This window comes from Balaenoptera ricei, chromosome 13 (assembly GCF_028023285.1).
Source record: "Balaenoptera ricei isolate mBalRic1 chromosome 13, mBalRic1.hap2, whole genome shotgun sequence".
In the NCBI taxonomy this organism is placed as follows: domain Eukaryota; kingdom Metazoa; phylum Chordata; class Mammalia; order Artiodactyla; family Balaenopteridae; genus Balaenoptera; species Balaenoptera ricei.
This window is the reverse complement of record NC_082651.1, coordinates 89636426-89708514: the sequence shown is the minus strand read 5'-3', so window position 1 is coordinate 89708514 and position 72089 is coordinate 89636426.

Genomic DNA, 72089 nt, shown 5'->3' with positions numbered 1-72089 from the left:
GGCCTGCGTGATGCTGCAACAGCCTGAGGCGTGCCATGTGTTCTCCCAGGGAAGTTGTCCCTGGATCACGGGACCCTGGCAGTAGCCAGGGCAGAGGAAAAGTGTGGATAGTGACCTGTGCTTGCACACAGGCTTCTTGGTGGCTGCAGCAGCAGCCTTAGTGTTTCATGGCTGTCTCTGGTGTCCGTGCCCATCTCTGGAGCTCATTTAAGCAGTGCTCTGAATCCCCTCTCCTCACGCACCCCAAAACAATGGTCTCTTGCCTCTTAGGCAGTTCCAGACTTTTTCCCAGACTCTCTCCAGCTAGCTGTGGTGCACTAGCCCCCTTCAGGTTGTGTTCACGCAGCCAACCCCAGTCCTCTCCCTGGGATCTGACCTCTAAAGCCCGAGCCTCAGCTCCCAGCCCCCACCTGCCCCAGTGGGTGAGTGAACAAGCCTCTCAGGCTGGTGAGTGCTGGTTGGCACCAATCTTCTATGCGAGTATCTCTCCGCTTTGCCCTACCCAGGTACGTGGGGAGTTTCTTGCCTTTGAGGAAGTCTGAGGTCTTCTACCAGCGTTCAGTAGGTGTTCTGTAGGAGTTGCTCCACTTGTAGATGTATTTTTGAGGGGGTGAAGGTGATCTCCACGTCTTACTCCTCCGCCATCTTGAAGGTCCCTCCACTACACATAATTATAATGCATGTTAATATCTGAAATATTTCATCTGAGATCTTGCCCATATTTGGAAGATTCAGTGTGGACTCTTCAGATTCATAAACATTCTAAGAAAAAGTGTTTCAAAACAGTGTTTCTTAAGCTTTGATGTGTATATGGATCACCTGGGGATCTTGTTCAGATGCCGACTCTGATTCTGTAGGTCTGGAGAGAAGCCTGCAGTTTCTGCATTCTAACAAGCCCCGGTGATGCTGGTGCTACTGGTCCCTGGACCAGACTTTGACTAATGGGGCTTCAGAACATATCTGTGCCATGTGAGAGGATCAGAACACCTCCCAGGGGACAGAGCACAGTGGCTACAACAAAGACCATTCTGTGCAGATACCCTTCCAGTTGCAGTGGGGAGCAAGTATACTTCTGGGGACCTGGGCTAGATGTAGGGGTCTGATGGGAGATCTTCTCTTGGGCTATGGAGAGTGGAGTCAAAGAAGGGATGAAAATCCCTGTGGAGAGGGCAGGAGGGGGAGAAGCTGCGAATAGAGTCCTGTGCAAGTTTACCTGGTCATAAATATAAGGGGTAGAGAAATAAAGCTTATAAACAATGGAAATAGAGACCAAAGATGGAGAACAAAGTCAACACGTCTGGAAAGGAGGACAGAAGGCAGAATCTCAGGGGTTTCCTGAAGGCTGAGGGGTAGCTGCAGGGGAACTACCTGCAATTTATATGGAATGCCTGCAATTTCACTGTGGGTGGGGAGGAAGCCACTCTAGATTCAACAACTTCAGTTCAATCCTGGATGCATAATATGTATATTTTTATGGGGTCATAATTTTTAATGATCTATCCTAATTATATGAAGCATTAGTTCCCAAACTAAAATATGCTTAAGAATCACCGAGACAAAACTTGTTAGAATGAGGCTGCTGGACTCCACGGTCTGAGATTCTGACTCCAGTAGGTCTGGGGTGGGATCCAGGAATCTGGATTTGCACCGAGCACACCAAGTATTTATGATGCGGTTGGTGTGTGGAGCACACTTTCAGAAAAAGGGACCTGCAACAACTAAATCATCAACACGATTGTTTGACCCTTCACTGGTTGAAATTCAGAGCATCATCTGTCTTGCAGGAAGACTGAAATGTAATGTTGGCTATCTGGAATGATACAGAATATAAATGAAAGGAAGAGAAAGGAAAGGAAAGGAAAGGAAAGGAATAGTATTAATTGTATCATTACTGGGCAGTGCTATCTTGGTCAGTTCTTCCTCTAGTACCTTAGTTTATCTGTAAGAATGCTCCTATGCAATAATAACTACTAGGGTGTGTGTGTGTGTGATTTTATAATTTTACAGTTAGCAATTTCTTTTTTATATTGTCTCATTTACCCTTCAGAACAACCTAGTAGGATAGGTATTGTTATTTGCCCTCATTTAAAAGACTCAGGCTCAGACTCAGAGAGACTATGGAATTTGTAGAAGATCACACAGATGGGATCTGACCCCAGACCTTACACTCTGACCACCTTATCATGCTGTCCTACTGATACTGGCTTGGGAGGGTCAGTAAGCCACTTCCTTCTCTTCCTTTCATAGCATATGTTAATGTGGGTTTTGTCCTCAAGGCTGGTTTTTCTGTGCAAAAGAAAGCAGTAACCCTGGTTTCAGATATTAATATTTAATTTTTTATAGCTACAAATTGAAAAACCTAGTTCTTCCTTAACCTTTTAAGTTCATTTACAGTTATTATTATACTATTTATATACTTAGCATATTTAACATCCAGTTTGAGTTGTAACAATTTAATTAAGTTCCCTTTATATTTTAAGCTGTATTTATGGATTTAATGTTTCAAGCTGTATTTATGGATTTAATATATCTGGTTTCATTTAGAAGTACCCCAGTTGTCTAACTTATAAATAAAACCTTCCCAAGTACTTAAATAGCTTATAAATCTAATAAATTAAGCTTATAATTACTGTGAATTTGAATTATCTTAAATACTCCAATACTGTGAATATAAACTTGGAAAATTTTCAGTTTTAAAAGGTCTAAATTAATTATTCAATTGTGCATTTTAAATTGAAATTGCAAGCCTCATCTGCAAGAAAACAGGCCAATTTTTTAAAAAAGTTACAGAATACTTCCTAAATATAAAAATGTTAAAAATGTCATTTTTAAATACATTTGCATACTTAGTTCTAAGTCATCTTGGTTTAAAGATGTTTATCCACTAATTTAACAATTATCCTAAGTGAATTTGGAAGATACCTTTCCCAGCAGTAAGGTCGAACAACAAAAGATTTTGGCCCCAAAACTGCCCGGATTTTTTATTAGCAACAATATCCAGTCCTGGGCTCTGTTTATATCTGTAACGAGCCCTCCAAAATTTAAAGTAGTCAGTCACACAGCCCTCAGTTTTTGTAAAGTATTCTTGTTTTAATTCCTCTGGCCACTCAGGTAAATCTTCATCTCCACCCAGATGAGATTTTTGCATTTTTGGCTCTCAAGGCATTTAAGCATCTTCTAGTCTAATTCAAAAGATATTCAAGCGTGACTCAATTTAATTATTTTTATTTTTTTCTTAGTTTTCAAGGACAATGTTTTTCTAGATATTAAAGTTATTTCCGATTGAATTTTGTATTTTGTTGTTGTTGTTGTCTTGGCTTTGTCTGATAGGCAATCCCAAATTTCACGATCAGTGTCCAGGGGGTTGGATACCAATCAGTAAAGTGACAGGAACCAGATAGGTGGCGATGTGAATATCACCTTTATTACTGGGGAAGCTGGATTGAAAGATGAAGCCTGCAGCTGCAGCCATGCTTGTTCCCAATTTCCCTCCCCACACCTTTCCCAGTCAAGACCTTGGGACACCCCATCAGAGGGAGAACCTGAAAAGCAGAAGCTTGCTCAACTAGCTACGAGATAAATTAGAGTTTCAGAGCCTCAAGAGAAGGAACGAGAACAAGCCCACAAATGGGTATTTTCTTAAATACTAACTCTACACAGGCTACAAACACGCTACTCACCAAAGAGATACATATTCCTCCAGAACAGGAAGATTTTTACTCTAGATAGGAATGCCATTCATAGAAATAAAAGGACAGGGCATTAGGGGGTCCTTCTAAAAGTTCTGAGCGGTAAATAGGAAAAATAGGTATTATACTGCTTTGAAAATTAGGAAGTTCTACTCAACTGTAAGTTACATTGATTATTGTGTCTAATCCATTATTGATTATTGTGCCCAAAGGCTCTGAATGTTGGAATAGTGTCAGGGGAATTATTCAGGTTGAATTCTTTATTGGAAAGAGATATTTACTGTTCCCTATGCCTGGAGTGACAATTTCAATATATTGGATAAACAAAATAGGACAGGAGAGATAACATGAATGTATGGGAAAGCCTATTTAATGTAATAGCAACAAATATGAAGTATTTGGATGATCCACAACCTTTCTCCTCCAATAGTGTGGCTAATTGAGAGTTGACTGTGGAAATTTTTATGGTTTTTAATCTCCAGGATTGTCATAAATCAGTGGGAAGCCTGGCTCATGCTTTTTGCCTGACTCACTGTTAACTGTAAGGGGTTGATGGAACTTCAGAGAACTGAGTGAGGGTGGTTTTCTTTAAGATTCCAGATCTCAAGTCCATTGCAAAATTTCAGCATTGTAACTCTGTGGCAAGTCTACAGCCAGCCCTTGACTTGGCCTTGTCTCCTTGGAGGGAGAGATGGTGGACTCTCTTCCAACTCTACCTTGTCGCACGGAGGACTGTACCCCTAGCATGGGGACCAGGAGATTGGATAGGATAAAAATACCTCTCTGTGGTCCCTTGTCCAAGCCACAGCCTCTTTTCCTTGGACGATCACAATAGCTTCCTAACTGGTCTCCCTGCTTACACTCATGCTTCTTACAGTCTATTTCCCTAATAATTATTTTATTGTTCTATCTATTAAATAGAGTGTTAAATAGATATAATTATTCTATCTATTAAATAGAACCCAGAATAATTATTTCAGGATATAAGTAAGAATATGTCACTTACCAGGTCAAAATCCTCCAAATCTTTCTTTCACCAAATTTCAAAATCCCTATTTAACATGACTTATTATCCCTGTGTGATCTTGTTCCTGGCTACCTCTCCACTGTCAACTCCCACTATTCTCTTTGCTTACATTTTCCAGCCAAGCCCACCTCACTTACTGTTTCTAGAGTATGGTGAGCATGCTTTGTACTACCTATTCTCTCTTGCTCCACATAGCTCATGGCTTAATTCATCTTAATTAATCTAGGTTTCTGCTCAAATGTTCCTTCATCAAAAAGACCCACTGTTAGGAGCTAAATTTCGTGCCCCCAAATTCGTATGTTGAAGCCCTAACCCCCAGTACCTCTGAATGTGACTGTATTTGGAGATATGCCTTTAAGGAGGTAATTAAGTTAAAATGAGGCCAGTAGAGTGAGTTTTAGTTTGATGGGACTGATGTCCTTTTAAGAAGGAGAAATGTGGACAGACACGGGGATCGGAGTGCACAGAGAAAAGACCATGTGAGGACACAGTGAGAAGGTGCCCATCTACACGTCAAGGAGAGAGGACTTAGAAGAAGCCAACCTTGAAGCACCTTGATCTTGGGCTTCTAGCCTCCAGAACTGTGAGAAAGTAAGTTTCTGTTGTTTAAGTCTCCCAGTCTGTGGTGCGCGTTATGGCACATCTAGCAAACTAATACACTCATCCTTAACACTCAATCAAGAGTGTGCTTCCACTCCCTTAACCTAACTTTATTTTCCTACATAGTGCTTATTCTGTGACAATATATTATATATTTGTTTTCATTTTCATTTACTTCCTGTCCCTGAACTTATATGTAAGCACCATGAAGACTGGGACTTGGCCGTGCTCTTTGTTGCAATGACTAGCACAGTGCCTGACACACAGCAGGTGCTTAATACTCATTCACAAAGAAATGGATGGAATAGGTTTTTAAGATTCCTTGTCTCCCTGGTCTTTCTCCACTTATCCATATTCTGTCTCTGTGAAGCCTTCCTTGACTCCTGTAGACCCTCCTGTCTTTCTGGAAACCCCACTACCCCCAGGTCTTCCGTCGAGAGCTCTGACACTGGACCCACACTTTTGGGCTCTGATCATTCATCACTTCTTGACTGTTCAGTGATGCTGCTTCATCCTGTGTTTACTATTTTCTTCCAGCAAAGGAATGTTACCCTGAAAAGGAGTTTTGCACTTGGCCCTAAATGCTGTGTATCTCTGTACCTACGGCTAAAGCATATATTTTCAGCCATATCCCTGGCACTTGAATTGCACAGTCTGCCCGATCCTTATCCTGCTGAGTGAGCCTGAGGGGAGGGCTCAGACAAATGCAGCTAATGTTTGTCCAGCCCAGGAGACACAGCACAGAAGAAAGCACTAATCAATAACTTAGCCTATCTTTGCTGAAAACTTGCAATATCAATACTCTAAAGACTGTGTTCATTCTAATAGTTGAGTGGTGATGCCACTCTCAGAATTGGGTCCATCTGCCGGCCTTGCCAGATTAAGACGATGCGGATGACTGGGTTATTATTTGTAATGGAAGCATGGGTAGAGGCCAAGAATTTGTGCAAACTCTCCAGACTCGGCTCTCCCTAAACTGCTTCTATGCTTTGTCTCCCACTGTTCTATGTGAAACTTCTGTTTCACTTCCAACAGAATGCTTACTGCTTCCTGGGTACACCCTTGACCTTCCCATCACTTGCAGATGCCTTCCCATCTCTGATTCATTTCTCCCTGGTTATAAGATAAGCAGTTGGGTGAGAACAGATATTACCTTTGCTTTGATAATAGGCTGTACTCTCCCACCCCTCATTTTTATCTAAAGGTGCGACCCATCCTCCATGACTGTTCTTAGGTAATAACAAAAAGTAGCTAACATTTAATAAGCAGTTACTATGTACCAGGAGCTATCCTTAGTTTTTAACATGGGATAAAGTATTTCATTCTTATAATGATACTATGATATAGGTACAAATATTATCTCCAGTTTCTATATGAGAGAACAGGAACAGGGATGCCATTTCCACTTCTGCAAGAAACCTCTCCTGATCTCTCTTATATGATATAATTGCTTTCGTCATGAAACTTCAAAAGCTCGTCTGTCACTTTGCTTATCTGGTCTTGTAGAGTAGTTCTAGGTGTATTTGTCCGACTCATGCTGCTGGTCGTTGAGCTCCTTAAGAGCAAAGGCCATGTCTTAATAATCCTTTTATCCATTATATTAATTCTTGCTAGACACAAATACTTAAGAACTGTTTCTCACATTGGCTTGAATTGACTTCTTGGCCTTCAAAGCCCTAGGTTTGCTGTTGAGAGTGTCCCAGGACTCAGATCTACTGGTGCATAGGAGGGGTACCAACCTAATTTCAACCAACTCTTTGGCCATGGTTTTGGGGGGTTTGCATACTTTCACCCACGACCAGGGCTCCTTCTCAAGGACAGATCCAACCAGGAGCTCAGGTGTCATTGTCCCTCTTTGGTGATGAAGGAGACTTGGGATGGTTTTAGAGATGCAGTGGCGATGGAACCCATCTGGAAAATTGGGCTCCTCCCATCTGCTGGGCTCTAGGCTGGAGGTTTTAAACACATCTCTCTAAAACTTTAACGTGAATTTCACTCATATGTCAAGTCTAGCCCCCCTCTCTAGGAAGATTCATTTTCCTTTGTCTCTTCCTCTGATCTCTTCCAATACCAATAAGTGTGCCATTCATGGGGCATGAAACACAGATTGCCTTGTGTGGCAATTAACTTTTCATGGGTATGTATGTGTCATCTCTTGAACATGACTGAAAACTCTCAGAGACCAGAAGTGGAGCCTTGTACTTCCTTCAAGTTCCATGTCTGGGTGCAGAGCTCAGAAAGCTACCTTTGTGATGGATCCACTAATCGTCCAACACATGCTCCCAGGCACTATGCAAATCAGGTAGGTACTATAGGATCAGATGACTGAGCAGATAATGAAATAAGCCAGGGTGCCCCACAAGTATATCTATGATAAATGAAGAGAATTTCAGGGAAATGTTTGGAGTCTAATATCATACCTTAATGGCCACTATGGAAATTGTCCATAAATTACAGACTGAGGTTTTAGATATGTCCAGAACCCTGCTCACTTTTCCCAACTAATGAAATGCAGAGTCAAGTTTGAATTCAGGTCTTTTAAAACTCCCTCTGCTTTTCACACTTGTTATACTTACACTTAATTGTTAAAGGATTGTGGAATTGAAAACCAGCCCTGAGCTCACTGACAGGGGTAGAGAATTGAGCATTCCCAGAGCTTTGACTTCTCTCCTTAACGGTTCTTTCCTCAGAATACATCTGAAGCAGGTTCCCATTTTTTTAGTCCTTGGCTTTGTCAATGTGCAAAGCCATTTAAAATTAATTAAATTGATTCTTATCTTCAAACCGCTCCTGGATAATGCATTTGTAGTTGCCAAAGGAGCTTCCCCAAAGGCATGTTAATGATATATTAGTTTTCCATTGTCCTTTTTTTTTTTTTGATCCTATATTCTAGGCCTTCCATTTCCAAGAACAATCATCGTGACTCTTATTATCATGACATAGAAGGAAGAAAATATTCCATCCTCCCAGCGAGATGGAATCCCCATTAGGCTCTAGTGACAATGGTGCAGGCTTTGCTGTTTGTCTGAGAGCTTCTCTGAGACAATGGTGGGACTTTGGTTCTTGGATGTGCTGAATTCACAGTCAGAAGTTATGACTGTTGACACACTATCTTCCATGGTGATTGATGGGAGCCTGGGTTACTGCAGTTAAGCAAGATGAAAAGGAAATGACAAATCCCAAAAAGCTTGTGAACACAATTTTATTTTATTGTGTGCCAAAGTGCCTTCATATCATTATGTGAAACAACAGTTAAGGTGCAGATCAAAGGAATGATTTCAATTAACTCAGACTCTTGCATCTTCCCATACATAGAAAAACTCTAAATTCATTAAGTTAAAGATGTCTGGTTTTCTTTAGTTAACAATAATCTTTGATGCTCTGACCACCTGGTTTTTGGTGCAAAACTCCTATCTATCCTGGCTCTTCCCTGACCTCTTCAGAGCAGTCCCTCAGAGCGATCTGAGAGGCTGTATTCCGGGCCTAAGTCCTCAGAAAGTTCACTGAATAAAGCATCATTCTCACCTTTTAGGTGGTACATTTTATTTTTTTTTCAGTCAACAGTTTTGGCAACCAGCAGAGGGACCCGGAGCAGACTTTTCTCTTTTGCCTGAACTCTACAAGAATTGAGCCTGGTACCAGCAGAGACCTCTTGGGTCCGTCCACCTCCTTGGAGAGTCCAGAGGAATTTGGGGGAGTCTCTCCTGGTTCTCGGATCTTCCATTATTGGCTGATGATCCTAAGTTTTATTCAGTGGTGTTAAACTCCTCTCTGGAGGAGTGGGTTATCTTTGAGACTTGGTTTCAAGAAGAGGTACCTGGGTTTTCCTCAACTGAAAGACACTGGGGACATTTTTGATCAGTTTAGGCACTGAGTGGGTTATCCTCAGTGAAAAGACTGGGAGGAGACTTCGCTCAGTTGAAAGACACTGAGTAAGGTTGGACTGGGTAGTTAGGTGGAAGGCTGGCCTGACATTTTTCCTTGAATTGGCTACCTTAATAGAGTTTGTCGAAATTAAAGTGAAGATACCTTGTGAGAGCTTTCAGCTCTGAAGAAGGGACATCTCCCGGCCAGCAACAGCTTTCTCAGGCACCAGGAAATTTGCAGGAGTGGTGGAGGCAAGTCCTCATACTCTGCAGCAATCCCAGTAGGGAACCCTGCTCATTTTAATTAAAAGCTTGCTCTGCCGGGGACGCGCCTAAGAACTGGCCACTCCATGATCCGAGCACCCACGGTGGTCTTATACTACCAGAGGGAGAACCCAAGACACGTAAGAGGGCTAAGCATGACTCTAGGGTAAAACCTAGAGAAGTTTTACCCTAGAGGAGTTAAGCTCACAAGCAGCACGTTGGCCCACTACACGATCGTCACTAGCAATTTTATTTTGACAAACTAACCTTGGAATGGAGAATAAAGCTTTCAAGACAAAAAAAAAAACAAAAACAAAGGAACGACAGATTGCCAGCCTCCAACTAACACCCCAGCCAGGTTCATGTACAATATTTGAATAATTATACTTGCAAATACTTGATTGGGGAACCTATACTAAAGGAGATCTCAACCTAAAATGACCAAATTAGGGCTCTTTCTATATTCCAAAACTAATTTTTTGTGAACACAGTTAGAAGAAGCCGCCCTGATAGAACATCTTTTCAGAATTCTGACCTTATGGAAGCAAAAGCCCTTCTAGGAGGGACTTGCATTTCTCTTCCTGTGCCTTTGAGATGTAGATGTTGTACCTGATCTTCGGGTGTTGTGTGTGCGTGTGTGCGTGTGTGTGTGTGTGTGTGTGTGTATGTGTTTGTGTTTTGAGAACCTGGTCTCTGCCATCCGGAAGATACACTTATGCTGCATATTTGGCAACCAATCGCATAGACTGGGATTTTGAGCAGTCTTTTGTCTGACTGTGCCAACTCTCAGGGGCTTCTTGCCTTTTTAACCTTTGTTGTGTCAGCCTATACAACAAAGGCCTTTACTTTCTTAGACTATTTTGGGGAGTAAACTCTCTGGATGTTGTTTAGGTGGCATCCTTCGCCTCTTGTGTCTTACTGGTTTGAGTCACTATTATACCTCATTAATGACCAGATGATGGATCCTTTAAATCTAGACGGAACTCTGACTGTTTTATCTTCTAAATACAAATTAAATCCACTTATCTCTCTTTCTCTCCCCCAGCCACACCCTTAACTCAAGTCACCACAATCTCATCTGGGACTCTGTACACTGACTTTACTGATCACCTACAATCTACTCTTACTTACAGTCCCCAATGTATTCTCCATCCTGCAGCCAGAGTTATAAAGGTGTCAGAGAAGGTGGGGTTGGCAGATTGGGTGGCTGGGCTGGCTGAAGAGATGCAAAGACATGCTGTGTGGGTGACGTCTTGGAGGAGGTTACTCGAGGGCTTCCCTGCCCTGAGAATTCACATGCTTCTTTCTTCCTTAGTGCTTGTTTGGCAAAGGGGTTTTAATTAGCACAAAGAGGCAGGCTGGAGCTCCTTACCCCCAGGCAGTGATTCTGTTCCAGAAGGAGAAGAGAGCCAGTGAGTGTGTGCCCAGAAATGCTAGAGCTATCAGGGAAATGCTGAAAGTGAGGGTTGAAGGGCACCCAGCAGTTTACCTGCTCCAAACAAAAGAAAAGTGGATTGTGTGATTCTGTTTAGCATGAGAACAATGGTTCCTTACGTATTTTTGTGAAAGTTTCCTGTGAGTGATTCAGCCCATACACTGGCACATATATCCTTGTTTTCCAGATGCTACATGTGAGCCATATTGTAGAACAGAAGCCCTTCAATTTTTAAAGTTCTTTTAAATTTTTATTTAAAAAATTTTTATTTTATATTGGAGTGTAGTTGATTAACAATGATGTGTTAGTCACAGGTGTACAACAAAGTGATTCATTTATACCCATACAAGTATCCATTCTTTTTCAAATTCTTTTCCCATTTTGGTTATTACAGAATATTGAGCCTAGTTCCCTGTGCTATACAGTAGGTTCTTGTTGGTTATCTATTTTATTATTATTATAAATTTATTTATTTATTTATTTTTGGCTGCGTTGGGTCTTCATTGCTGCGCGCCGGCTTTCTCTAGCTGCAGCGAGCAGGGGCTACTCTTCGTTGCGGTGCGCGGGCTTCTCATTGCGGTGGCTTCTCTTGTTGCGGAGCATGGGCTCTAAGCACGCAGGCTTCAGTAGTTGTGGCGCACGGGCTTAGCTGCTCCGCTGCATGTGGGATCTTCCTGGACCAGAGCTCGAACCCGTGTCCCCTGAATCGATAGGCAGATCCTTAACCACTGTGCCACCAGGGAAGTCCTGATTATCTATTTTAAATATAGCAGTGTGTACACGTCAATCCCAAACTCGCAATCTATCCTTCCCCCCCACTCCCCTTGGTAACTATAAGTTCCTTCTCTAAGTCTGTGAATGTTTCTGTATTGTAAATAAGTTCATTTGTATCATTTTTTTAGATTCCGCATAAGCAATATCATACGATATTTGTCTTTCTCTGTCTGACTTTCTTCACTTAGTATGATAATCGCCAGGTCCATCCATGTTGCTGCAAATGGCATTATTTCATTCTTTTTAATGGAGAAGCCCTCACATTTAAGTGTGCATCAGAATCACATACAGAACTTCTTAAAATAGTTCCTGAGCATACCACCAGGAATTCTGATTTTGAGAACCCAAAATGAACTGAGGAATCTGCATTTTTATTTTGCTTTAAAAAATTATTATAATTTTTAAAAATTGTAGTAAAATACACATAACATAAAATTTGCCACCTTAACCATTTTAAGTGTACAGTTCAGTGACATTAAGTACATTCACATTGCATGCAACCATTACTACCATCCATCTTCAGAACTCTTTTCACCTTGCATAACTTAGTACTGTACCTATTGTATTCAATAAAAAATGAATAAACAGAAACCTCATTTACATAGAGTTGGGAGACCAGAAGGGGGAGCTCTCAAGCCCTGAAACCAAAGCAGAGCCCAACAAGGAGGAAGAGAGACTTCTCTTCTTTCCTGGCAAAGACTGCCAATGAAAAGCCCTGGACTCTGTGTGCTAGAGCCCTCCCACTTTCCTTTCCCCCTTCTATAAAAGGATTCACCTTCCTTTGCTGTGCAGGGACTTGCACATGCCTCTTCATTGTTGCAGACCCCAGTTTCAACTCTCTTCTGCTCCCAAATAAACCCATTTTGGCTGGAGAAATATCTAACAGTGTATTTCAGGTCAACACCACTAAATACTAAATCCCCTTTCTCCTCTCCCTCAAGTGTCTGGCAACCACCATTCTACTGTCTGTCGGTACCTCATATAAGTGGCATCATACGTATTTGTCTTTTTGTGACTGGCTTATTTCACTTAACATAATATCCTCAAGTCTAATCCATGCTGTAGCATGTGTAAGGATTTCCTTTCTTTTCAAGGTTGAATAATATTCCATTGCATGTATATATCATATCACATTTAAAAATATTTATTGGGGTATAGTTGATTTACAATGTTGTGTTAGTTTCAGGTGTACAGCAAAGTGAATCAGTTATACAGATATATATATATATCCACTCTTTTTTAGATTCTTTTCCCATAAAGGCCATTACAGAGTATTGAGTAGAGTTCCCTGTGCTATACAGTAGGTCCTTATTAGTTATCTATTTTATATATAGTAGTGTGTATATATCACACACTACTAATGAATGTTTATCCATTCATCTGTCGATGGACCCTTGGGTAACTTCTGATATTTGGCTATTGTGAATAGTGCTGTCATCATGGGTGTATAAATATCTCTTTGAGACTCTGCTTTTAATTCTTTTGGCGATCTGCATTGTTTACCAGCTTCCCAGATGACTTCAGTGCAGATGGTGCTCAGCCTACACTTTGAGAATACGGATGTGAGGAAAGCACCAGCTAAGTGTGGATGCAAATGCTGGCCCACACCGATTGCTGTGTCCCTCGGCAGTGATCTGTCCCAGCATTCCTCAAAAGGACCTGTTTGAACCAGAGCATTTAGTGTTATGTCTCGAAATGAAAATGCCAGAAGCTAAACTGTAATCTAGAGGCTAAGCTTTTGAAGGTAATATTCGTCAAAGAGCTGTGAAAAGTACATTGTTGACAGAATCAAGGTTATCTCCCCTACTAGACAAGGAAAAAGGTATTCTTTTACTAACCAAAGATGCTCCTAGCCTGTGCCAGACATAGTTAAGCATTTTCATGTGTGTCTTTCATTGATCCTCACCACAGCTCTGTAAGAAGGGTGTTTATTATTAATTCTCCCATTTTCCAGTGTGGAAATTGAAGCCTAGAGAATGTGTATGACTTGTACAATGTCACGTAACTGTACAATGTCAATGTCCTTGACTAGACTCCTGACTCAGAGCACTCTGCACTATACTAGAACATAAATGGAATTGGAAACAATGTGCCTTTGAACCTTAGTGCTCAGGAATTCATAGCTGGAGAAGAAAGTACATGGACTTGATCTTTGGCGGGAGTTCCTGCTGCTGAAGGCAGGGCCAGCACTGGGCACACCTGACCGAGGCAGAGACGAGAGCTGCTGGGATGGCCACACACGCAGGCGAGGCTTATGGGGATGCCCCAGGCAGAAGCAGTGAGAAGGATGGGGAAGCAGCTGGATTCTCCCCACGAGGGAGGGCGTGCAGGCTTCCTGGGTGGGCAGGGGCCTCCCTGGTCTGACCACCAAGACTTGGCCAGTGCAGCTGAGTGGAGGTGCTGGTGGGAGGGGCTTGGGGCAGGCTATAGTGTACAGTGCTTACTGCATTTGCCCTTATTCTGTCCTGCCCCTCTTTTCCTGACTTCTTCCCTCTGTTCTTCCTTGAGAGAGAGAATGGGGGCATGTCCTGCTCACCTTCTCTGGCCTGGAAAATCACACCTCATTTTGGGCCTGTCTCATATTGGGGGCAACCACAGAGCAGTAGCTTGAACTGGCTGCTGGACACCCCTCATTTTTCAATGGCGAAATCCTTTTTGCCTCCGCTGAAGCCTCCTTCTACCTGAGATGCCAAACCATGAAAATCTCCAACCTCTTCTGTGCTATGAAAAGACGTAGAAAGTCATTGAAGTCTATAGGCTGACAATTTCAGGAAGGTCTTGGTGAACTTCCTCTACATATGAGCTGCACTGGTTACTTGACAAATGAGGAGGAACCAGGCTGTCCCAGCAAGAAATCTTCCCTCCTGCCCGACTCCCCAGTAGATCCCGTGGCTAGGAAGAGGCAGGGAAGCTTCCAGATAGAAGGGCTCTGTTGGTGTGTGGGAAATTTCCTGTCTCCCCAGGGTACTTTTCCTCAACATGTGTGCTTCCCAGGGATGCTGGGTGCAGGGAAGTTGTCTCCTCTGATCTGTCACTTTGGGACAGTAAGGAAGGGAATGTCTGGGCTATATTTTTAGAAATAACTTATGCTTTAAAAAATGAGAAGTTGGGGCTTCCCTGGTGGCACAGTGGTTAGGAGTCCACCTGCCAATGCAGGGGACACAGGTTGAAGCGCTGGTCGGGGAAGATCCCACATGCTGCAGAACAACTAAGTCCGTGCGCCACAACTACTGAGCCTGTGCTCTAGAGCCCGTGAACCACAACTACTGAGCCCACGTGCCACAACTACTGAAGCCCGTGTGCCACAACTACTGAAGCCCGCATGACACAACTACTGAAGCCCGCATGCCTAGAGCCCGTGCTCTGCAACAAGAGAAGCCACTGCAATAAGTCCGTGTACCGCAATGAAGAGCAGCCCCCGCTCACCGCAACTAGAGAAAGCCCGCGCGCAGCAACGAAGACCCAACGCAGCCAAAAATAAATAAATAAATAAATAAATAAATATTTAAATAAATAAATATTTTTAAAAATGAAAAATTGGAATTCATGTCTGAGGATTCATCTTCCTCACCAGATTTAGAGGTTTAGCTGTTGTAAATAAAATGTCGCTCAGAACTCCAAAGTTCAGGCCCTTTCTTCCTGAGGCTCCTCTTCCCTTAAGAACTGCTATGCCCCCTGTGGCAGAGCAGGTGGTGTCTGGAATCCTGAGGCACCAGTGTAGACACAAGAGTTCCCCCTAGCTCTTGCTAGCATTCCAGAGAGGGGCTAGGACTCTCCAAAGCCTGCGCTGAACCAAAGGGAAAACTTTAGGGAGACAGACACAAAGGGCATGGAGCCTAAAGCAATAGGAATCACACAACTGGGGTTTTTTTTTTTTTTTTTTTAATCAGTCATCAATTTTATACACATCAGTGTATACATGTCAATCCCAATCGCCCAATTCAGCCCACCACCACCTCCACCCCACCGCGGTTTTCCCCCCTTGGTGTCTGTACACAACTGGGGGTTTTGAACTTGACCATGGCTGGCAGATGCAGCCCCTGAACGTGCATATCCTCTTTATCCCACCATCTGTGTGGGCCAGTTTCCAGGCTCTTGTTTAGAATGGCTGGCCTCGCTCTTAGACTTCAGAAGGCCAGCAGACACAGCCCTCGCTGATGCCTCAAAGTCTTCATGGTCAAGGCCAAGAGAATTTTCTAGCCCTTCTGCCCTTTCCTTCAGCTATTGTCAGACATGGTAACTGTCTCGGTGAATAATTCCACCTTTTATGTGAGGTCCCAAGCACCTACATCTAGTGTGTTGCCTGGTCCCTGATACAAGGTAAAAATGTCTTAACCCTACAATGACCCTGCGAATCTCTAGCATCATTGCACATGCACTGGGACCACAGTGACCTTCTGACGTGACCACGTGACACCACACCAGAACCTTTGTCAGTGCAGACTAACAACACATCAGGTTTCCTTTATCTGCGTGTGTTCTGTGTCACCTTTAAACCACTAGCTGGTTAACAGAGTAAATGAATTAGAGTGAGTGACCTCTTTAGATCTGTTTAGATCGAACTTTGTGTGAGTTTTGGTTACAGTGGTTCTTTTATTTTTAGGAGGAATGAGAGACGCATGTCTTCTTGCAGATCAAGATAGCATTTTCCTGCCCTCATCAGAAAGTAGGGTGGATGTAAGCACAATTAGTCAGTTCCCTAGGCAGGAGACGTTGGGACTCTAAGAATCCAATTTTCAGCAAGAGCCAGTTCCTCAGTCCCCATGTCCAGCCAGAGCCCATGCGAAGGCTGTGATAAGCTCTTAATTAAGTCTGTTCAAATAGGGTGCTGGTACTTAACGCTGAACAGGACTGTGGGGGATGGAAGATGAACCAAGGGCAGAGTCAATAGTCTGGATTCTCTTCAGGTAACCTTGCGGAAAATGTTCACCTCTTTGAGCCCCAGGTCTGCCATCTGTTTTTCTTATAAATATGGGAAAAAAATACCAGTCTACTAAAAATCACACTGCTTTGTAGGTTCAAACACTTCCTACAAAATACTTTAAACTAGTTCACACTAAAGTGTTAGTGACTCATCGGTTCATCTTTCTTCCTGTTTTTAAAGGAATCTGAAGTATCCTGATCTCTCAGAGTTTATGGAATTGGGTGCTAGGCTTGGCACTCTGTAGATATAATCTCATTTAAGGCTCATAATAATCCTCTAAAGCAGTGGTCTCAGTATTTGTGTGAATCAGAATCAGCTGGAGAATTTGTGAATGCAGATCCCTGGGCCACACCTCCAGAGTTCCTGATTCAGTAGGTCTGGGGTGGGACCTGAGAATCTGCATTTCTAACAAGGTGGTGCTGATCCTGCGGGTTGAGGACCACACATTGAAAACCACTGCTGTGAGGCATGTATACTATTATCTTAATCTCACTGATGGGGACGCTGGGACATAGAGAAAAAACTCAATCTTTTCCTTTATATTTTGAATATTTTTTTTCCTTTTTTCCCATCCTAGCACAAGATCATAATGGAATTCTCTGACACTGTCTTCTAAATCTTTTATTTTGGCTTTCCCTTTATAATTAAATGTTTAGTTAACTTGGAATTGATTCTGCATATACTGTGAGGTAGGGACCCAATTTCATTAATTTGTCCACGTAGATAACTAAATACCCCAGCATCTATTATTGAACAATCTCTCATTTGTCCACAGATCTGCATTCTAACTTTGTCATAAAATAAGTTTGTGATCTGTTTTTTTCCTATACCAATACCAATTTTTTCATAATTTCTATAGCATTTCCTTCTTCTACCTTTCCCTTCCCTTCCCTCTCCTCCCCTCCCATCCCCTCCCCTCCTCCTCTATTTTCCCCTCTCTTCTTCCTCCTCCACCTCTGCCTTCTTCTCAGCAAGTTTCCATATCTAGTAAGGCAAATCATTGGCCTTGTCCTTCTGCAAGGGTGTTTGGATCTTCCTCTGTGCTCTTTCCTATTCATTTTAGAGTCATTTTTTTTTTCAAGTCCCATACACAACTTTGTGTATGTTAACTGCAATTGTATTGAATTTTTACATTTATTTGGGGACATTTGGCAAGTTTACAATATTGTCTTCTTCTCCAAGGACGTTGTGTGCGTCTCTCTTAATTATCTTTCACTGTTTTTTAAATTTTTCAACCAAATTTTATCATATTCTCCATAAGTTCCCTGCATATCTTTTGTTAGATTTATTTCTAAATATTATCAGGGTTTTCAATTGTTATTGCTGCTATTATAAAGGTATGTTTTTTTTTAAATGAAAATTTCTAGATGTTTACTGTTGGCATATAAAAATATAATTAATTTTATACTGAATTTGTATCTTGTAAATTTGCCAAACTCTCCAAACAATTCTAATAATGAATCATAGATTATCTTGTATTTCCAATATAAAAAATTATGCTACCTACAAATAATATATTTTGTCTCTTTTCCCCCCATTTTTATATCTCTTCTTTCTTTTTGTTTTTCACTTGTTTTTGTTAAGGTGTTAACTAGGCCTCCAGTACAATGTTGAATAGAAGAGTTCACAGAGTTTTTTTTCGTTGTCTCACTCCTTTTCCTCTTATCAGAGTTCTGATGGGAAGGAGTTATTTCCCTTGAAATCTCTGCTAATGAAATCTCTCCCTCTTACAATCTTAGGACATGTGATAACGTGGGTTTGTAAAGTAATTGGCAGACCACACCAGCCAATGTAAGCTTTTACTTCTGAAGTCATGGCAGGTCTATTTCATTTAACTTAAATGCAGGTTTAAATTTGAATAATTGGAAAACGTCTTTCATGGAAGATGACAGTAGTATTGAAATTAGTAACTCTACTATACATGTGCATAACACTTATATAGTAAAACACTTTCTGTGGGACCCCAAGTTTCCTAACCTAGAAACATTGCACATCCCTCCCTCGCAGGACACCTTGGAGTAGCAGGGATCAAAGCACAACACTTCTGATAGTTTCTTAAAAAAAAAAAAAAAAACCTATCAGGAAAAGACTGACTTAATAGAGTAGCAGTGGTAAAGGTCTCACATCATCCTTAATTCTATGATGACCCACGTCCTCCACAGAATTCACAGGCACTGGAGGTACAAACTGAAGGAGTAAGGGGGCAGGGTTACTTTTTACAGCGTGTGCGTCCTCCGTGGCTGAGTCCGGCCCAGCCATGCGCGGCCTCTGCAACCTGACAAATGTTTACTTGCTTCCGAGTCACACAGTAATGCTGCTCAACCTTTTCTTGGATGCCATCAACCTGCTCCTAGGTCAGTGCCTCTCAAAATGCTCATTTACTGGTCTACAATGAGATAAGTACAGAAAGTGAGAGCAAGCATTTAGAACTTTTTTTAAAAATAAATAAATTTATTTATTTATTTTTGGCTGTGTTGGGTCTTCGTTGCTGCGTGCGGGCTTTCTCTAGTTGCGGCGAGCGGGGTCTGCTCTTCGTTGCGGTGTGTGGACTTCTCATTGCGGTGGCTTCTCTTGTTGCAGAACACGGGCTCTAGGCACGCGGCCTTCAGTAGTTGTGGCGCGCGGGCTCAGTAGTTGTGGTGCGCGGGCTCTAGAGTGCAGGCTCAGTAGTTGTGGTGCACGGGCTTAGTTGCTCCGCAGCATGTGGGATCTTCCCCGACCAGGGCTCGAACCCGTGTCCCCTGCATTGGCAGGCGGTTTCTTAACCACTGCACCACCAGGGAAGTCCTTAGAACTTTTTATAGCAAACTGAAATCATTCTGGCATTTTTACTGTATTTATCAAAAGTATCAGTCCACAATGGATTAGACATTTTAAAATAAAAGTTTCTTTATTGCAGAGAATGTTCCTGACATTTAACCCATGGTTTTGTTGGAAGATTTAAGGAGAAAATACCATCCCAATCTTTTACTTTATTTATTTATTTTTTTACTATTCCCTCTGCCTATAACACTGACAAGAATTTCTTCTTGAACCTGAAGACTCAGCTTAGTATCGCTTTCACAGGCACATTCTCTGACTACCCCTACCAAGTCGGATTTAACTGCTGCTTTCCTGGTGCTCCCACACTCCTTATAACTTTATTTCCTGTTGTTTCATTCTTCTTTGTTTTATAGATAGTTGTCTGGGCATCTGTCTTCACTCCACACTAGCCTGTGAGCCCCCGAGGACAAGGTTCATGTTTTGTTTCCGCTACTTATCACTGGCCTCTCCATCTTGAACACTGTGATTCTGTCCTTTTTGTATCTGTCTGTGCAAGACACACGGAAGGTACTAAGCAAATCTTTGCACAGTAGATTCCCAACATGCATCTACTTATCCAATAAATAATTTGGGATGTTGCTTCTGTCAGGAACTGCTATACAAGCTGGTAAATAAGTGACTAAGACCTATTAAGTTTCTGTTTTCATACAGCTTATATTCTAGTAGGTAGGAATGAATGAATGATAAGGTCAGTGCCCAGGGAATATTTGAAGAAGCACAAAGCTCCATGAGTAGCTAATGCACCACTCCAGCTTTATCCTCTCTAGACAGCTTTCCCTTGGCTTGGCAAGACAAATCAACCAAGGACAGTCAGTCTGGCTTTGAAAGAATCAGACAGAGAGGCTGTACTGAAAGTGCTTCAGGAATAGGCACCAGGATCATTCATTTCAGGGCCCAGTCCTGATGTAAGAAATACTACCTGGTAACCTTGTCACGTTGACAACGCTGCATGGGGACTCCCTTATCGTCGTGTCTCAGCCCCACTGTGGGAACTTACAGATTATGTTGCCGAAAAGGATCATTTAAAACCCAACATGGGGGGAAAGGATAGGAACAATTGCTTATTCCTAAAAACTGGGCCTTTGTTTTGGATTTAATTCTGTCACTGCCAAGTGTAGAGTCCAAGATACCTAAAGAGAGCTGTTATTTCAAAATGTTTCAAAGCGATGGACTAAATTTGTCTGAGCAGCAGGTTCTGTAATCAAAAGCAGTGGTTTTCAGACTTTACTTTTTCTTAGGGAGCAGCACCCTTTATTGGAACAAAATCTTATGTGAAAGCTAAAGTTACAAATAGCATTAATTTATTCATTCCAAAGGTATTACTTGAGCCCTGCCAAATACCAGACAAGTACTAGGCACTTCTTTTTCACTAGTAGTAAACAAAAGAGAAAAAAGGCTGGTTTTCAAAAAGTTTACATCCAAATGTGAGGAGAAGACAATAATAACAACAATAACAGAAAAGGGTCACATGCCATGGAGAAAATAAAGGTGGGGAATGGACTTATAGAATTGCCAGGATTAGTGCCATATGTAGGGTGGTTAGGAAAGACCTCTTTGATGAGTAAGCATCTGAAGAGACCTAGAGCAAGTGAGGGAAGGAGCCTTCAGGATATGAGGGGGAAGAGCATTTTAAGCAAGAGGGCAAGTGCAAAGGTCCTGAGGTAGGTGTGTGCATGCAGAGTTCCAGGAATAGCAGGAGGCTAATGAGGCCTGCAGACAGAGGGAATAAGGGGCAAATGAGTCTGCAGAGGTAGTGAGGAGTATGAAGAATGGGCAGATTATGATTAAAAGCCATGGATTTATTTTTTTCTGAATCCTGAGTGCGATGCAAAGCTGTTGAAGAATTTTGAGTGAGGAGAGGCATACCTTGGCTTACATTTTAAATCGTGCCTCAGGAAGCAGCACAGCTATGTATCTGTAGTAATTGGAAGGAAAGCAGAGTATATGGGTACAAATGAAGATGTGATGAGGCGAGCTTGTGAAACATCTCTTCCGATTGCTTCTCTTTCCTCAGTGAATTAAGAAGCAGACTAATCAGCCAAGAGCTGGTATGGGAGAGGGATTGTTAGAAGCATTAAAAAAAGGGGAAGGCAGAAAATAGCTTTTCAGCAGGATGGGAGAGTGAATGAACTAGAAAAATAGAATTGCCAGGCAGCACAAAGTCCTGGTCATGAATTTATCATTTGTGATCCTGAATTTCAAGGGAGACCACTCAGAAGAGTTGTGTATTATTTTCCAGCTGCAGTTCAGGTTTAGTTGATTCTCCCTTCATCCATCCGCCATAGCATGGTACCAGGGGGAAGGGGACAGAGGACCTGGCTTCCCCTCAGTTACAGCAGGAAAAGTTGGACTGAATGAAGAGGAAGGGACAAGGGAGAAATTATAATGATGAACCAGAGTATCTAATTTTGGGTGTGAAGGGAAAGGAAACTGAGAAAGGGAAGGATCAAAAATACTTTAGGTCCTGATGGGGGTCACAGAATTGTGGAGATAGATATTAGAGGAGTATTTAGGAAAGCATACACAGAAGGACCAGAGTTAGAGTGTCTGAAATGACGTTGGGGGAGGGGCTGGTGCCTTTAGTGTTACAAGGACTAATATAAGGCCATGGGAAGGGGCTAATGGGGAGGAGGGCAGATCATAGGAGGAGACAATGTCAATCACCGAAAGACCCAAGGAGGACCATCTATGTGGACACTGAAGCCACCAAGAGTCAGGACAGGAGTACACAGTGTTGGAGAGAAGAGCCAGAAGAAGAGCTATGTGGGGGTCTATAGATGACTGGGGCAGGGTGGTGAGTTAGAGAGTCTTACCACAGAAGCTTCTAAGCCAGATGAGGGCAGTTTAGGGTGGAGACAGAGTCAATGGCCAGCATGGAAAACCAAATCAATCCTCACTTCTTTTCCTAAGTAGCCACTGAGGCACCACCAGGAAACATTCAGGGCTTACACAGAGGACTGGCATATTTCAGATTGAAGGAGCAGCAAAACTTTGAAGCAAGGGTTTTAAATAAGCATTTTGGACAAATGCAATGTCTTACAAATTCCTTGTGCCCATTGGTTTGTGTTTCCCTGTCCTCCGGAATACCCTAGTCTGTCCTTTGTCTACCTAGCACTCCAAGTACCCAACCTCTGCAGCCATTTACACACAGCTTTAAATAAACACACACTCCTGGTAAGGGGCTGGCACATCTTCCTGCTTACTCTCTACCAGCTGCTATTACGTTTTCTTTGGAGGCCCCATCTTTGCCACTGTGTTCCAGCCCCTGTTACCAATCTTTGGACCCTTGATTTGGGGACTTGTTTATATTCCTTCTTTGGCTAACTGGACCCAGTCTCTTCCTCCCCTACTGAAATGGATCAGGACCTTATGGTCCTCCCCCACCCCACAATGTCCTCAGCCTGCCTTTTTTCTGTGGAAAAATCTTAGCCAAAGAATAAGTTTAATTAGAGAGGTGAGAAAAGGCAGAAGCAAAGGAAAGCAGTCATATAGGACATAACAATAATGGTTTAGTCATTAAACAAAGTGAAGGACCTTTAGTTCCTCAAAGGCTATAGATAATATTCTGAGCCATATCCTTTGAGCTGTCTTATAGATACTGAAACCCCAACCAGGTGGAAGAAGTTAACTACGTGATGACCAGACTGTGGCCATAACATAAGCTGCCACAATTCCAAGAACTGGGCTCAAAGAAATGGGAACAAACTGACCCTGGAACTGAAGATTAACTGTACTTAAAACAATCAAGATGATGGTGATCAGACCATGGCATGACCAATTTCAAGCTGCCTGTCAGAGCTGACTGTGCTGTTTCTGCATGTGGCCCCCTCCCTCTGCCTACAGAAGCTCTTGGCCCCTGATTGTCAGGGGTGGGGGAGTTGGTCTTTGGACATGAGTCGGCCTCCTCCCCCCACCGCTGCCATGCCAACAGTTGCCCACCTCCAAAATAAAGCGAACTTTCTTTTCCACCAACCTCGCCTCTTGAGTATTGGCTTTAGAGCAGCCAGCAGCCAGACCCCGCTTTCAGCAACGCTCTCAACTCTGAACGCTCACCTGGTCTTTATGACACACACAGTTTTGGCGTCGTCCATCAGCCATAAGCATCTTATTGGGAGGAAGGAAGGTGATGGTGCCTGTTGCCCTGCAGAGTAATATGATGATATTCTAGATGAGGAAAAAGACTGGATAACTGAAAGCTGATAGAAATATTACAAGTACATAACATGAGGTATATGTGTTATGAATCATCAGTCATGGTTCTATTTGTTTTGTGACAATGTAAAAATTCCACATCCTTCATCACGATAGACAATAAAAAACAAAGAAAACATGAGTATCACCTTGAAGAGGAACCACTGCGACCATATCCAGATTATTTTTTTTCCTTCCAACTAATTTTGACAAGTAGTATCTCTGTTATAACAACCAGGCCGATCGTACTTCATCTCTCCACCCACACCCCAGTCACACACCTGGGGAGAGAAATTTGGAGACAGTACCTCCCCCTCTCACCACCTTTCAAATTCTTCCTTCCAAAATCCTAATCAGGCTCTGGGTCCTTCAGAAAGCCCTTCAGAAAATTCTTTCCTTTCTCTAAACACCGACTTGCATGGGGCCACATGATTGAATGGGCTTCTCTGATTTGTTGATTGTCTCCGGGGGGTTTCCGACTGCCTCAGATACAGTACAAGCTCCAGAGGAGGGACTAACATCTAGGAGCACCCAGTGCCTCACTGATATTCGATTTGCTGGCCTTTTCTCTTTCCCCGCTGCATGGCTGATGTCCAGATGTTGTACAGGAAGCCTCATGAGCAGGGCAGTTTATCCTCTGCTGAGGCAGGAGGTGGTTGGAATCACAGTTGCTGGAGAAGCCCACCTGGTTTAAGCTCTTTGCTCCGCTTCTTACACACCATAGTGCCCCAGTCTTGTATCTAATCTCCTTGTGCAGAGTTTTTCTCACCTGTAAAATGGGGGTGATGATAGAACCCACCTAATAGGTGGTAGTAAGGATTAAATTAACAATACATGTATCAATAACATGCTTAGAGTAGTGTCTGTAATAAAATAAACACTCAACATACGTCTGATACTGTGATTATTTGCTCCTTTTTTTCCCCTGTGATCTCTAATTTACTTCCCTCAGCAGGTCAGAAGGCTTGTAAACTTTCCCACCTGCACTGGTAAAATTCCATGTTGCTGTTGTGCGTACCCCTATCATCGATTCAAACTGTTCATAGCTCAGTCACGCCCCTGGCTTCACTGTTGGGATTTAGACAGTCCCTTGGATGTCCTGGGCAATGGTTATGATGATAGCAGGCCTTTCAGGTTATAAAGTGGTTTCATAGCTTTATTCCCTTGATCCTCTCTCAGCACCAGGACTGCCACATACAGTTGTGGAAGTTGTGTACTGCTCAACTCCAGCAGGCACCATTCACATTGTAGCCTATGTGAATGGCGCCCCCTAGTGCTCTGCACTGCACTGCTTTTCACGGCCATGTGGTGCTGAACCTGCTCACAGCTGCCCTGTAAGGTTAACGTTATTATTCTCATTTTAAAAATAAGAACATTGGGGCTCAGAGGAACTTTTTTAAAAATCTAAAATACAAAGAAAGAGGCTTTACAATAAGTTTTGTGCCTGCTTCTCATAGTCTGTGTATTTTGTCAGTTGCTGCGAAATTACCCTGGAGAGAAGCAAACAATCAATTTCAAACTTTTTGCCTTTATTGCATCTTCTTCTCCACCACCACACTGAGAAATGGAAAATCCAATAACTAATAAAGAGCATGGTAAAGTCCTTTCCCTTCGTTGAAAGGATTTAATCATCGGGGTGAACTCCACAAATATTCGTGCCGTGGATAAGGGAGTGAGTCAGCTAATGAAGTGCTTCCTTGTGCCAAGGCTTCTTGGAGCTTCCTGCATGGTCTTTGGGTGATAGGGTGGCTCTGACCTGAGTGGGTCTGTCTGTTGGAAGGAACGCTCAGCGCCTGTGCTCACCAGGCTCCTAAGGATGAGCACACACATCGATGCTGACTATTGTCTGGGTAGCCTGTCCATGGTCCCAGGTTCCATCTCTCGTCTATCTGTTTGTCAGGACTCACTGTGACATTGACTGAGACTCAGGCAATCCACCAAGTATCCATTTTCCATGAGAAAGGCTGTCAGTGTACACAGAGGTTATTTTCAGTACCCACAGCTTTGAACGATCCTCCCCTCCTCTTGCACTTTGCCTTTGAGTGGGGTCCACCGGGCTCTTGGCAGTAGGAACTGTCTGTCATCTTTCCCTGGATCTGGCCTGCAGCACGATTCCTTCCCATCCAGCTCTCATAGTGTCTGCCCCTGGGGCACTCTGTATTCCATGACTTTTGTCAAACACTAATTGCTTGGGGAGGGGCGACCAGCTTTCTAGCAGAGCCTTAAAGCTATCTCCATAGACCATAGTCTGATCCCAATCCACAATCTGACCCCTCTTCCCAGCCTCTCTCTCTTCACTCCCGCATAAGCTCCTGCTGCACGCGCCTGGTGCTGACTCTCAGCCTTCCTGCCTCTGTTCTCCTCCTGCTGTTGGCTCTGCTTGGGATGCCCAGGTTTCTCTGCCTGAGCAGAGTTCTCGTCGCCTCTTTCTCTCATGCTTGGTTTGGTCAGCACCAACTGCTCCTTCCTTTTTATGTTGATGTCATTCCAATTTAGAAAATATCTCTTTTCTAAATATTCCACTCTGCTGCCTATTAGAGAGTCATCTTCCATGCCTCATCTTTTCATCCGTCTTACGTAAGCTGCTAAAAGTCCCGCTCTGTGTTCGTCTTCCTTCTCCACTAGACTGCAAGTTTCTTGAGGGCAAGAGCCATTATTTACCTACCTCTGACCCGGGCTGCTCCATGGCTGGCCAAATTCAATTGAATTTCCAAACAATCTAAATGAAGCTCTCCCCTTGATGACAGGTGAGGTTAACTGTGTGCATTTATGGGATGCTTGTTGCCAGGAGACACGAGGCAATCACTTTCAACATTGCTCTTTGGAAATGAAGCTGAAGGCAGCTGGATGCCGGAGAAGCCCTTTCTGGCAATTAGACTGGCAAGTAACCAGACCCAGCAACGGCAGACGGGAGGTCTCATCAGCTCTTACCCTGCGTCTCTGTCTGGCTTTATTCCCAGGATAATGCCTGAGCAGAGGCGATACTGGGAAGCCCATAATTTCAGAATGTGATCTCCAATTCAGGACAAAGCGGGAGGGAAGCCATATATCCTACCAGCTCCTGCAATGAGCTAGTGCTGCAGATTGAGTAGGATTCCAGTGACCTACAGGGTACAGACAGGGACAAGGCAGATTCTGCCTGCTGTGGAAGGTTCCAGGGTGGCCACAAGTTCTGCCATTACTTTGGAAACCATTTCATCCAGCGATGTGGCTCTCCTACAGTTGCTTTGCAACCTTTCTCTTAAAAAAGACTGAGTAAAAGCCAACTTGGTTCCGCTCCTCTAGTTTTCCTACTCTTGGCCCTCTCTCTTCCCTGTAGTCGCCAGAATCCCCATTCTCTCTCTTTATTCCAGGCAAATGCTTCCAAGCCCTTCGATTACAAACAGGGATTTAAAAAAAGCCCTCCCAGGGGGTTCGCATTTTGAATTCTAGGCATCAGCCATCAGAGAAAGGAATACAAGGACAGGGTAGCTTGACTCTTCTGATGCCCTTGAAATCACACCAGGGACTGGCCTCTTCTTTCAGCTAATATATATGTAGATATCTACCACAGTTCTTGGCACATTATGAAGGTTCAGTAAATGTTTGTTGAATTTAACTCATAAGCTGTATGAAAACAAACCTGATCAGTAAGCTTTTATGAAAAATCTACTGTTATTATAGTATTATCAAGAATAAAGAGGCAACAGGAAAATAAGTGCTCCCTGGCCCAATAGCTAGACCAACTGAGAAGTCAAGACAGATAGAGAGGAAGGAATAATGGTAATAATATTAACAACAGTACTAGTAGTAATGGTAACTACCATTGTTTGAACAGCTACTATGTACCAGGGACTTGACATACTTTTTCACATTGTTTCTCACATTTATTTCTCACAACGATCCTGTGAGGTTATGATGCCCATCTTACAAATGAAGGAAATGAAACTCAGAATTTGAATAACTTTTCCAAAGACATATAAATAATAAATGATGGAGCCAAGATGGCAAGTACAGTCTGTTTGAGAAAGCTAATATTCTTTCTATGACACCATGTTGTTGCAGTGATTATGGCAAAGCTAAGATGGAGGGAAGAAGAGAGAAACAGATTCCATACATGTGTGTTTAAGGGATTTGGAGAAAAGGAGCTTGCTGCAGAGTAAGGGTGGCCCAAGGGGACATTGTGGAGGGGTTGGCTTTATATAAGAAACAGGCTTTGTTCTGAAGATTTATTTGCAGTTCTGATTATCCTTAGACTACATCCTTCCAATGATGAATAGTCAAGAAACTGTGTTCAAAAGTCATTTGAAATAATACATGAGGAGCTCTGTAGGAAGAGCTTTGGGATCTGACTAAACATAAAAGTGGCACACTGCCAGGTCTCCATTAATGTTGACTACATGGCAGGATAGAGAAATATGTCAGAAGGAAATCAGAAGGAATATCAGAAGGAAATTAAAAAGAGACATGAACTCCAGGCAGAAAGCATGGCAAGTGCAAAGGCTCTGAGGTCAAAAAGAGCCTGGAGGGTTTGAGGAACTGAAAAGCTGGAGCTAGAGCATAGGCCTGAGAGGTAGGCAGGGACTAGGTCAGGGGCAGCCCATCACCTAGGAGAAGGGGTATTTGTGTGTTATTCTGATTGCAGTAAGAAACAACTGGAAGGTCTGAGCAAAGGGATGACATAGTTTGTGTTTAAAGATCACTCTTGTTGACCCAATGTCTACTTCAATCCGTTTCTGAGTTTAGTAGCATTTACTGGGCATGTATTTTGTGCCAATCACCATACTAGCCCACTATTCGAGGGGCATGTTATTACTCCCATTTTGAAATGGAGAAGCCACAGAACAGAGAGGGACTGAGGCCAAGTCACAGAACTGTGGGTTGAGATTAGAGCCAGGGTTTGAACCAGGATTGGTTCAGTGTTTTTTACTCTTTCCACTTTGCCGTGCTATCTCATCCATAAAATTATGGGGTTTATGAAGTTTTGATTAATAAAATTATCTCAAGAGTGAAAAAGTCAAGACACTTCTGCACCAGCTTTCATTTGTGCAAACAGTTTTCTGACCAGAGCTGCCCTGGCTTCGGCTGTGCTGCTCCTGAGGGCCTGGTCTTGCCACCCTGTGGAAGCTGCAGACAGAGGTGTTCCAGGTCCCTCAGGAACACTTGCAGGCAGGCTTCATAGAGCATTGACTTATACCTGCACTATGGGCCTCCCGCCCAGAGGTGCTCTGTGGTGCAAGATGCTGCAGGATCCCCTTGACATCTGGGCTTGAACAACCCGGATATAGGAAGTGTTAACATTCCATGGGTGAACTTGTATGGGATTGAACAATTACCTTGTAGAGGCCTCTAACTTTAGAGGCTGCTTCGTCAAGCACTTCCTTATGTTTTCTCCCCCGTGACTTTCCCCTCTCTTCCGCTCTCTGGGATCGTACCTCTCCAATAAACTGTTGGTGCAGAAGCTGTTGCCTCAGGCTCTGTTGTCTAAGACAATTTTTCTCTACAGCTCTTCCCTTTCTTCCACGATTTTTCTCTCATTCTGTTCTCAAGGCTGGTTCTTTTTCTAGGTGGACAACTGGTTGTGGCCTGCTAGGTCCAAAAACACCCTTCCACCTAAAGTTACTCTGAGTCTTAAGTTCTAGTCTCATAACTGATGGTTGTGGGTTTATAGAACCCTTTGCCAGGGAAGTTGGAATGTACTAGGCAATGAAAGACATGATGTAGTAACATCTGTTAACCAAATAGCTGAACTTTTAGAAGCACTGAACACAAGGCACCATTTTTAGCCTTGTGGAGAAGAAGGAAGAAACGAATATTGATTGTTCATCTGTTATGTGCAATATTCCTTCATATGTTTATTCACCAAGTGTTCCCCTACTGCCTTCTGTATGCTGGCTACTGTCTTAGGGGAATCCTGGGGATCCCAGCTGAAGGAGGAAGCCCTTGCCTTCAAAGAGCTTTTGGTTTAATGAATGTTGGGCTCTGTGCTGGGCAGTTTTATTGAAGGTTGGTCATTTGTTAAGTGCTTTCATATCCGTCATTTCATTGGACTCTGAAGATCAAGTTGTATGGAGGATTGTATCTCCAACTGGTGAGAAAACTGAGGTTTAGTGAGATTACATGACACTTAGGTATGAACTTAGATCTTCTGACCCTAATTCCACAGCTTTTCCTAACCCACCTAGCTGACTCTTGACTGTACACAACTGCTAGGGTGGCTTTCCTCACTTCAGACTTTATCCTCTGGTTGCTTACATGTCACTCTGTGCATTCCTGAAGTTGCCAGAGAAACATGGGTAGTTTGTATGTGCAGCTTCTGTTAGAAGTGCACGGCCTGCAACAGGAAGTGTTCCTTGAGGTCCTCACTTGTCCTGGTCACATGGTTTGTTAGAAAGAAAAGGGACATTGTGTTACAATGTCATAAATACAAACCCAAGTGTTCAAAAATCTCTACACCTGAAAAATGCCTTTGCAAAGTTAAAATTGAGTATTGGGTAGCCAGTCCCAAAATTAAAGAAAATGTTAACATATGATTTCCTCTAGCAAAGAGTATGGGAATTAGAGGGCATTAGGAAATATTCCAGAAGGTTGTGCAGGGTCACCTCATTGTAAAGGAGGGCAGAAGCTTCTGAAATTTTCCCCAAAGCCAAAACAACTTTGCTCCATCACTCACTAGTGACTTTGCCTAATCTTTAAAAGTTACTCCCCAGATAAAAAAAATATTTAAGCAAGTCTTTCACAAGATAACCAAATCAGATTTTTAAAAATCTGTAAAATAGAAACTTAACCTCAAATACAAAAGCCAAAGCATTAACCAGATCCAGAATTCTGTGGTATTGGAATACTGGTATCGAGCAAAAATGAGTCATTGGATCACTTTAGCAAAGTTTACTAAGGGAGAAAATTCATTTATTTATAAAAAGCAAGTTAATTCACCATCCCAGGGAACTGTTGTTCCTTCCCACTTATGAAATCAGGGCTCCCTTATTAAGCCAGAGTACTCTTCCAGGACAATACTGAAGAATATTGCAGATTTTTATTGCCTCTGGGGTATGTCTGTGCACAGATGGCCTTGAAAATAAAACAGCATTTTGGAGTGAATTCAGTCTTTTTTTTTCTAACCCAACTCCCGTGAATGGAAGCAACACCATGTTCTTTAGCTTCTGAGGAGCCCCTCATGATAAATGGGACAAACAAACTTTCATGCACACATCCTTTACGTTTATACTGACAGCCTTAAATACATGTTTATGCAAAACTCCCCAACGAGTTATGGATTGTGACAACCTCTAGAAATAAATCCTAGACTGCACAGATTTTAACTTCACTACTGCTGAATCTTTCTGAGATATGGCCCTTGGCTCAGCCCCTACTCAAAGGTCTATGCAGTCTGAATGCCAGAATTTTGCATCTTCTGTGGCCTAAGGCAGTGCGGAGGCTACATTGTCCTCCAACTTACACCTCCTTCCTCAGAAAGTGTGGATCGGAGTGGTTCTGAAGAATGTCATCGGAAAGCATCAGCTTTCTAAGCTGACTTTCGTTAACTTCTAGGGGTTTTCACCCTGTAGGCATCCAAAGTATTGAGTGGGAGAGATGGTACTAAATTCCCTCAAATTTATTCTGGGGTAAATTGGTGAAAAATTTTATGCATGTCATTTCCAGGTTCAGAAATCTTCAATGGCTTCTTACATTCAAACGATTAAAAGCTAGGTTCTCTAACTTGGCAACCAAATCTCCTTTCACCTGGAGTCATTCATTCATCAGATATTTACTGAGGGCTTACTAACTAAGCATTGTGCTCTGGGGCATCAGTATCCCTGGCTTCATAGACCTGACATCTATGGGAGACAAACAATCACACAGCTAAGTATTTCATTATAACAGTCTAAGCGTCATGATGGAGAGGTACAGGGTACTGTGAGAGCTTCTCAGTGAGGAGCCAGACCTGCGCTGGGGAGCCTGAAGAACCTGAAGAACCAGGAAACAGCTGAGGCTGAAGACCAAGGACAAAGAGGTCCAGGGCAAGAGAGACAGGGAATCCTCGGTCATGCTGGGCCTTCAAGAAACTTCTATGTGAAGAATCTGAGTCCTTGTCATAGGAGAAATTAGAAGCCACTGTGGGATTTCAAGCAGGGGGATAATATGATTAATCTTGTATTTTAACATATCACTTTGGTTGCTGTTTAGAAGTGGTTTGGAGATAGAGCATTGGGGGCCAAGGAACCAGCCAAGAACCTGTCACAGTGGCCCAGAAGGAAATGCGAGGGCATTTTGGATAAAGATGATAATGTTGGAGAAGGTGAGAAGTGAATGAAGTTGTATAGTGGGATTTCTTTTGTGCTTAAGATCATTGCTATTCTTTCCCCTGTTCTAGGGTAACTACCTAAGGTCAGGAGGAAATGATACAGACTTCGGAGGCAGGAGTCCTAGAATACACTCTAATTCTGCAACTCACTAGCCTATCACAGAATAGGCCATAAATAATACTTGCTAAATGATGAATAAATGGAAGAATTATTTAATAGAAGAATTCTCATAAAAATTAAGAGAAACAAAAAATTAAAAAGTTTAAAAAGTGTTTAATACATAGCTAACATTCAGGAATGTCAGTTTCTTTACTTTAGTTCAATAAACATTCTTTGGGCCCCAAAAATGTGCTGTGTGCAAGGTGCTGAATTTCTATGATGGCAATGGGAAGCCAGTACAATTAATTGGTGTGATTTCCCTCAAGAACAGATAAAATGGTGATGAAGGAAGAGGAAGTTAATTATGTTAATCAATTCAATAGTTGTCCTTGGCCTTTTGAATCAGATACAGTGAATTACTATTATCTTTGAGGAAATTTGAGTTTGTCTGTGTTCAGATTTATATTTCACTTGACAAAACATCACTTCCTGGTTCTATGAAAATAGAACTAAAGGGCTTTCTTCAACATTGACTAGTTCTTAAAAATACCATTTAGACAAATATCAACTTTCTCTTTCAAAATGTATGACTGCTTCTATTCCACTTGGGATCAACACTCCTACAGAATCTATGAGAGATTCAGGCAGAAATGTTTCCACTAATTTCATATTTATTTCATTGACTTCCTAAAAGAACAGCACTGTTGGAATAACTCAAAATTCAATTTTATACAATCTAGGAGCATATCGTGCCTGAATGTATAGAATAAATGCAAATTACTTTATCAAACTTTTATTGAGGACCTGGTACATGCCAGGCCCTGTGCTAAGGGCTGTGGAAGATCCAAAGATAAGCAAGAAATTTCCCTCATGCACTAGAAACCCACAGTCCATTAAGACATAAAGATAAGCCCATGAATGTTTGCTATATAAGAAAGGTAAGTTCCAGTGAAATCTCATGGAGAAGTGGGAGCATGGAGGTGGAAAATGTACTATCTGTGTACCTTCACAAAGCAGAACTAGAAAGATGTCATCCAGGTGGGCTTTACCAGAAAAAAAAAAAAAAGCTAAATCACAACGACAACTTTCTTAATAGACAGAGGGAATGAATGATAAATTTAGCTTATCAATTCTCCCCCTTAAATCATATCTAGCAGTTAGGAGTTTGGGGTTGTAAGTGACAGAAAATTTAGTTCAAACTAGCTTAAGCAAAAGAGAAAGTTCATGACTCATGTAAATGAAAACTCCAGTGGTGGACCTGGCTCAAGCCATGGTCCTCAAAGGTGCATGGCCCTGATACCTGCTGTGTTACCCCATTCTCAGAGAAGCTTTTCTTCCATGATCAGACGTTGGCTGCATCCAGCCAGGCCTTGAATCCTTCTCCCTCCAGCTTCAAGTAAATGAGAACCTATTTCCCAGAAACTCCAGAAGTTTTCAGGGTCTCATATGGTCTGATGGTTTGTTTTAACCATTTCTAAACCAATCACTATGACCAGGAGAAGTCAGTATACTGATTGGCTGTGGCCAATAAGGATTTACCTTGTAGCTTGGAGTGGGTTCAACTCCAACCATACTGCATAACCTAGGAGCAGGCAAAATTCAAGTGCACTTTACCAAAAGAAGGTAAAGGAGTTTGGGTGGCAAAAAGTATACTATATGGAACTAGGCAGATCAATTAATGAAGAGTATATGAGAAGTGGTGATTAGAACAAAAAAGTGATAATTTTTTCCAAAGTGCTTTAAAGCTAAAACATGACTGGTGCACTCTGATGTTGCTCCTCATCTTTGGTTTTCAAAAATTATGCATCTTCTCCATATGTCAATTTATTAGACATTTGCTGAGGCCTCATGTAGCTAGAACTGCGTTAGATGTTTGGGACATAATGACATTGTCTTTACTCCTGACAGCTTGCCATCCCTGAAATAAACAGGAATGACAGAATCAGAAAACTTTAGGGTTTCTGCTTTTCTCTTTTTAAAGTATTTTCAGACAATATGAATGTTATATTATTAATAAATTAGAAAAGAGACTCAATAAGCCAATAAAGAAATTGTTTTGCTATTGGACTGCGTTTGTTGCCTCTGATATATGAGCTCTTCAACATATCAAGACAATGCCTATCTTTAATCCAGCTGCCAAAGTGACCCTCTTAAAATGTGGATATAATCAGGGATTCACTTATTTGATCAATTCCAAATTCTTAAGCATAGTTCTCAACTGTGGCCTCATTCTCTACCAATTCTTGTTCAAACACTTGATATTTCAGATCTAGTGAATTCCTCAGGCCTCATATATGCTTACTATATCATGCTGTTTCTTCTGTCCTATTTTCCACATACTTACAGATCAAATGTCACCTCTTCTGTGCAGCCTTCCTATAAATCTCCTGCACAGATTCAGAAGTTCCCTTTTGTGATCTTCCATAGCACTGTGTAAAATTTATGTCTTTGTTGAGCACTCATACATTGCACCGTAGTGGATTTTTCTTTGCCCATCTCCCACACCTTGGGACTATGGGCACCTTGGGAGGAAGCAGTGTCATTTATTTTTGTATCTCCAAGACTAGCTTAATATAGGGCACTTAGGCATTAGTTGAGGGTTAAAGAAATGTGAACCGAGGATAGCCTGAAGATGTTGCAACAAGAGCCATTTCCAACTATTATTTTCCAGCAGAAATCTATTTACTTAATTATTCATCTGGAAAATGTGTTTAAATGAATTTTTACCTATATAGGATTATTTTCAAAGTGGTTCAACCGTTTTAAAAATCAGCTTGCTGGATCACTTATCAGAATCACTTTAAGAAGCAGAAGCACCAGGGTAGAGCAGGAACAAAACTAGAAGGGCTTAAGAAGATCTGAATTTCTGTCCTGCCTCCACAGCTAACATGCTTTGTGACCTTTCTGTTAATCACTAGGCATCTCAGTTTTCTCGTCTGTAAAATGGAACCTGAGAAATTCATCTGAGCTAGAGCCCCTCACTCTATACCATAGATAGACTCAAGGGAACTATAGGGTTGTAAGGAACTGTAAGATCATCTTTTCCAACTTTCTTTCCAGATACAGAAATTCGCTGATCAGCCTTCTCAGGAGGTGGCATCTGGCATCTGACTGAGCTCTCCAGGAAGAAGGCATTCATTTCCTGTAAGGCCCAACACTCCATTGCTGGACAGTGGTCATGTTAGAAAGTTCTGTACACTGAGCCAAAGTCGGTTTCCTCTCTGTGACTTTACTCATTGATCTTGATCAGCCCTCTGGAGTCACGAGAATGTCAATTCCATTTGAGCCCATGACGGCCCTTCAATCATTGAGAGATAGCTGTCACAGCTTCCCGGCGCCTCATCTTCAGATTAAAAAGCCTAAGCTTATTCAAGCATCCTTTACAGGTCTCGGCTGCTGATCCCCTCATCTTTCTGACCACCATCCTTAGAACGTGCTCCGTTGCACCTCTGGAAGAGAACAAAATGCACAGAAGTGTCTGACCCAGACAGATCCAGGAAGTCATGGTTCCCTTTGAGCTGGGCATTGTATTTCTTCCCTCATGGCTTAATGGCTCAACAATTTTAGGTTTCTTCAGCCTCAGAATCCTGTTGGCTCAGGTTGTACTTCATAATTTAAAATAAAAATATCTTTAAAAATCCTCTGTCAATCTAAGTCACCCCTCTTGTACTTAGGCAATTCATTTTTTAACCCTAAATGGAGGGGTCTGCATTTATCTGTATTGTTCTCAATCCTTAAGTACCACAACCCTCCAATGAATCATTTTATAAAGTAGTGACCACAAGTAACGATCACGGGCTGAGGTATTGAACCAGAATCTCCCCTGGTGCTCCTGTTCTTCCTGCCTCATCTACTTGGCTGGCTGACATCTGGTTTGAAAACCTACTCAGACTCTCTTCTTTGTCCGCTTCCTTTCTCCTCACAGCAATGAACCTTCCACTCTTCAAAACCCTTCTTTTTGGGAGTACCTATGTCTACAAGTAAGAAATAACTCTCATAACCAGCCTCAACCTGCAAAACTACTACTGCCCTAGGAAGACCCTAGTCCCTCTTCATAGGAGGTGCATTATGGATTCTGGAACATGGAAACTGCTCAACATATGCTAATTAAAGATTGGACTTAACGGGGTGACTCTATCAGAGAAAAGGAAGTGAATCACAAATAGATAAATGAGGCTAAAACCCTTTAAGTACCCAAAACATCTTAGAGCAATATGATTTCTAGTTGAAGAGAACTTGAGGAAAGAGGCTTTAGAGAAAAGATATACTGCTTAGAGTTAAGTAAGGATAACACATGATGAATTTGGTTTCAAATGTGAAACTGCTGAAATAAGCTGTGTAAGAAAGGATCACATTAAGAATTTTAGAAAGAAAAGCACCTCTTTTGATGTGGTCAGACTCCCTGATTTGATATATCAAGTCCAGCGGAGCAAGTATAATGTTTGAGAAGGTATCATTTTTGGTTGGGAAGTCTTGGGTGGAGTTCAGCTTCTCCTTACTCCACACCCCAGACTTTTCAGAGCTACTTAAGGCTGAAGAGGTGCACTCAATCCTGCATTTAGACAACTCTATCTGTCTTAGATTCTCCTCAAGGAGTAGCACCACATGGTTGTTGTTATGGACATAACATTTGTGTCTCCCCAAATTCTTATGTTGAATTCCTAACCACCAACGTAATGGAATTAGGATGTGGGGCTTTTGGGAGGTCATGAGGTCATGAGTGTGGAACCCTCATGAATGGGATTTGTGCCCTTATTAGAGACCCCAGAGATCCCTCTTTGCTCTCCACCATATGAGGATACAAGGAGAAGACAACCATCTGCAAACCAAGAAGAGGGCTCTCATCAGAACCCAGCCATGCTGGCAACCTGATCTCAGACTTTTAGCCTCTAGAGCAGTGAGAAGTAAATTACTGTTGTTTATAAGCCACCCAATCTATGACATAATTTCTTATAGCAGCCAGAACAGACTAAGACTGTTGTGTTGGATTTGAGTAGCCCACCCTACTCATTTAGTGTTGTAGCTCTTGGAGAATACTGATTATTCTTGCCCCCAAAGGCTGCCATACTCTCACTTGTATTGTTTTAACCATAACAGGGATATGCCAGCCAAACCTAGAATTAGAGAAGAATGATGTTTCTAGCTCCTTCCCTCCTTTCTTTTTCCACATGGATTTGCTAAGTGCTCACAAAAGCTCAGAAACTATACTTGGCCCTGGGACAAACAGGAGGAATTAAATAGAACTTCAGAATGATTTTAATGCATAGTAAATATAGTTGCAAAATTATATGCCAGGTAACAACTGAGAGCATCCATCTGGTCAAGGAAGGTGGGAGAGGCACAGGTGGAAGCAGGAATCATCTGAGGAGAGTTTCAGATTCTGAGCATGAACATAATTAAGGGCTATAGGCAACATATAACTGTGCTCCAAATTCTACATTACTTCTGGAATATACTGTCACTAAGTATGCTATTTTCTCAAAAGCATCTCACTCCTGGGCATTGAAACAACTATATGGTTCATGAATATAATGTGTCAAAGAATTATTTCATATTTTGTCAACAAAAAAAAGTAATAATTCTACGCTTTAAAGAATGAGTAGAAGATATAGTGACAGAAAGATTTTTAAAATTCCACCCAAATGGATAAAAACTCCACAAAAAAAGAGTATATCTAGATAGCAAAATCATTTAGGAGCAAGTTGTCAAATATTAAATGATGCCGAGAGAGGAACACTTTTGCCATATTTTTTGAAACTTGAAAATAGAGCTTCATATGCTTCATGGAGCTTAAGCTATTTGAATAAAAGTGAAGTATCTCTAGGCTAGAAATTATATAGCTGTGGTCTTTTTTATTTCCTTAGGACTACAACTCAGATGAAAAGGAAGAGATTCAGATGACATAGTTTTTTGGTCTATGTTTCCTGCTGGGTCAGATGCTGAGAGGAAAACCAAGAGAAGAGAACGTGGAGGAGACTAGTTTGAGGAAAAAAGTAAAACTGGAAGGAGTGTGTGACAAGACATCTTCTCCTGGAGATTAGCAGTTACATTCTTCTCTCTGTCTCTCTTTCTCTCTCTCATTCTCCCCCACCTCCAAAATGAACAAGTAACTTCTTCAAGGGCAGGATTTAAATTATACAACTTTTTAAAAACAACATCAATTTAGCTTAAGTCTGTTTGGTATAGCTTAAAAATGTTGATTTGCTAGGACTTTAATGATAACACTGCTGAAATGTTTTTGTAATACTAGGAGATCACATTCTACATAGATTTGGTGTGAAGCTAAATTTCATTGTTTTTGACAATTTTTAAGCCCCAGAGACTCAGTCATTTGTCAAATAGCCTCATATCTCTTTTTACAAAAATTCATCACAAAACTCTAGTTATTTGAGAATGGTTTAAAAAAATGTATAACCTTAAATATCATGTTAATAACATTTTCTTTAGGTCTTTCACTGAATATGTTTTAGTTTATTGCTTCATATAATTAAAAAAACCCTTTAATAACAAATCTAAATATTCTCAGCAAAAGTCTAAATGCTTTTAGAGGGAAAATGAACAAAAATTAGTTAGACCTCAAATTGAAAGGTCAAAAGAAATAGACTTGGTGAAAATATTTATCCATATTAAGCTAGTCATTGTTCCCACTTGGAGAAATAAATTGAGAAATGCCTAAAATATTTTCTGGGAATTTCATGAATTCTTGATGTCTTATCAACATTCGATTTGCTTACAGAGTTGTGCCTCCGACTCATTTGGAAAAACCTTGCAGCTGTTTGCAGAGTCAGCCAGTGTCAGGAAGACTCCCAGAGCTCTGCCCTGGACGTCCCAGCCGGGGTCATGGCTCTGTCCTCACCACTCTATAAAGTAGACCCACACCTGAGGTGGATTAGGAGTCAAATGGACTTGAGAAGAAGGTTCTAGAAACCCAGGTTTTAATCCCGGTTTTGCACCCAACATCCTTCAGGTGCTCCATCCTGGAGGACTCTGGAGGTGTCCCTCCTGTCTTTAATCCTTAGTCTTCTTAAAAGTTCTCATTCCTTACCTCATCTTCATTCATTCCTTGACATTTTATAATCTGGCTGCTTTTTCTCTACCCTATTGCCCAGTTTACTGAAAAGCTGGCCCTACTTTTCTATTTCTCAAAACCAATAGTCTTTACCCCGTCTTCAGACTCCACGTTCCTTTGCATTGTCATCCATCGGTCAACTCTTCCTTGGTTCTTCCTCCTCCCAAGGCATCTAGGAAATGGTACCATCCTTAATCTCTCTCTACCTCCCGTTGTCCCTTTCTTCCTCTTCCTAACCCCTAAGGCAGGTGGTTACTGGAGCTTTTGTTCTCAGTTTCCTTTCTTCTCTCTGGCTTCTTCCTCTTCAATCTTCTCTACTTTCACAAGTATTGAGTATTGATTACAAATGATGCTAAAGTATATCTCTCCAGGACCAGCTCTCTCTTGACTATTGTATATCTCCACATGGATATCCCACTGATAGCTCAACACAACAGGTCCCAAACTGAATTATTACTCTCCTTTCCAAACTTGCTCTTCCTCTTGACCAGTTTTTATCAATAGCACGGTCATGAAACTACATACATATTTTAAATTCTTCATGTTTCTCTTTTAATAGTATCACCGTGTCTGTCTTTTCTTTTATAATTGGTTTTGGATTATGATACCCTACCTCTTATTTCATTTAATTCATTCATGTTTTTTAGGAAAGCAAATATAATATTTGATCTGTACAGTCACATGGTCACTTGCAAATTGCTTGGAGAGCAAACATTACATTTCAAGTATTTAGTCTTACATGGCCCTTCTACAACAACTTATTTACCTTTTGCACATGCTCTATAGGGTTGCAATTACTTCGTGTGTTCTGATATAGTTTGCATAGGAAAATGAAGCAATGCAATAATGAAATGCTATTAAAATACTATACTTTCCTTAAGTTAATTGCTGAGACTTGTTAATATGGATATAACTTAGAAACATTTTGCATTCTTTGTACACAGATATTATATAAACCTGTATAATACATGATACATGTATTTTATCATATCTATCTGTACCACAATTTGCAAATCCATAGAGATATTCAAAACCCTTCCTCTATGCCCAAGTGAAGGTTATGCTATAAGTTTTAATAGTTTTGAATTGTATTTAAAGACAGAGGATATATAAATGTGCTAGATATTGATCTTAATTGCCTTCAAAGTTAATGCCAAAATTTTACCCTGACTATGGTAATTCCCACCTAAATTTTAATCATGCTTTGATTTTTCTCCATTTGTAATGCCCTCCTTCACATCTCTACCTATCAGAATCTGACCCTTTTGAACATCTGCTCAAATATCACTTTCCCGTAATCTTATTACCAATCTCTCCATTTTATCTTACCATTGCACTTTATTTTGAACATTTTAATGCAGAAATAACATCCTGTCTAATATTACAACTATTTACCATTGTTTATTCTCCCATGTTAGAATAAAATTTCCTTTAAGGTAAGGGCCTTATTTTAACTTCTATTTTCTCCCCAAAACACCAAACATGGAACATAGCAGGTATTCAGTGAAAAGGCATTTACTTAATAAATTAAAGCATGGTTATATTTTGCATTTTTAAGCATCATTGCATTTCAGTTTCTTGAAAAATAAGCATAATACCTGCCATGTGTTAAGGGTGCCTGTTTTTTGGAAGAAAAAATAAGTTATCAGGCCATGAATAGATTTGTGTAAGGGTCTCCAGTCATATTACAAAATCATGTGTTTGAATTCCAGAATGTTATCATGTTCATCATTCTGTCTTTGTGTAAGGCCTTTCTTGCACACATATAAAAGTTGGATTGGAATAATTTAACTAAATATTCCCTGACAAGGAATTTTGTTTTGGGTGTATACTGCATCCTTCATGATTTGCCATAAATCTATGAGCTCTCATTATAATCCCAAATGAGAAAGCTGCTGGTTCTCTGGAAAAAAGTGTCTGAAATCTTGAGCACAGTACAACTCATTTGTGCTTTAAAGAATATTTGCTAGAAAGCATAACCTTACGAGAAGTGAGCAGAACTCACAATATTCTTCACTTTTGTGTCAAATGAGGATTCTTGCAATGAAGATAATAGAATTGAATAAAGTATATTCTTGGCAAAATGGCAAATATGTCATTCTTCCAAATTACTATAGCAATAAGCCATTGCTAACATCTTCTTGGTTCAAATTTTCCATTGTGAATCTTTACATTGATCCATTCACTCATTCATTTATTCGTTCATTCACACTTTCATTCATGCGAAAACATTCACTAACCATGGACCAGGCATGAGGCATGAGTGTTAGAGTGATGACTAAGACACAGGTCCTGTCCTTCTGGAGCACACAGCTTCATGGGGAGGACAGACAATACAGGAACATGATAAGTGCAATGTTAGGAGGAAACTCAAGTGAGGAGGAAGAGGACTGAACTCAGCTTGTGAGCATCAGGGACAATTTCCTGAAGAAGGGATGCCTGCTCTTGCTTACTATTAAAATAGGGATTTTGATGGAAACCCTAGCAGTTGTCCTCAGAATTGCAGCTATCTTCTTGCCTACTATGAGCATTTGTGAATGATTTTGTTATACAGATTCCTGCATGGACAAAGGTTAAGCTTGTTTGTTTTGCATAGGATGATATATTGGACTCCCACCATGTCGCTCCAGCCTGTTTTCAGGGAATATTGTAGATGGGTAATTCTCAAAATAGCTACATATCGGCATCATCTAGTGGGGATTAAAATGTCCAGGCTCCACCCCTAGAAAGGCTGATTAATTGTTCTGGGGCAGGGGTGGCATTTTTTAGAAGCTGCCTTACATAATTCTAACGTGCATTGAAAGCTCTGGAGAGAATGTAAGAATGGTCCTGATGAGAGGGCCCTTAGAAATCATCCAATGCAACTCCTACTTCATAGATGAGGAAACTGAGAATGAGTCTGTGCCTCATTTTTCTTGGAAGGTATTTGTTATGGGTTGAACTTTGCCCTCTCCAAATTCGTTTGTTGACGTCCTAATCTCCAGAACTTCAGAATGTGAGCTTCTTTAGAAATAGGGTCATTGCAGGAGTAATTAGTGAAGCTGAGGTCATACTGAATGGATAATTAGCAAGGACCTACTGTATAGCACAGGGATCTCTACTCAATATTCTGTGATAACCTACATGAGGAAAGACTCTAAAAAAGAATGAATATATGTGTATATATAACTGAATCACTTTGCTGTACACCTGAAACTAACACAACATTGTAAATCAACTATACTCCAATAAAATTAAAAAGATAAATAAATAAATAAACAAAACAAAAAATAGATGAAATCATATGGGAGTAGGGTGAGCCCTTAATCCAATATGACTGGTGTCCTTTTTTTTTTTTAAAGAAATTCACGTTCTTTTATTTATTTATTTATTTATTTATGACTGTGTTGAGTCTTCGTTTCTGTGCGAGGGCTCTCTCTAGTTGCGGCAAGTGGGGACCACTCTTCATCGCGGTGCGCGGGCCTCTCACCATCCCGGCCTCTCTTGTTGCGGAGCACAGGCTCCAGACGCACAGGCTCAGTAATTGTGGCTCACGGGCCCAGCCGCTCCGTGGCATGTGGGATCTTCCCAGACCAGGGCTCGAACCCGTGTCCCCTGCATTGGCAGGCAGATTCTCAACCACTGCACCACCAGGGAAGCCCCCTGGTGTCCTTTTAAAAAGGGGAAATTTGAACGCAGGGAGAATTCTATTATTGGAGTTATGCTACCACAAGCCAAGGAACTACCGGAAGGTAGGAGACAGGCCTGGAACAGATCCTTCTCTAACATCTTCAGAGGGAGCATAGCCCAGCTGACACCTTTATCTTGGACTGCTAGCCCTCAGAGTGATGAGAGAATAAATTTCTGCTCTTTAAGTTATTCAGTTTGTGATAATTTTTTACAGCAACTCCAGCAAACTAATACAGTATTTTTAACATGCAATTATCCCTACCCTGTTCGACTTGACTATTCTCACTCTTAGTGTGATGGGTGCATTGCCCTTTCCCATTTACCAAGAGCCAGCGAAGGCAGGTTGCTGGTTCCTGCTTATCTGAGGGAGGAGGGTGCAGATGTATGTGACCTGGGCAGCTGGAATGACTCTACTCAGCCATCTCTGAGGCCTTCTCATGACACAGTCTGACCCGCCGCTTCTGCAGTCAGGAACAGAGGATGGTGCTCTGATCCCACTGAGTATTTAGACATGCATTGTACTATCATTTGTAAAGCATCTCTTAGAAACAATCTGCCTTATTTGTTAAAATAAAATCTGTGTATGTAGAATTAATGTGCAACTTTATGTGTGTGCATGCATGCACGTGTGTGCATGCCTATTTACGGTCATGAGAAGACCAGTGTAGACCCCTCTCTTTGATTTTGGCTCTAAGATGAGAGTACCACTAGTGTGAGGAAGAGTTCTGAGAGGCCAGGGCTGCAGCCAGTCCCTGACCTGGTGAGGCTCTTTTTTTGCATTTCTTGTCATCTTGTTCTCTCTGTCCTCAACATTCTCACCCTTAACCTCCCTCCTTTCATTTTCTTATTGCCTTAAATACTTCTAGAGACTCTGGGCTTGGGGAGAAGACCTGCATAATCACTTTTCTCCTAGATCCCCTAGGTGGGTGGGATGTGTATAGCAAAGGCTTTCTAAGAGTTCCTGAAGTAGCTCTGTGTTTTTTTCTTTTTTTTTCCCTTTCTCTTTCTGTGTTTTCATGTTTGTATCATAATAGGATCATAGCCGTGGAGCTCTGATTATGGAAGCAACCTGGAGATCATCTTGACCAAAGTCAGAGCTTGAAACTCAAACCCTGGAGGGGAGCATGGTTTTCTAATGGCTGCACATGGGATGAGTGATATTGGTGACCAAGTGCAGGCTTGGTCTTGTGTCTCTCAATCTGGTACATTTTCTCCCACATCAGTTCAAGCTTTGCATTTATCCACTGTAGGAACTCGAACAAATCTGTTAATGACTCTGAGCCTTGTGTTCTCATTTGTAACATGAGAACCATATTATTTTGATGACAAGTCAACCTTGTCAGGATTGTAAGATTGTAGGAAATACACGTCAGGCACCAGCTCCATTTCTGGCACCCAGAAAACACTCAGCATATAGTTGAGTTTCTTTAAGAGTGTTGAGAGGACAGAGGAAGGTGATGTTCTGGAAGCTGGAAAGCCTTCGCAGATATAGAGTTTATACAACTTAACAATACAAATCGTTTGTCCTCACAATAGTTTCTCTGTTGAAGTGTGTGCTTATCAGCTTCTGAAATTATGAATTGCCTGAGTTGCATCAGCAGAAAGGAGAAAAAAAGAACAACAAAGCAAAAATGCAACAAATCTCTATCTAGCCAGTTTACCTATACAAGAGGGTTGATTTTTCATTTAGCATTTGTTTTTTACCTTATAAAGATGGAAATGGGGTGTTTTCTCTTCTTCTTTCAAGTATTTTTGGGGTTAGAAGCTTTGAGGAGGGAGCTACATGAAAGGGGGCAGGTTAACGTAGAAGTCAGTCTCTATTCCGGGAAAGAAAGACATCATGGCAGGCCTATGGCACAAGCGACTGGGATACAGAAGAGGCCAGGCTAGTTAAGGGGCCCTGAACAATGGATTGGGTCCTGCCCAGAGTGAAGGAATATAGATGAGGCATCTCAATCTGTACAGGAGTTACTGTGATAGAATGTCAGAGTTTTCAGTACCTTAGAGGTCATCTCGTCATCTTGAGAAAATACTGTCTTACACAGATAGGAGTCAGAGGCCAGGGAGGAAAATGAGGAGAGGTTGTTTATTGCTCTACAAGCTCCATGATAGGCCCTTATCATACATCGTCTCATTTGGTTTCCTCAGCAAGGTTTCCTCATCCTTGGCAAAAAACCAGGTATGAGATCACAGATGGGAAGTGTCTGCACCTGCCTGGGGGCCCTGAGGGTCTTGACAGCACCTGCTTTCTCACCTAAGCTCTGCCCAGATGTGAAAGAATATTCTTCATAAGTCATGAGGGTTAATTTTCCCCTTTATGGTTTGATGGAAGTGAAAGTAACAATCTCAACCATTTGTCACTTAATGGAAAGAAGATTTATCATTTTAATAGAAAAGACATTTGATATCAGATGTGGTAAGCTGACCAATGCCCCGCTCGCCAAATACCCAAGTTAAGAATATTGAGATGGGGTCAGTCCTAGATGTTATCACAGTGTCCTTATAAGAGGGAGGCAGAGAGAAATTTGATTCCAAAAGCAAAAGGCAAGGTGAGGACTGAAGCGAGATGCTACACAGCTGGTTTTGAAGATGGAGAAACTGCTGCAGGCCAACTAATGTAAGGAGTGCAGCTCTAGAAGCTGGAGACCCCTGGGGTCTCCAGAGGGAACATGGCCCTGTGAACACCTTGATTTTGGCCCAGGGAAACTGACTTCAGACTTCTGACACACACAACAGTAAGAGAATAAATTCAGTGCTGTTTTAAACTGCCAACCTCGTGGTAATTTGTTATGGCAACCATAGGAAATTAACACACCAGAGGACCACCATTCACATCAGTGAAGATGGAGTCCTGGCATATGGTGGCCTTGCGTGGCTGTGATCTCATGTGTGCTCATTTCTTGTCATGAGCACAGAGTCATAAACGTTCAGTGTGTGGCATCTGGGCCAGTTATAGAATCTACAGAATAGCAAGCTGCCACTTAGGGGTCTCTAGCTATGTTTTTTTCACTGGTTAATCTGAGAATGGGCGAAATTGCCCTTCTCATTGCTAGTAAGATTTGTAAGCGCAGTGACATCTTCTGTTGTTTGCGTTTGAGTGGCAGGGGAAGTTTGGGAGGGCCTGCCATTTGCAAAATTGGTTGGCATCCCAAGCAGGCATAGTAGGAAAAAAGTTAAGATAAAAAGCATCACCCAATGATAGATGCGTGTGGGGAACAGTTTCTTCCCGTTTCTGTCTTTCATGGTGGAAACTGCACATTACATTCTTACCTAACTACAAACATGAACTTACGGGGTGAAGGGCAGACAAGAGTTGCCGCCCCAGGCACTCAGCAGCAGAGTCTGCGCACGTGTGTCCTAGGCACTTGAAACATACCCTGTAGAGTTGCATGACGTCGAAGGTAGGATACGAACCCTGAGTTACCCAATTATAAATTCTTTGCCTCCTCTGCCATTCCACATGGTTTCATAAAGAAAAGGGCATACACAGAATTAGAGCTGGAACACAAGTTCCCTGCAATTAAGTCCAGGGGTCTTTCCACCTCCCCATACAGCTATCTTTTGTGAAAAGAAACATTCTTAGCATTATGCTCTGCTTATCTGCCTCCAATATATTATTTTATTCAGTCTAACAGAGATAGCCTTTTATTTTTTTCCATCAAACAAAGAGTGAAGTGTATTAAAGGGGAAAAAGTGGGTAGCTTTGCAAAGAGAGGATGTAGATTGTTTAAGAATCCTGAGGGAGAAAATGAAGATATAATTCACTGAGTGCTCCTTGGGGCCATGTGCTTGATACCCATCTTCTCATCCATCCTTGCAAGGCTTTCAGGTTAGTTTTACTATCTTCAATTTGCCAATGAGAAAAACCAAGGATTAGAGGGGTTAAGGGATTGTCCAAAGGCCCTCTGTTAGATTGGTGGTTCGCAAACTTGAGCGTGTGTCAGAGTCTCCCAGAGGGCTTGTTCAGACAGATTGATGGGTCCTGCCCCCAGAGTTTCTGATTCTATGTGTCTGGCATGGGGCCCAAGAGGCTGCATTTTCAGCAAGTTCCCTGTAATGCTGATGCTGCTCATCTGGGGACCACGCCTTGAGAACTTCTGAGCTGGAATGTTTCTAAAAGGCTATGGACACAGTCACTATGGAGAACAGTATGGAGGTCCCTTAACAAACTAAAAATAGAACTACCATACGACCCAGCAATCCCACTACTGGGCATATACCCTGAGAAAACCATAATTCAAAAAGAGTCATGTACCACAATGTTCATTGCAGCACTAGTTACAATAGCCAGAACATGGAAGCAACCTAAGTGTCCACTGACAGATGAATGGATAAAGAAGATGTGGCACATATATACAATGGAATATTACTCAGCCATAAAAAGAAATGAAATTGAACTATTGGTAGTGAGGTGGATGGACCTAGAGTCGGTCATACAGAGTGAAGTAAGTCAGAAAGAGAAAAACAAATACCGTATGCTAACACATATATATGGAATCTAAAAAAAAAAAAAAAAAAAAAAATGGTTCTGATGAACCTAGGGGCAGGACAAGAATAAAGATGCAGACGTAGAGAATGGACTTGAGGACATGGGGAGGGGGAAGGGTAAGCTGGGACGAAGTGAGAGAGTGGAATGGACATATATACACTACCAAATGTAAAATAGATAGCTGGTGGGAAGCAGCCGCATAGCACAGGGAGATCAGCTCGGTGCTTTGTGACCACCTAGAGGTGTGGGATAGGGAGGGTGGGAGGGAGGGAGACTCAAGAGGGAAGAGATATGGGAACATATGTATATGTATAACTGATTCACTTTGTTATAAAGCAGAAACTAACACACCATTGTAAAGCAATTATACTCCAATAAAGATGTTAAAAAAATCTGTATTCTTATACATTTATGCTATTATTATGCTCACATAATAATATTAAGTTAGAAAATAATATGAAGTTCAAAATAAGATGAAATTGTGGGAGATTGCAACATTATTTCTATGGATCATCAGATATAAACAGTTTAAAAGTTGTGCTTTCTTGGAGGTAATTCCAATTGTGGTTAATTTTAGCATCAATGTATATGAAGGATTGGGCATGGTTTAGATTCATATCTGATTTCACTTAGTTTCTTTTATTCACTTCTAGCTCTATTATCAACATGATGCACGCTCCTTGTCGAAAGTTTGGAAAGTACAATGGCTACAAATGAAAAAATCACTCATACTTTCAACACACAGGACAGCAACTACTGACATTTTATATAATTTCCTTTACTCATTTTCTTTTGTGATCTTTTATTTTAAAATATATATTTGACCAACTTCCCCAGAATACGAGAATTGCAACATGTAATTATTGCAAAAATTATTAATCAGATATCCTATATATATATATTAACCTTAACAAATGCATTTTTGTTTCTATGTTGCACATTATCAGAACTAGAAGTGAATCGGGGTAATGTCATAGTTATTTTCTGTAAGTTTTAATTCAATTAAAATGAGCTCCTTAATAATTGTCTTTAATGTCATTTCAGATACTTGTTACTTACTCTTAGCTCTAATGTAACTGGTTTATTCATTGTCCTAAAACTACCATGAACTTTTTTGAAAGGCCTTGATTCTTTTTGCTAATGTTTCTGTTAATAAAGGTATGGTGTTAGGTAGTTTGGAAATTTTATTTTTTTGCTTGTTTGTTTTTCTTTTTTTATTATTGTTAATTTTTATTGGAGTATAGTTGCTTTACAATGTTGTGTTAGTTTCTGCTGTACAACAAAGTGAATCAGTTATACATATACATATATCCCCTCTTTTTTAGATATCCTTCCCATTTAGGTCTCCATATTTTTATACCAAGTTTTGGAAATTTGTTTTGTATTTATACCTACAGCCCATCTCAATTTGCGCTAGCCTGCTTTCAAGTGCTCAGTAGTCACGTGTGGCTAGTGGCTACCGTATTAGACAGCACAGTCCTAATACAGGCTGAGATTGGGAAGAAGGAGTGAGAGGTAAGAGAGATAGGAAGCTTGAGGGCTTGTGATCAGGGACTGGGGTAGTTGAAGTATCAGAGATGCAATACCTGGCTGGTGACAGTACCGTGGATGTAGGTGTCTGAGATGAACTGGACATGAACGAAGGTTGTTAGACTTGAGCAGTGATGTCAAGATGCTGGACGGCTCATCCGTTTGAATGGTGAAGTTCCCCTGAGAAGGTGGCAATGGCTGGGAAGGAGAGGTTGCTTGGTGCTTGGCACGTAGTTCGGTCTCACGCTGATGCCCAGTGGGGAAGCCCTGCCGATAAAGAGGCAGATGCAGAAGGTAGTGTTGGGAGAAGGATTTCTGCCAGGGGTCAGCACACAGCCCCCAGGCCAAATCCAGCCCACTGTCTCTTTTTATAAACAAAGCTTATTGGAACACAGTTACTCCCACTTCTTGATGTATTTCCTATGTTGACTTTTGCTACAGTGGCAGAGTTGAGTGCTTGGGACCGAGGCTGCATGTCTCATAAAGCTTAAAATATTTACTATCTGGCCCTTTACAGAAAATTCACCAACCTTTGATTTATGTCTTGGTCAAAATGAGCCTCAAAAGAAGAGGGGTTTCTCTATAGTAGGGAGAGGTAAATTCTTTGAGAATGCTGAAACCGTGGTCTGGCCCTCAGGATTTTGCCCTTAGTTTGTGACTCTGTTTCAGCTCAAATCCAAGGAGGCAGCTATACTGCTAAAACTGCAGCTCCTTAGTGATCTTAGGGTCAATATTAGCTTCCAAGATTGCAGTGTCTTCTCCACTGTGCATTCTTCAGGCTTCTGCAGACACTAGCATTTACTGGAGTCACTAATATGCTTTATAAATGGAATCATGATAGTCATGTTCTTACAAACTGGCACAGTGACTCCATGGAAATATTTAACTTGTGTAGTGTTTCTTATTTCTATTTAGAAACAAGGAAAATTTCACTCACTTTCTCTTATGCTCTACACACAGCTAGAGTCTATTATGGGAAAAAAATTTTTTTCTCCCTGATAATAATACCTGATGTGTTGCATGAAAGATCTCATTTGTCAGAAAATACATAATCCTGCTACTTCTCCTTTATGTAATTATCCTTTCAGTAGGAAATGGTGTAGCACAGTGGAAAGGGCACTGGACTGGGAGGCATTAAGCCCAGGATTTATTTTTAGCTTTGCTTCTATTTTGGTGCCTCTAGATTTCTGTTTTCTCATCTATAATAATAATGGCAATAAAATGCTACCACTTATTGAGTGATAATAATAATTACATTTTTCTGAGAGATAGTAGAGTTCAGTGACTGTGAATGTAGACTCGGGAGCCTGGTTGCCTGGGTTTGAACCCTGAAACCCCACTGGGTGAGTCACTAAACTTCTCTGGGCCAGAGTTTCCTTATTTAAAAAAGGAGGATATGAGTTCATTAACTGAGGTAATATTTATGATACACTTGAAACGGTGCCTGGCACATAAAGAAGTGCTATTTTAGTCTGTTAAAAATAATTAAAATAATATACTAGGTCCTTTATATCTACTGTAAGTACTACAGTAGTATTTATACTATACTATATAAATACTAATAACATATTAGTTCTTTATGTGTGCTGCTATTTAATGATAATGTCAATGAAAATGTCAAATTTTCCCAAATTTTGTACCTGAATAAACAGAATCGGAGAGGTTAACTAAATTGTTCAACATCACACAGCTAGTAAATGAAGGAGCAAGAATTACGTCAAGTCTTCTTATGTCAAGTTTTTGCCAGAACTAAAGCCCTGGATTATGATCACTTATTGCCAGATGTAAATAATCCCAGTTAGTTGCAGAGTTAACTTGTCAGATTTAATGTAGACCCATCTCTTGGCAATGTCCCTGACTTGTATGGGGCCTTGGACAAATGGCCCAACTTCTCCATTTTTTTAGGTATCTCATATAGGATAGAAATGACAGTAACCTATCATACAAAAGGTGGCGAACATCTGTTAATTTTAACCTGGGCTGTGTCTGTTTTACCAGTTCTGGGAATAGCAGCTTAATTTTCTTTTGGGAGACCACTCCTTCTCTGGCTCTCAGTCCATGTGATTTGGATACAGCTGACCCCCACCTACCCGGCTCTGGTTTGGGGCCTTGACCTACCCATTATTGATCAGAGTATGACATTCTTCCAATCAGAGGCATTGTTTTAGAATGAGCACATGTAACTGTATTTTGTAAGGTCCATGGCCTTATATATATCTATATCTATATATCTATATATATATCATGACCTTTAAAAAAAAATGAAATCTTGCCATTAGCCACAACATGCATGGACCTAGAGGGTATTATGCTAAGTGAAATAAGTCAGATAGAGAAAGATAAATACCCTATGATTCCACTTACATGTTCAAAACAAATAAACAAACATAACAAAATAGAAACAGAGTCATAGATACAGAGAACAAACAGGTGGCTGCCAGAGGGGGGAAGAGTGGAAGGATGAGTGAAATGGGAGAGGGAGATTAAGAGGTACAAACTTCCAGTTATAAAGTAAATAAGTTCTGGGGTTATGATGTACAGCATGGGGAATATAGTCAACAATAACTTTGTGTGGTGACAGATGGTAACTAGACTCATCGTGGTGATCATTTTGTAATGTATGAAACTACCGAATCACCATGTTGTACACCTGAAACTAGTAAAATACTTTAAGTCAATTATACTTCAATTAAAAAAAGAAAAAAAGAGCTTCCCTAAAATTGATAAGAAAGGACAATAACCAAATAGAAAAATGGGTTCACAGAAAAGTAAATACAAATGATTCATAAGAGAAAATATACCCCCCCCCAATTAATGGGCTCATGTGATATACAGAGATTTATTGGTGACATTTTAGTATGATGGGTAGAGAAGAGATACTTACATATTTATTATTGTCCAATCAGAGTATGTGAAGATTCTTCATAAGTTCCAGGCACCACCTTTTTTGTTCTGGTCCAGAACCAGTTCTTCATGTTCTTTTTTGCAAGCAGGCCGTTCCAGGCTAACTTCATGTCTTCTACCGATGGGAAAAAGATGGTAATACAGTTGTTACTCACAATGCCAAGACTCTTCAGAATGTGCTTGTATTGAAACAATATAGAATTTCTTATCTCTGCAGTTTTCCAACACCATGTATTTAAGGCTGTTTCCATCCTTACTCATGACACTGCAATGTCCATCCATTGTAATATTCCCGAACACTGACCCTCAGTGACTATTTGAAAAGTTGTTACTGTGCTTTGTTTATGATGATTATCATTGTAAGTCTCATGCAGAGCACGCTGAAAACCGTAATTGATAATCTGTTTTTTGGTCATATTAAATTTGTTGTTTGCAATTTTATAACACAAACGTAGAATAATACATCTTCCAACGATGTCTTCTCTTGACTCTTTAGTCCATAATCACTGCATTCCTAGAATGTGATATCTTTCAGTGCTGACCACACCTTTGCCTTCCACACACCTGCCACCAGTAAGGATAGGTGAGGTGACTGTGGGCAGAGCAAGAAGAGTGGTTCAATTCACTCAGAGAATGACCTTTCCTCATCCTGTCTGGCTTGGGAAAGCAACTAGACCAGCCCGGAGAGTGTGGTGTTACCACATCAATCAGAGGCAAGAAGGGACATTGATTGAAGGGCCAGTTGTCATTGTGGAGCAAGAGTCTAGAAAACCCTCTGAGGAAATGGGCATCTCTATCCATAGAGGACTACTTGGTACATGACATGGAGCCTAGGGAGGGGGTGGGATACTCCTTGAGTACAAGAGTCAGGGAGTCAGGGAGTGCAGTGGATGAGAAAGAGAGTAAGTGTTGTTTGCTGCCACTTCCACTTCTCTTGGGTGTTGTGGATGACAGGAAGCACCATAGTAGAAATACAGATGCAGGGGAGAGGGTGCACAGGCTGTGCACTTGGCTTAAGCCAAGAGGTGGAACGTTAATAGGCCAGAACCCTGAACTCATCTTTTGTGTGAGGTGAATGAGAGTCACCCCAAATCAGGGTGTCAGTACAAATCTGGAAGCCCAATATTGTGAAAAAATATAGCACCAACCAACAGAAAATCTGCTTGTCAGGCTGCTCTCCTGGAACCAAGGTTAGGTCACCAGGTCCTGCTAAGATCCCATAGACATGAGTCCTTGAGCTCCCGGGGTCATCTGGTTGACCTCATGCTCAAAGTGGAGCAGAGATCATCAAACTTTTTCGGTACAGGACTAGATATTAAATATTTTAAGCTTTCAGGGTCATATCTCTGTTGTGATTTCTCAACTCTGCTAGTGCAGTGTGAAAATAGAAAATGAAGGAGTGTAGCTATGCTCCAATAAAACTTGATTTACAAAAACAGTCAAAGGGCTGGATTTGGCTGTCAGCATGAAGTTTGCTGGCCCCTGGGTACAGGGTTGGAGAGTGCATTGAAGGGGACAAATTGGGGCCAGGCACTGCTGGGTGCTGATATAAACAAAAGACAAAGGGAAAGTGGGGAAGAGGAAAAGCAATTCATTTTTTTTCACAATATGGAGAATGTAGAAAAGGGCATTCTAGACCAAAAAAAAAAAAAAAAAATTATGCAAAGGAGCAGATGAAAGAGAGGGGCAACATGGGAAATGGCAAATAGCATGGTGCAGTTGGAGTACAGAAAATATGATAGGGAGTGACTGAAGGGTTTACTAGGTGCTACAAGTTTCTTGGGGAGAGTAAATGAGAAAATAGATGTGAAAATGTTTTTGCTATATCATGACTATAAAAATGTCATAATATTGTTTATTAATTTTTTTAACATCTTTATTGGAGTATAATTGCTTTATAATGGTGTGTTAGTTTCTGCTTTATAACAAAGTGAATCAGTTATACATATACATATGTTCCCATATCTCTTCCCTCTTGCATCTCCCTCCTTCCCACACTCCCTATCCCACCCCTCTAGGGTCACAAAGCACTGAACTGATCTCCCTGTGCTATGCGGCTGCTTCCCACTAGCTATCTATTTTACATTTGGTAGTGTATATATGTCTATGCCACTCTCTCACCCTGCCACATCTTACCCCTCCCCCTCCCCATATCCTCAAGTCCATTCTCTAGTAGGTCTGTGTCTTTATTCCCGTCTTGCAACTAGGTTCTTCATGACCTTTTTTTTAAGATTCCATATATATGTGTTAGCATACTGTATTTGTTTTTCTCTTTCTGACTTACTTCACTCTGTATGACAGACTCTAACTCCATCCACCTCACTACAAATACCTCCATTTCGTTTCTTTTTATGGCTGAGTAATATTCCATTGTATATATGTGCCACTCTTTATCCATTCATCCGATGATGGACACTTAGGTTGCTTCCATGTCCTGGCTATTGTAAATAGAGCTGCAATGAACATTTTGGTACATGACTCTTTTTGAATTATGGTTTTCTCAGGGTATATGTCCAGTAGTGGGATTCCTGGGTTGTATGGTAGTTCTATTTTTAGTTTTTTAAGGAACCTCCATACTGTTCTCCATAGTGGCTGTATCAATTTACATTCCCACCAACAGTGCAAGAGGGTTCCCTTTTCTCCACACCCTCTCCAGCATTTATTGTTTCTAGATTTTTTGATGATGGCCATTCTGACTGGTGTGAGATGATATCTCATTGTAGTTTTGATTTGCAATTCTCTAATGATTAATGATGTTGAGCATTCTTTCATGTGTCTGTTGGCAATCTGTACATCTTCTTTGGAGAAATGTCTATTTAGGTCTTCTGTCCATTTTTGGATTGGGTTGTTTGTTTTTTTGTTATTGAGCTGCATGAGCTGCTTGTAAATCTTGGAGATTAATCCTTTGTCAGTTGCTTCATTTGCACATATTTTCTCCCATTCTGAGGGCTGTCTTTTGGTCTTGTTTATGGTTTCCTTTGCTGTGCAAAAGGTTTTAACTTTCATTAGGTCCCATTTGTTTATTTGTGTTTTTATCTCCATTTCTCTAGGAGTTGGGTCAAAAAGGATCTTGCTGTGATTTATGTCATACAGTGTTCTGCCTATGTTTTCCTGTAAGAGTTTGATAGTGTCTGGCCTTATATTTAGGTCTTTAATCCAATTTGAGTTTATTTTTGTGTATGGTGTTAGGGAGTGTTCTAATTTCATACTTTTACATGTACCTGTCCAGTTTTCCCAGCACCACTTATTGAAGAGGCTGTCTTTTCTCCACTGTATATGCTTGCCTCCTTTATCAAAGATAAGGTGACCATATGTGCATGGGTTTATCTCTGGGCTTTCTATCCTATTCCATTGATCTATGTTTCTGTTTTTGTGCCAGTACCAAACTGTCTTGATTTCTGTAGCTTTGTAATATAGTCTGAAGTCAGGGAGCCTGATTCCTCCAGCTCCATTTTTCATTCTCAAGATTGCTTTGGCTATTCGGGGTCTTTTATGTTTCCATACAAATTGTGAAATTTTTTGTTCTAGTTCTGTGAAAAATGCCAGTGGTAGTTTGATAGGGATTGCATTGAGTCTGTAGATTGCTTTGGGTAGTAGAGTCATTTTCACAATGTTGATTCTTCCAATCCAAGAACATGGTATATCTCTCCATCTATTTGTATCATCTTTAATTTCTTTCAGCAGTGTCTTATAATTTTCTGCATACAGGTCTTTTGTCTCCTTAGGTAGGTTTATTCCTAGATATTTTATTCTTTTTGTTGCAATGGTAAACGGGAGTGTTTTCTTAATTTCACTTTCAGATTTTTCATCATTAGTGTATAGGAATGCAAGAGATTTCTGTGCATTAATTTTGTATCCTGCTACTTTACCAAATTCATTGATTAGCTCTAGGAGTTTTCTGGTAGCATCTTTAGGATTCTCTATGTATAGTATCATGTCATCTGCAAATAGTGACAGCTTTACTTCTTCTTTTCCGATTTGGATTCCTTTTATTTCTTTGTCTTCTCTGATTGCTGTGGCTAACACTTCCAAAACTATGTTGAATAATAGTGGTGAGAGTGGGTAACCTTGTCTTGTTCCTGATCTTAGTGGAAATTGTTTCAGTTTTTCACCATTGAGGATGATATTGGCTGTGGGTTTGTCATATATGGCCTTTATTATGTTGAGGAAAGTTCCCTCTATGCCTACTTTCTGCAGGGCTTTTATCATAAATGGGTGTTGAATTTTGTCGAAAGCTTTCTCTGCATCTATTGAGATGATCATATGGTTTTTCTCCTTCAACTTGTTAATATGATGTATCACGTTGATTGATTTGCGTATATTGAAGAATCCTTGCATTCCTGGTATAAACCCCACTTGATCATGGTTTATGATCCTTTTAATGTGCTGTTGGATTCTGTTTGCTAGTATTTTGTTGAGGATTTTTGCATCTATGTTCATCAGTGATATTGGCCTGTAGTTTTCTTTCTTTGTGACATCTTTGTCTGGTTTTGGTATCAGGGTGATGGTGGCCTCGTAGAATGAGTTGGGGAGTGTTCCTCCCTCTGCAATATTTTGGAAGAGTTTGAGAAGGATAGGTGTTAGCTCTTCTCTAAATGTTTGATAGAATTTGCCTGTGAAGCCATCTGGTCCTGGGCTTTTGTTTGTTGGAAGATTTTTAATCACAGTTTCAATTTCAGTGCTTGTGATTGGTCTGTTCATATTTTCTATGTTCCTGGTTCAGTCTCGGCAGGTTGTGCATTTCTAAGAATTTGTCCATTTCTTCCAGGTTGTCCGTTTTATTGGCATAGAGTTGCTTGTAGTAATCTCTCATGATCTTTTGTATTTCTGCAGTGTCAGTGGTTACTTCTCCTTTTTCATTTCTAATTCTGTTGATTTGAGTCTTCTCCCTTTTTCTCTTGATGAGTCTGGCTAATGCTTTATCAATTTTGTTTATCTTCTCAAAGAACCAGCTTTTAGTTTCATTGATCTTTGCTATTGTCTCCTTCATTTCTTTTTCATTTATTTCTGATCTGATCTTTATGATTTCTTTCCTTCTGCTAGCTTTGGGGTTTTTTTGTTCTTCTTTCTCTAATTGCTTTAGGTGCAAGGTTAGGTTGTTTATTCGAGATGTTTCCTGTTTCTTGATGTAGGCTTGTATTGTTATAAACTTCGCTCTTAGAACTGCTTTTGCTGCATTCCATAGGTTTTGGGTCGTCGTGTCTCCATTGTCATTTGTTTCTAGGTATTTTTTGATTTCCCCTTTGATTTCTTCAGTGATCACTTCGTTATTAAGTAGTGTATTGTGTAGCCTCCATGAGTTTGTATTTTTTACAGATCTTTTCCCATAATTGATATCTGGTCTCATAGCGTTGTGGTTGGAAAAGATACTTGATACGATTTCAATTTTCTTAAATTTACCAAGGCTTGATTTGTGACCCAAGATATGATCTATCCTGGAGAATGTTCCATGAGCACTTGAGAAAAATGTGTATTCTGTTGTTTTTGGGTGGAACGTCCTATAAATATCAATTAAGTCCATCTTGTTTAATGTAGCATTTAAAGCTTGTGTTTCCTTATTTATTTTCATTTTGGATGATCTGTCCATTGGTGAAAGTGGGGTGTTAAAGTCCCCTACTATGATTGTGTTACTGTCGATTTCCCCTTTTATGGCTGTTAGTATTTGCCTTATGTATTGAGGTGCTCCTATGTTGGGTGCATAAATAATTACAATTGTTATACCTTTTTCTTGGATCGATCCCTTGATCATTATATAGTGTCCTTCTTTGTCTCTTGTAACAGTCTTTATTTTAAAGTCTATTTTGTCTGATATGAGAATTGCTACTCCAGCTTTCTTTTGATTTCCCTTTGCATGGAATATCTTTTTCTATCCCCTCACTTTCAGTCTGTATGTGTCCCTAGGTCTGAAGTGGGTCTCTTGTAGACAGCATATATACGGGTCTTGTTTTTGTATCCATTCAGCCAGTCTGTGTCTTTTGGTGGGAGCATTTAATCCTTTTACATTCAAGGTAATTATCAATATGTATGTTCCTATTCCCATTTTCTTAAATGTTTTGGGTTTGTTATTGTAGGTGTTTTCCTTCTCTTGTGTTTCTTGCCTAGAGAAGTTCCTTTAGCATTTGTTGTAAAGCTGGTTTGGTGGTGCTGAACTCTCTCAGCTTTTGCTTGTCTGTAAAGGTTTTAATTTCTCCATCAAATCTGAATGAGATCCTTGCTGGGTAGAGTAACCTTGGTTGTAGGTTTTTCTCCTTCATCACTTTAAGTATATCCTGCCACTCCCTTCTGGCTTGCAGAGTTTCTGCTGAAAGATTAGCTGTTAACCTTATGGGGATTCCCTTGTGTGTTATTTGTTGTTTTTCCCTTGCTGCTTTTAATATGTTTTCTTTATATTTAATTTTTGATAGTTTGATTAATATGTGTCTTGGCGTGTTTCTCCTTGGATTTATCCTGTATGGGAGTCTCTGTGCTTTCAGGACTTGATTAACTATTTCCTTTCCCATATTAGGGAAGTTTTCAACTATAATCTCTTCAAATATTTTCTCAGTCCCTTTCTTTTTCCCTTCTTCTTCTGGCACCCCTATAATTCAAATGTTGGTGCGTTTAATGTTGTCCCAGAGGTCTCTGAGACTGTCCTCAATTCTTTTCATTCTTTTTTCTTTATTCTGTTCTGCAATTGTTATTTCCACTATTTTATCTTCTAGGTCACTTACCCGTTCTTCTGCCTCAGTTATTCTGCTATTGATCCCTTCTAGAGTATTTTTAATTTCATTTATTGTGTTTTTCATCGTTGCTTGGTTCTTCTTTAGTTCTTCTACGTCTTTGTTAAATATTTCTTGCATTTTGTCTATTCTATTTCCAAGATTTTGGATCATCTTTACTATCATTATTCTGAATTCTTTTTCAGGTAGACTGCCTATTTCCTCTTCATCTGTTAGGTCTGGTGTGTTTTGACCCTGCTCCTTCACCTGCTGTGTGTTTTTTTGTCTTCTCATTTTGCTTATCTTACTGTGTTTGGGGTCTCCTTTTCACAGGTTGCAGATTCGTAGTTCCTGTTGTTTTTGGTATCTGTCCCCAGTGGCTAAGGTTCGTTCAGTGGGTTGTGTAGGTTTCCTGGTGGAGGGGACTAGTGCCTGTGTTCTGGTGGATGAGGCTGGACCTTGTGTTTCTGGTGGGCACATCCATGTCTGGTGGTGTGTTTTGGGGTGTCTGTGGCCTTATTATGATTTTAGGCAGCCTCTCTGCTAATGGATGGGGCTGTGTTCCTGTCTTGCTAGTTGTTTGGCATAGGGTGTTCAGCACTGTAGCTTGCTGGTCATTGAGTGATGCTGGGTCTTGATGTTGAGATGGAGATCTCAGAGATTTTCGCTGTTTGGTATTACATGGAGCTGGGAGGTCTCTTGTGGACCAGTGTCCTGAAGTTGGCTCTCCCACCTCAGAGGCACAGCCCTGGTGCCTGGCTGGAGCACCAAGAGCCTTTCATCCACATGGCTCAGAATAAAAGGGAGAAAAAATAGAAAGAAAGAAAGAAAGAGGATAAAATAAAATAAAATAAAATAAAGCTATTATAATAAAAAATAAGAAAAAAATTATTAAGAAAAAAATTTTAATTTTTTAAAATAAAAAATAAGGAAAAAATTATTAAGAAAAAATTTATTAAGAAAAAAATTTTTAATTTTTTAAAATAAAAAATAAGGGGGGCTTCCCTGGTGGCGCAGTGGTTGAGAATCTGCCTGCCAATGCAGGGGACACGGGTTCGAGCCCTGGTCTGGGAAGATCCCACATGCCGCGGAGCAACTGGGCCCGTGAGCCACGACTACTGAGCCTGAACGTCTGGAGCCTCTGCTCCGCAGCAAGAGAGGCCGCGATAGTGAGAGGCCCGCACACCACGATGAAGGGTGGCCCCCACTCGCCGCAACTGGAGAAAGCCCTCACACAGAAACGAAGACCCAACGCAGCCAAAAATAAAAATAATAAATAAATAATAAATTAAAATTTAAAAAAAAAATAAGGAAAAAATTATTAAGAAAAAATTTATTAAGAAATAAAAATTTTTTAAGTAAAAAAAAAAAACAAAAAACAAAAACGTTTGGACCGAATCCTAGGACAAATGGTGAAAGCAAAGCTATACAGATAAAATCTCACCCAGAAGCATACACATATACACTCACAAAAAAAGGAAAAAGGGAAAAATTAATATATCCTGCTCCCAAAGTCCACCTCCTGAATTTGGGATGATTTGTTGTCTATTCAGGTACTCAACAGATGCAGGTACATCAAGTTGTTTGTGGAGCTTTAATCCGCTGCTCCTGAGGCTGCTGGGAGAGATTTCCCTTTCTCTTCTTTGTTCGCATAGCTCCCGGGATTCAGCTTTGGATTTGGACCCGCCTCTGTGTGTAGGTCACCTGAGGGCGTCTGTTCCCGCTCAGACAGGACGGGGTTAAAGGAGCAGCTGCTTCGGGGGCTCTGGCTCACTCAGGCCGGGGGAGGGAGCGGTACGGAGGAGGCGGGGCGAGCCTGCGGCGTCAGAGGCGTCGTGACGTTGCAGCAGCCTGAGGCGCGCCGTGTGTTCTCCCGGGGAAGTTGTCCCTGGATCACGGGACCCTGGCAGTGGCGGGCTGCACCGGCTCCCGGGAGGGGCGGTGTGGAGAGTGACCTGTGCTCGCACACACGCTTCTTGGTGGCGGCAGCAGCAGCCTTAGCGTCTCATGCCCTGCTCTGGAGTCCGCGCTGATAACCACGGCTCGGGCCTGTCTCTGGAGCTCGTTTAGGCAGCGCTCTGAATCCCCTCTCCTCGCGCACCAGGTAACAAAGAGGGAAGAAAAAGTCTCTTGCCTCTTTGGCAGCTGCAGACTTTTTCCCGGTCTCCCTCCCGGCTAGCTGTGGCGCACTAACCCCTTCAGGTTGTGTTCACACCGCCAACCCCAGTCCTCTCCCTGGGATCCAACCGAAGCTGAGCCTCAGCTCCCAGCCCCGCCCGCCCCGGCGGGGGAGCAGACAAGCCTCTCGGGCTGGTGAGTGCTGCTCGGCGCCGAGCCTCTGTGCGGGAATCTCTCTGCTTTGCCCTCCGCACCCCTGTGGCTGCGCTCTCCTCCGTGGCTCCGAAGCTTCCCCCCTCCGCCACCTGCAGTCTCCACCCGCGAAGGGGCTCCTAGTGTGTGGAAACCTTTCCTCCTTCACAGCTCCCTCCCAGAGGTGTAAGTACTGTCCCTATTCTTTTGTCTCTGTTATTTCTTTTTTCTTTTGCCCTACCCAGGTACGTGGGGAGTTTCTTGCCTTTTGGGAGGTCTGACGTTTTCTGCCAGCGTTCAGTGGGTGTTCTGTAGGAGTAGTTCCACGTGTAGATGTATTTCTACTGTATCTGTGGGAAGGAAGGTGATCTCCGCGTCTTACTCTTCCGCCATCTTGCCCAGCGCCTCTGTTTATTAATTTAAAGGCCTGATATGCTAAGCTTATGAATTTAGATTCCCCCACTCCCATAGGTATTTTTTTGCCTGGAGTTACATTGCGAGACTTGCATTTTAGAAAGGTGACATGATGCTTTATAGAAGATGGCTTAGAGGTGCTGGACTGAGACAGGGAGGCTGATGAAGGGGTGTAACTTGCGCGAGAGGTGGTGTGATGGTTAATTTTATGTGTCAACTTGGCTGGATCACAGTGCTCAGATATGAAGTCAAACTTTATTCTGGATGTTTCTGTAAGATTACTTTTGGATGAAATTTTCTTTTCTTAAAGTTAAGTATTTTTGAAAATTAATTAAATAATTAATTTTTTGGCTGCATTGTGTGTTTGTTGCTGCATGGGATTTCTCTAGTTGCGGCGAGTGGGGGCTACTCTTCTTCGTGGTGCACGGGCTTCTCATCGCGGTGGCTTCTCTTGTTGCGGAGCATGGGCTCTAGGCGCGCGGGCTTCAGTAGTTGTGGCATGCGGGCTCAGTACTTGTGGCTCACGGGCTCTAGAACACAGGCTCAGTAGTTGTGGCACATGGGCTTAGTTGCTCTGCGGCATGTGGGATCTTCCAGGGCCAGGGCTTGAACCCATGTCCCCTGCATTGGCAGGTGGATTCTTAACAGTTGCGCCACCAGGGAAGTCCTGGATGAAATTAACATTTAAATTGTTGGACCTTGAGTAAAACACATTGTTGTCCATAATGTGGGTGGGCCTCGTCCGATCAGCTGAAGGTCTGGATAGAATACTAGTCCACCCTGCAGATTTGGGACTTGTCAACCTCCCTAATATCATGAGCTAATTTCTTAAAATAAATCTCTCTCTATATATGTGCACATCTATTAGTTCTGTTTCTCTGGAGAACTCTGATTGATACAGATGGTAGAACCTGTACCAGGGCAATGGCTGTGGAGATGGAAAGAGGGGTAAGAGTTGAAGAGCTAGCTAGAATATTCAATTGGCATCATTTACTGCCATGCTGGGGGTGGGCAGAGAGGAAGTAAGAGAGGCTTCAATGGTATTCAATAATTTGATGGGCTGCTGGATGGATTCTGATGCCATGTGTCAAGAGCAGAAGCCCAGCACTGTTGACAATTGTGCCCAGGCCCCAACTAGAAATTGTGCACATGCCTGAAACAGAGGGAAGTGGTTGGGAGCTCAGGGAAATCCCTACTAGGACAATGTAAGCTGCTGAGGGTGGGTGGCGAACAGGAAGTCTGTGAGAAGGACTGGATCTTCTGATTTTCACTTCCTGCCCTGGTTTGCTGGCTGGCCAGAGGAGACTCCTGTGACCTGGTCAGTCAGGAGAATTACTGCTCGGCAGGTCAGCATTTCTGGCTCCACAAACTCAGCAAGGCCTATTTATTTGCCATGAGTATCCTAGTAAGGGTCTTTGTCTTGATCAATGAAAGCTATTTAAAGTATACAATTCTACCATCCAAAGTTTCTATTCATGGTGTGGTTGCAATAGATCAGAGCCAACTATATGTTACTTACCAGCCTTCTTTCCTCCAGCCAAGATGGGTTTGTTCCCCTAGCACAGTGGTTAAAGACCAAGCTCTGGAACCAGATGGCCTAGGTTCAAACCTCACTTCTGCCATGTACTAGCTGTGTGACCTTGGACAAGCAGCTTCAGTTTTCTGTGCCCCAGTTCCCTTAGTTGTACCATCACCTTCCTCATAGGCTTTTTTGAGGTCTAATGAGTTAATACGCATGAAGCCCTTGAAACAATCCCTGGCACATAAGAAGCACCATGTAAAGATTATGGCAGAGTAGTGAATGCACCAGGAGAGGAGAGTTCCAAATTGTGGACCTTCAGACTCCTGGCAATTTGCCTTCTCCTTCTCCATTTTCATCCTTTGTTGGGTGGTCACTGGTAGACCCAACATTTGATCCCTGGAATGCAGTCCAGAAAAGGGATTTCAGAGGCCCGAGGTTCTGATGGTAGGTGACATTTGAATCTCTAATTCCTGATCTTTCTTTGGGTCAGAGTTATTATTTCTGCAGAACTGGAACACTGTCATTCAAACAACTTTTGGCCCTTTCTATTGGTTATTTCAAGCAAGTGATAAATTTCTCTTGAATGACTGATGAACAGAAAAGGTGTGGTGAATCAGCTCCTGGCTTAGAACAGAGCCCACAGGGCAGGTGTGGGCTGGCCTGCTGCACCTGCAGTTAGTGGGTATCACGGCAAGAATGGGGAGATGGGAGTTAAGATTTCCAAACAATAGATAGGTTTTAGGAAAAAAAGAAATACAACCCTAGTTTAGCGGTTTTCAGAGATATTTTCCTTTGAAATAAAAACCAGGGCCTGGTTACAAAGACAGTGTGTACAGGCTCTTTAAGAATACTTTAAGAATAGCAGATGCCAGGAGATGTGTGTGGGGGTCAATGCACACACTATAAGTATTCGGAACATAACTTGTGACCTATGTAACAGATAAAACTGCCACGTTACTCATGCTCCCAAAGTCTGACTACAGTCCTACACAAAGAAATGAAGAGAAAATACCTCCTGGAGGCAAGGTCGCCTCTGGTATGCGTGTGGAGGGATGTTGGGCGTGGGGAATCATCCCTGCTGGTAGAGGACAAGGAACAGGAAATCAACCAAGAAGTAGCCACCAAAGACACTCCATTGCATCCAGGACTGTGCTGAATGGTGGGGATTCAGATTAAGTGGTATGAGTGTCCAGTGAGACTGGGAAGGCACAGCAAAGATCCATGAAACATTTTTAGAATAAGACACTAAGCAATAAATGAGACCCAGGAAAAAAGATGCATAAGAATTCAGAAAAAAAGTCAAGCTTTAGAGAAGGAAGAGACAGCTTCTTGGAAGAGGGAAAGCAGAAGGTGAACCTTGGAGCACTCTTTATGCAAAGTTTTGAACATTTGCTTATTAGCAAAATTAACTGGTCAGGAGAAAACAATGCATTTTCCTAAGTGACTTCTCTGCACAGTTGCAGGCTACACGATGCCACCAATTGGTTGAAACTGGGATTGTAAATATTCTCCAAGTGGAGCTAAGTGTAGAAGGGATTTTGATAGCAATGGAGAATGTGAGGACCTATGTTGCCTAAGCTGGAGTTTGCACCAGTTTAATATTACTATTTGGAATGAAGGGAAAAAAACCTCTGCTTAATCACTGCATAAGCAGATTTAAAGTACCTGGCATATTTTACTGAGCACAGATACAGATGTGTATAAAGCAGCCGCAATGCATTTTTCTCCCCTGGATCAAGGATAGAATGCTAATTGTTAGTGAAGTTTCTGGGGAATATGTTAATTTGTTATCTTAGCAAATTTTCAGCCTAAATTCATTTCCTTTCATTTCTCCCGTCTTTCAACAACAACCTGCTCTAATTGTATTAGAAAGGCGGAACTGAAAAGCTATTGATTGCTGATTGGTCGGTTTTAGAATATTTCTTGCAAGATATCAGAATTGGCTTTGGTTTTAGATATTAGCATTTAGGCTACTTGAAAAACCATAAAAAAGTTCTTGAACATGGCAGAAAATTCAAAATATGACATCTTGAGAGGATATTGCATGCTTTTACGCGTGTGTGTGTGCACGCGCGTGTGGGTGTGCTAAACACTGTGCCCAAAATTATGGTTCCATTTTATTATTATTGTCGGAGATTTATACATTCCCAATGCAGATCTTAAGCAATACCTCTGCAGTGTATATAAACATATTGGAAATATAGGCTTGAAGGGACATTTATAATTCTCATTCAATGAAAACTACTACAGTACCGTTAATTTCTCCATGCCCAAATCCTTAATTCCCAACCCCCCCCCCCCCCCGCCCCTTCTTCCACTCTGAACCTATTCCACCAAAGCAGGGGATGGCAGCTACACAGAAACTGAAGCATAGATTTTGAATGTTTGGGTACATTTAACATCTCCTGATGAACAAAGTGATTGAAATTCTGACCTCGTAGTGGCAAATGGGCATAATACACACTTGAAATCTACATGTGAGGTTATCTCATGAACTATTCTATTTGAGAATAAATGGAATAAACCACAGATGTATTTCAAACTCAAATATGATGCTGGTATTCAAAAAGAGCAAACATAGCATAGAAGTAAAAAGCACTAGAAGAAAATGATTAAGATTTGGAAAGGTTACAGGACATGTAACTAAGCTTTTCGTTGGTATCTACACTCTACTCTTCTCTTTTTCTATTAGTTGACTGTAAGTATATCAATATTATGGACTTTATTTTTTTCCTTATTTTGGCATTTTCTTGGAAAACTGATCTTAAAAGTTATTTTTGTTTTGTTTCATTTTAGAGGCAAACATTAAACCTCAGTGCAAAGGAATTTTCTCTTGGTCATGCCTGAATGGTTCAACATTATTGCTTATTATTTCTGTATTTTCCTATGCTTCAATACTTCAATTGTACGAGTCTATTTTAGAGGAAAGTACTACCACCTTTTTGCCCAGTGGGAGTGGAGAGAGCTGCAGCTCTGGAGTCAAGCAGGCAGACCTGGAACCAAATCCCAGGCGTTTCATGGAGGAGATGCCTAAGGCTGTCAGGACCCCTCCACTCTCTAGACATCAGCTTCAAGAACCATACGAGAGATAGTCCCCTCCTTGCAGAGTTCCTCTGAGGTTAAAGATTACATTTGTAAAATGCTTGGTAGAGAGAGATAATGGTAGTTTAAAAAAACCTTAAAATCCATACTTGAGAAAATATCAACTCGGTTCCTTTAAATTTGTGTTCAGTAAGCATCACTGAGGGATAACCTCAGAACTTTGTTCATATCTCAGAACATTTGCAGTTTCTTCTTCTGATTGTAGTTATTTGGGTCTTTGTCTTATTATCTACTCTGACTGCGAGCCTCCCACAGGCGAAGCCTGTGACTTCACTATCTTACCATCCTTTACAGCATGGCTTCCTGGTTTTCGAATGTGTCATCTGCCAAATGCTGGTCCCAAAATATGCTTCTCAGAGGAAAACTGTTCCATGATCTAATAAGTTTGGGAAATATTGCATATATGCTATGCTCTCCCCCACCCCCCGAGAGCTTTTCAACTTGTATTAACTCATTGAATGTGCTGAAAAGCCCTACAAAAAAGAAATCCTAATTCTGTTTAACTCAGTGTTTCTCAATCTTATTAGACTATGGAGAACCACCTCTGCTTTTTAACAGCATCTATTAATTTTGGGGATAACACTTCTCTCGAGTTGGCCAGTGCAGTGTCTGTAGAGCAGGCAGACAGTAAATATGCATAACCTTATGTTTCATGTATTGATATTATGTTTCATACATTACATTTTATATAAAATCTTCCCATTCCTGAAGAATTATAACAGCGATATAATTCTGTCCATATTAAATAGGTCTGATTTTTTTCATTAGTTCAAGAACCCCTGGGCTTCTGGAAAGAAAGTTGAGTTCCATATGCCAAATGTGCCAACTTAAATTAAAATGTTAATTAAAACAATAGCAACAATTGTAAAGACAGTGGCAACTTCTGTTCTCTTAAAAATGAATTGTGTTGGATGAAGCTAACTTTGAAAAGTGAGATTCCATTTGGTGATAGATGGAACTATAAAAGTTAAACAAAATATCCAACTCTCAGCTCATAAATGTTACAGTAGCATCTGTTCCTTCTCTTGGGGTAACAATAACAGATAAAGGTATTGCCATAAATGAATATCCCAGAAAGCAGAATCAGGATGCCAAACACTAAAACTTAAAAAGAACCTCAACTATGATAAATATCTTTCCTAAGAATATTACACACTTCTCATCCTTATTATTACCTCATAGTGAATATAATCTGACCCATTCTTGATGACATAGGAACAATGCCATATCACTCTCCTGGCCAAAATACAAGTATGTTCCTTCTCAAGAATATGTAATGAGGTGCTGAGAGCTTCTTTCTTCCTTCTCTAAATGTTCCTACACTGCAGCTCTCTTATTTATTCTTATCAGCATCTTACTCTGTTGCCAAGCTGAATTTCTCAGAAGCTCTCCTCTCCTTGACGTCTTTGCCCCACCAACTGGACCTTGTTCCCAGCTGACTTCTACTCTGAAGATAACAGAGACATCAAACAGTTTGTTAAATCAGTAGCTGTTTTTAGCAAGCATTTGTAAATAAATAAGTTTATGTGAGCATCTGAAAAATGGCTTCATATCAATCACTATCAATTTTTATTAACACATTAACTTAAGGTAACACTAAAACATCATTTTGTGGTGAGTTTGGGGTTCCATAAAAACTTTGTCGCTTTGTGATAGCTATGTTCCCACCTCTAATTCATGCACTTATGACTTGATTCAGTCAACAGTTAATTGGTGTTAATCTGTGTCAGACCTTGGGACAAATGTCAGGTGTTGGTGGTTTCTGAGAAGGGCTAACAGGTAGCCCTTCTCTCTTGCTACCAAATTCTTAACTGACAGAAGTTGAGTCAGGGCTCAAAACGTGAGCTTTGTTGTTCGTAAGCCTAGGTTGGAGAGTAGAGTTTAGATCTACAGCCCTAACCTGACTTCTGCCTCAGCGCTTCCCCAACTGAATTTACCCTCTCAGCCTAGGAACTGCAGCCCCTCCCATGCCTCCACATAGGTAGCTACTCACCAATTTGTGTGATTTTAGGCTAAAATAATAATAATTACCAATTACTGGGCAGCTGCTGTGAACTCAACGTGGTGCTAGCTTTTACATACACCATATCTAATTCTCATAGCCTGTGAGGTATTTTTACAGAGGAAGAGATGAAGGCTGAGAGAGAAGTAATTCGTCCAAGCTCTGAAAATGAGTCAAATGTAGGGTTGGAATTTAAGTGCAATTTTACACGTTTCTGACACTTGTGTTTTTAGCTCTCAGAGAGTGATCTAAGTTCCAAACTCAGGTTTCTCCACTGCAGTCCCCTTTGCACGGACCACACCCATGATGTCATTATTGTCCGCTTCTACTCTTCAAGAGAAGAGTAGAAGTCCTATGCATACTTAATCCTCTGGTTCACTTAATGCAGCCATGAAGTTCCAGTAGCCAATTTTACAAAGACTCACATAAGTTAACAGAGTCCCTCTCAGCACCCGTTTGACTATTCAGAGACCATGATGGTGGCATAAGAAAAAATGTAATTGGTAGAGGGAAAAACCACATCAACGCAACCACTAAACAAATAGAACACATTACAGATTGCATATCAAGTGTACATCCTATGAATGACCTTCACTGGAAGGCTTTAGGATGCAGAAGTGGGGAAGATGAGTATCGAGCAGCATTTCTTTCCTAAGAGAGAGATCCTGTTGGTAATTATTAAGTTATTCCCTGAGTACCCTGATTTTCTATGGAAGTGCCTTTCTCATTTCCGTAGCTACCATTACCATCTCTTGATTTTCTCTTTCTCTCTGTTGTTTTTGAGCCCTAAGACACCAGCATGCTCCAGATGCCTCCTTACTTACGTCCCAACTCTTGGTTAGCACTCCCTCTCGTGGCAGCTCAATGAATCTCCCATAATTATCTTTCGTTAGTGAGACCTAGCTGTATGATGAAAATCATAGAAGAATTTTCACTTATGCACTTAATTTTCATATCGTCTTTATTTCTATAATTTTAATGATCAGAAAATGACTATAAAGTCAATCTAAAATTATTTAGCAGCTATTTCAATTTTTACAATTATTAAAAGCAATTTCCCATTGGATACATTAATGTGTACGTTTAAAACATTCCCTTAGGTTAAATTTTAAGTAGTTAGAATTTTGAAGACAGAGTATTTCATTTGTTGTGGTAGATATTGTGTCCTCCCAAATTCATATGTTGAAGTCCCAAACCCCAGTACTTCATAGCGTAACGGTATTTGGATACAGGATATTCAAAGAGGTTGACTTAAAAAATATATCCACAACGTGAGAGTTGCGAGTTAAGTTTTATTTGGGGCTAAATGAGGACTGCAGCCTGGGAAGACAGCGTTTCAGATAACTCTAGAAACTGCTCCAAGGAGGCGTTGGGAGGAGCCAGGATCTAGAGGAGTTTTGTAACAAAGGACAGGTAGTCAGAATGTCAAAAAGATTATTGTTATTAAAGAAAACCAGATATCTCAAGTTAAGGAATTTAGAGCTTTTCTATGTATGGGAAGATGCAGGAGTCTGGGCTCATTGAAATCATTCCTTTGATCTGCACCTCAGCTATCTGGGGCCAGCATCCTGGTACATCCTGAGTTTCCTCAGAGCTCACTGCGGGGAGTGGCTGCAGTCTGATGGCTGCTAGATGGCGGGCATTCTTTTCAGCCCCGAGTTCCTCGGCCTCACGTTGGAGGGCTGCAATCGTTGATGACTATGGCATCCTTTGTTTATTGATATGTCAGGAAATATTCCATTTCTCAAAGAGGTGATTAAATTAAAATGAGACTATTAGGGTGGGTCCTAATCCAATGTTAGTGGTGTCCTTTATAAGAAAAGGAAGAGATGACAGAGATGCACAAACATAGAGGCACTACCATGTGACGAAGCAGCAAGAGGGTGGCCATCTGAGGAGAGAAGCCTCAGGAGAAACCAAACCTGCCTACACCTTGATCTTGAAAAGTTTCCCTTTTTCCTCTGGCATTGCTATGCTAGTAGGAAACAAAATTAGAATTGACCCTGAGAATTTTTGCCATCCCTTGGGAGATCCTTCCTGAGAATGAAGCTAGTTTAATGAAAGCTGAACTGAGGGACAGATTTCTGTGACATAATTTGAGCACCCGGGTTCAGTAACGTGTAAGTCTTCCCTTGGAGTTTTTCCATTTCAAGAGCCCCTAGATTTTTCTATTGAAAGAAATCAGTTGCCTTCGAATTTCTGACACCAAACCCCCAAATGTCCTTATTAATACAACTCTAACAGATTCTGTAAACTGTAATTCATTCTAGCTTATTTTATTTCTATTTAGTTGATGCAGATCCCAGAGGTGAAGCACAAACATTTTTGTTTTTGCAGGCATTCTCATTGATAAACAGGGACGGCACTGCTATGTAGCTTTAGGCCAGCTGGATGCCTAGGGGGCATTTCAGAGTAACATGACCAAAGCAGGATTCCCAACTGCCACCCCAAACCGACTCCTTCCTCCAGTATCTCTCCATAAATGACATTTGTATTCACCTAGCTGCTCAAGTACAACTTGAGGGTCATTATTTATTTTTCCTGTATCCTTATGCCTCACATCTCATCTACTAGCAAATCTTTTTCAGCTCATCTCCAAAGCATATTCCAAATCCTTCTTCCTTCGAGTCGTCCTCATCTCTTGCTTGCACACCTGGAAAATCAAAGTGTTCTTTCTGCTGTCACGGTGTGGTGTGTTCTGCACAGAACAATCCCAGTGGTCTCTTAATATACGCATCAGGGCAGAGGTGACTCCCTGCCCAGAATCCTCCAACAGCTTCTCTGCCTTAAAGATAAAATCCAGATTCTTTACCACATTTGCAATGTCTCACATGATGTGACACCTGGTTATGTCTCCAAATTCATCTTACATCACTTCCTCTCCTGCCTGTTATGTGCATCAAAATGCTACCTGGTTCTTGAGGGCTTATTCAAAAGTTGTTGTGACACGTCAAAAGCAAACATTTAAAAGAATGCATAACTGCTCAGCATGGTCTATTAGTTACCTGATGTCAATTCCACTGGAGATTTCCAGAGAGCAAGGATGATTTGTACAACCTTTCACAGATCCCTGAGATCCTCTATTTTATTTCAATGGATCCTAAACAATATCTGTAGTGAGACACGAGCATCTTATTATAATCATTGTTCAGAGATGCACAATGAAGCTGATGATAATGTACGTCAAAGTGATAGTGATTAGTAAACGACCAGTGTCAAAACTGGAACTAAAGCCTATTATGTCTCGTTCACTGACTTTTCTTATGTTACTTTCTTTTATTTTTCTTGTCAAGCTTTACTTTTTATGTTTTATAAATACAAGATTTTTATTTTTAAAAAGTATATGCATTTATCCTTCAAGCCTCTTGAGTCTCTTGGCTAAATAATGCATTTTTAACCTTTAACATTCTTCTGTTACTTTCTGGCAATAATTAGATTGGGGCCGGAATGACTCTATCCCTAAAATCTCTTATCAGAGTAAAAGATGTCAAAACATTACATAAGGAATTTCTTTCAAGAGCTGCATGAAGCAAGTGTATGATGGCAATACTCCTTAATGCACAGACATGCCTGGCCTGTGTAGGCAGAAAGTGGCCTGCTCTGCACAGGGGGGCAAATGATTAAGGAATTCTGTACCACGTGAATATTTACACAGAAGGCTTCAATAAAGGAATGTGTAAAAATCCGAACAAGTCAACCATCCTTCTTATTACAATGAAAAATGAATTTTGCAATGGCTTCTTAGGAATGCGCTTGCATGGGGATTGATGGATACAAACCAGCTATGTGTTCCTCATACATTTCCTCAGACACACTTGGAGACTTATTGCTTCAAGGCTCAAGGCTCATTTCAGAAGAACAATGGCAAAAGGCGGGCAGGAGAGGGGAGGTGTTCCAGGAAGCACTCGCCATCCAGGTGCTCCTTGTCTTTCCTGACTTGTACCTGCCTGTTCTGGAAGGAGACCCTGTTTAAACATATATTTGTTTCAATATTTAGTAAATAAATTAATAAATAGATAGATAGATAAATCCTTATAAAACCCGGCCAGACCAAGTGCACACTGGCAGCAAAATGCCTGTAGCCACTTAGAAAAGCAAACCGTTTACCTCAGAGGTTGATAAAAGTGAGCCATAAATTCTCAGTGTACAATTGTTTCTTTTTTCTTTGTCATTGAAAACCCCGAAACAAATGAAAATATTTTGACATCTTGTATATCAACTTTACGGTGGCTATGAGTCTTAATCACCTGAATTAGTGACATGGGGAAAAATGGGGCCTGTAAAGGATAAACTGGAAGGCCATGAACTAACCGCACTTCTGGGGAGATCTGTCGTTAGGAGGAAAAAGAGCCGTCCACTCCCTCGTTGCCGAGCAAGGCAGAAAGGCAGGCAGCCCCAGTACA